Source organism: Ambystoma mexicanum, chromosome 6p (assembly GCF_040938575.1).
Source record: "Ambystoma mexicanum isolate Mex_15411 chromosome 6p, UKY_AmexF1_1, whole genome shotgun sequence".
Taxonomy (NCBI): domain Eukaryota; kingdom Metazoa; phylum Chordata; class Amphibia; order Caudata; family Ambystomatidae; genus Ambystoma; species Ambystoma mexicanum.
This window is the reverse complement of record NC_090935.1, coordinates 121938714-122010802: the sequence shown is the minus strand read 5'-3', so window position 1 is coordinate 122010802 and position 72089 is coordinate 121938714.

The window sequence follows — 72089 nt, the reverse complement described above, 5'->3', positions numbered from 1 at the left end:
CTGTGCGTGTGGTGGTGTGGCAGTAGTGTGCAGGTTGCACATGTGTTTTTGTAGGGCCATGTAGGGATGTGTATGAACAGGGGCATGAGGCTGCCACATGTGAGTCCTCTTAGGTGTGAGACACATCGATGGTGTATGTGTTGGTAAGCATGCTGTGCAAATGCAGGTGTGGGAGCACACATGTTTGAATTTCTGTGTATGTATGTTGGCATGGTTGTGGTGTCACACATGGATGGTGGTTCCTGCTGCATGTATCGGCATTGTGTACATGTGCATGTGTGTGTATTTGACAAGTTTGCAACTGTGATGCAACATGGATGCACGTGACACTGATATGTAGAAGGCTGAATGCCAGACGTGACATGTATGGCGATCGCATCATTGCAACAGTTGGAGGAGATGTAGACATGCATGTAAGTGTGGTGGCGTTTGTGCATGTCTAGTGCACTCCCTGTGTTTCATGTGATGTCAGGCTCACCTTGGGCTATTCATGCTGTTGTGTGTGTATGGATGTTGCTGCCTGGTGCAATATTGCTGTGGAAATGCTCATGTGTGTGAGTTGAAATGACATGTGTGTCGTGGAGTGTGATGCCATGTCTGAAGTTTGACACTGACACTCATGTTCAACTGGCATGTGTGTATCAGTCCATTGTACAGTGCCCTGATGTCTGTGTTTTATCTCTCCCTGTCTGCAGCGTCAACTGATGAAGAGGGCGGAGACGGTGCAGTGGCCAGAGCGGCAGGGATCGCACCACCAGCCGGGCACGCAAGGCCTGGCTCCCCTCTCAGATTGTCATCTCGTAGGGGAGTGAGGAGTCTGGTGCTGCGTCCCAGGCCGCTGCTGCCGAGGGTAGGTACAAGAGGCAGAGGTCGGAGGTGGACTCCTCAGCAGCAGAAGGGGCAGCTGAGACCCCACAGGGTCCAACGGAGGAAGATGGCACAGAGTCATCCAGGTCGGTGGGGGGTTTGGTGGAGGAGGAGGCCGCAGAAGGGACACACAAGGGGTCTGGAGGTGGGGATTCCACTGGTGCTAGTGGTGCAGTGCAGGGGCAGGGACAGGAGGCAGCACAGGCTGCCGCAGAGGTGCCTGTGTGCAATCCTGTTCCTGATCCTATCACTGCATCATCTGGCACCAGCAGGGATGCCTACATCCAGACCCGTTTTCAGGGAGGGGATGAGCGCACAACAACTGGCCTTCCTCTCCCTGCGGACGTGGCTATCCGGGACCGTGTTGAGCCTGTCCAGGCTGGGATAGCATTGCATCAACGGGGCATGCAAGGTGACCTGCACGTCGTCTCGCATGCCTCTTTGACCACGTTCACCTACTGGGACGGGTCACCGGTGCTGGATTCCTCCGTGTGCTGGACCGTCTTGCGACCCCCTGCTCACCTGAACACCCTGACACGCCAGTCGTCCACCATGCCATCTTCCCACCCATGTATCACCTGGGTACCCTGAGGAGCTGCCCCTGACCCAGTGGCCAGGCTTGTGGAGGACACATCCCTGCCACAGTCGGGAGTCTGACGTCCAGCAGGGGTGGCCACCACGACAACTGCACCCCAGCCGGAGGAGGAAGTGCAGGCAACAAGAGCCAGGGCGCAGGCACAGGCACAGCAGCAGCAACATGGTGGGAGCAATGATGGCTCGGGGCCTTCAACATCGGAGGGGCAGGCATCGGCCATAGGGCAGGAGGACCCCAGATTTCAAGTGTCTTCCGTGTGGCAGGGGTTGGGCCACGCTATAGATGTGGAGCGGCAGCGGGCGGAAGAGGCACGCCTCACAATGGTCAGGGTGGAAAACTCCATGCGGAGGGCCCTGAGGTGGGCCGAGTGCCTCGAGGCAATTCACAGGGAGTTGGAGGTGAACATGTCGTCGTCCCTGCGAACCCTAGGGGCCATGGAAGAGGACCGCCTCCAGGACATTGAGCGGGAGTTCGATGATGCCCTGGCTCGGGACATCAAAAAGTGAGCCGTCAGACTAGCCCGCTGCCATTGGAAATAGTTACATAGTGTTAGGTTTTCTTTCTGTTTTTGTTTATTTTGGGCTGCTTGGACAATGCACCACATTTTTGTACATAGTTCTTTATTAGGTAGTGTTTTTGTAGGTTTCATTTCATTTGTTGGGCTCATGGACCTTGGATTGGTGATTTGTATATAGTTGGACAGTGGATGTTTTTCGTTTTTATTTTAATTTCACCATGGCGCAACAGATTTCATATATTTTTTCCCTTGGATTTGCTTGGTTGGACTGAGACTTTGGACAAATTTTCATTTGGATTTCTTTGGATTCTGAATTTATATTTTTTCTTTTTTTCCGGACATGCTGCATTTAATTTCTTATTCCCATTATTGAGTGTTTTTTTTTCATTACATTCATGTTGTGTTCAATATATTTTTCTTTCATACTTCGATGTGTGGTATTCTCTCATTGGTTTCATGCATGTCATGATATGGGTTTTCACATTCACTTGCACCCATTGTGTGTGTGTGACGGACATGTGTTCATGTACATACTTGCCATTCAGGTTGTATCATGTAATGGCCATTTCTCTGTGGGTGGATGCAATACTTGGTTGGGTCTTTGGGCTGGGGTGGCGTGGGGTGTGATGTGGGTGGCCATGAGGCCCATGATTGAGGATCGTCATGACGTGGGTGCTGGGGGACATGTGTGGGACATGAGTGGGGGCCTGCTGGCAGGTGCCCCTGACTGCTGGGCGGTGGGGGTGCTGGAGGACATGTGTGGGACATGAGTGGGGGCCTGCTGGCAGGTGCCCCTGACTGCTGGGGGGTGGAGGTGCTGGGGGACATGAGTGGGGGCCTGCTGGCAGGTGCCCCTGACTGCTGGGGGGTGAGGGTGCTGGGGGACATGAGTGGGGGCCTGCTGGCAGGTGCCCCTGACTGCTGGGGGTTGCTGGTGCTGGGGGACATGAGTGGGGACCTGCTGGAAGGTGCCCCTGACTGCTGGGGGTTGGGGTGCTGGGGGACATGAGTGGGGGCCTGCTGGCAGGTGCTGCTGACTGCTGGGGGTTGGGGTGCTGGGGGACATGAGTGGGGGCCTGCAGGCAGGTGCTCCTGACTGCTGGGGTGTAGGGGTGCTGGGGTACACGTATGGGACTTGAGTGGGGGCCTGCTGGCAGGTGCCCCTGACTGCTGGGGGTTGGGGGTGCTGGGGACATGAGTGGGGGCCTGCTGGCAGCCGCCCCTGACTGTTGGGGGGTGAGGGTGCTGGGGGACATGAGTGGGGGCCTGCTGGCAGGTGCCCCTGACTGCTGGGTGGTGGGGGTCCTGGGGGACATGAGTGGGGGCCTGCTGGCTGGTGCCCCTGACTGCTGGGCGGTGGGGGTGCTGGGGGACATGTGTGGGACATGAGTGGGGGCCTGCTGGCAGGTGCCCCTGACTGCTGGGGGTTGGGGGACATGAGTGGGGGCCTGCTGGCAGGTGCTCCTGACTGCTGGGGGGTGGGGGTGCTCGGGGACATGAGTGGGAGCCTGCTGGCAGTTACCCCTGACTGCTGGGGGGTAGGGGTGTTGGGGAACTTGAGTGGGGGCCTGCTGGCAGGTGACCCTGACTGCTGGGGGGTGGTGGTGATGGGGGACATGAGTGGGGGCCTGCTGGCAGGTGCCCCTGACTGCTGGGGGGTGGGGGTGCTGGGGGACATGTGTGGGACATGAGTGGGGGCCTGCTGGCAGGTGCCGCTCACTGCTGGGGGGGTGGGGGTGCTGGGGAACATGAGTTGGTGATCACTAGTGCAAGGTGACATGTGGCTTGGCTGGGGGGCATGCGCATGGTGGATAGTCTGCCTGCGGGTCATGACCAGGGGTGCAGGGTAGTCCCCTGTGGTGGGTGCTGCCAGCAGGAGCCATGGAGGGTGTAGAGGGAACACCTGTGAGGACCCACACTGCCAATTCACGTGTAGGACTCCCTGTGCACCCCCGAAAATCACGTACCCCGCTCTGACAGCAAAATCGTGTGTTAAACTTCCCACGCACCCCAGGAATACACGTACCCCACTCGCACGGGGCATTTTGCGTGTGAAACTTCCCGTGCACCCCCAAAATACACGTTCCCCTCTCCAATCGCGTGTGAAACTTCCTGCGCACCCCAGGAATACATGTACCCCACTCGCACAGGGCCTATCGCGTGTGAAACTTCCCGCGCACCCCAGGAATACATGTACCCCACTCGCACAGGGCATTTCGAATGTGAAACTTCCCGCGCACCCCCAAAATACACGTACCCCGCTCCAATCGCGTGTGAAACTTCCCACGCACCCCAGGAATACACGTACCCCACTCGCACAGGGCCTATTACGCACCCCAGGAATACAGGTACCCCACTCGCACAGGGCCTATCGCGTGTGAAACTTCCCGCACCCCAGGAATACACGTACCCCACTCTCATAGGGCCTATTGCGTGTGAAACTTCCCACATACCCCAGGAATACACGTACCCCCTCGCACAGAGTGTCCGGTCAAATGGTCGACAGACAAATGGTCGACAGGACAATTGGTCGACACAATTTGGTCGACAGGTCAAATGGTCGAATTTTTATTTTATTTATATATATATATTTTAGGTTTTCGTTTAGGGAAAAAAAGGGGTTTTTAACAAAAAAAAGGGGGTTGGGGGGGACCAAAATGTGAAAAAACACAACAAAAAAAATCGACCAGTTGACCTGTCGACCTTTTGGTGTCGACCAATTGTCCTGTTGACCATTTATTTTCGACCAAATGACCTATACCCCTCGCACAGGGCCTATCGCGTGTGAAACTTCCTGCGCACCCCAGGAATACACGTACCCCACTCGCAGAGGGCATTTTGCGTGTGAAACTTCTCGCAAACCCCTGTTATACATGTACCCCGCTACAATCGTGTGTGACACTCCCCATGCAGTGTGGTACGTGTATTCGGAGGGGTCCGCAGGGAGTTTTACAGGCATTTTCGTGGTTGGGGGCCTGTGCGCCATGTACAGGATTGGTGCGCTGTGCATGGCGCACGGGGAGGTGTTGGGGGTATAACTGGCGCTGCTGCAGGGTCGCTGTGCCATTCTGTGCCACGGCTGGTTTTGGAAGCTAAAATCCATGAATGCGCTGTGCGCGGAAATTGATTTTAGCGCACGCGGCTGGCGCAGAAATTCACACGCGCACACTGTGCGCCAGCCTCATGCGCCACTTGTGCGCTGAATTCTATGAATTACCCTCTAAATGTTTAACATGTTAAGATCATTTGAAATTTAAGGGAGATGGATGTAACTTGTGAGGTCAAATTTCATTTTAAGGAGTTTGTATATTTAATGTATTGACATGTTTATATTACTATTTTAATGTGGTATAAATTGTGTAATTGTAAATAGTTGCTGTATTGTGGCAAGTTAGTTATGAACCATATCACAATTACATATTTTTATAGTTACATTCTGCTGTGCCTATCAGAATAGGCGGAAGGGAATGAGCAATCCTTGACACTTCCATTGACTACTCTGTGATGCTTTTTCTTTTCGCTTAATGAACTGCCACTGTCCCACTTACAATTTGAAACCTGAAACAGGGAGAAACAGACTTCCTTTTTTAAAAAAACCTTTCACAGTAATTGGCCTTTAAGTGCAACGCACTCCCAGCACCTCCTGTACATTGGAGTCAGGAGCAGGCACCTGACACTACTGCATGTGTGGGGGTGGCCAGTGGCCAGTGCGCAAGTTGATCTTCAGTGTCTCGTCATCACTTGCTCCAAAAAATGGACTGTCAATTTCCAATGGGTGTCTGAATGTGCTAGTTATCTTGAAACAGTTTAAAAAAAATGTTTAATGTGTTTTTTAACCGAACACATGTATGTCAGATTATGACATATATATGATGCACATCCCATATGTCAGCATTAAACATCAAACTGATGCTGCAAATACCAGTAGATGCCCTAAGGGCGACCTATACTGCAGTGTCTTATCTTAGTGCACAGGACACATGAAAATAGGGGTCTCTGTTCTTGGGCACCACTATATGAATTTCATCTGCTGAACATCTGGTACTTTATGGAAAGTAAGGAGAGTCAAACTCAGGCAGTATGTTGTGCTGACAATATAGACTGTGAACAGTACATTTAAATGGAAAGGGGGCGATATAGTCGAGTCGTATAGAGCAAAGGAAAACAATGTCAATAAATTTAGGGAAGTAAATACAGAGAACGAAAGGATCGTTCTGTTTGATCAACTCTTACCAGCGAGGATTAAATGATTTCATGAAACATGAGCGCAATCAACAGCAGACCGCCGCGCTGCCGCCGCATGGCTCATAATGGGAATTCCCAGATCCCACAACAATTTCAATATTTCAGATATGAAATGTCTTCTATGTGGAGGAAGGGGGGCGATGATTACCATGCCAAATACAAAGCCATACACATCTCAAGAAAGACCACGGTTCATCTCCTACAGTGTGTTCGTGTGGGTGTGTGTGTGGGTGTGTGTGTGTATCACTAGAAAGGCAGGTAGGATAGCTCAGGGATATGTATGCAACCAGCAGTGAATGCTGACAGTGATGATTCACCCGTTTCCCACTGTACCATTGGCTTCACAGTCCCAATTAGCCTGGTAATAAGCAGACTCTTCCTCATCACAGACCATGCTTAATTATGGTGAATTCATGTATGGAAGGCAGGCACATTTTCTTGCTCTTTAAATGTAGCAAACCTTTACAGCTCTCACCTTTGCATGTACACATCTCACCCTGACCTAGGGGAATATATTAACGCTGCTGCAACAAAGATGGCGTCTCCCACCCCGATCTGGAAATGCACGCAAGTGGCAAGGTAGAGGAAACTCATGCCTATAGTAAGTATTTTAGGGCCAAACAGACCTTTCAGGCCTTATTATCTTTTGATGTAATGCTAAATTAACAGGAACCTGGTGAATATAATCACCTCATTCACCTCTTTCTCTTTTCTTGGAGGTCTACTAATGGACCATCTCTAATGCAAATATACTACTGCGTGTCGGTACCATCCCTTTTTCTTTGAGTAATCAGCACTTGATTTTGATGTACCGTTCTACCATGGCTTAACTTGTCTGTGCCCTACTGTTTTGGCATTAGATTCATGTTGCATGCATCTCAAAGTCCATATTAACTACCATACTGTACATTTTCGGAGTCCCCCATCAAGGTTTTTGCATTTGAATATCCATTTATCTATTCATATAGGATATGTTATTCTCCAATTATAGGCTGTGTGCTTGTTGTTGTTTTTTTCCTGATTTTTACAATTGTCTACCATCACTCAAGGTACCTCTCCTTGTAGGATGACTAAATAATTACAGGGATGCACCTTAGAAACGTACCAACTTGACGGTTTTGTTTTGTTAACTACTTCTTTTTCTTTATCCCTCTTATGTTACAGTTGTATTGAGACTTTTAAAGATATTTTTATTAGTTTATAAACTCTTCGTTACCTTGCCTGCAATCAATCAAATCCTACTAGGACTTCTCAATACTACGTTTTATCCCACTAGACAATTGACTAGTAACAATGGCTGACACAACTTACTTGCAATCTCTGCCATGAATGAATATATGAAACATTGAACATGTTATGTTTTTTTTATTTTTTATTTTTCCCTTTTTCTTCATCAACAACTACCTCTACCCTACCCATCTTCGACTTTCTTGTTTGGCCTACATGTTAATATCATTAGTATTATTCAGTGACAGTATTAATGTATTGATTGCCTTGACAAGCACAGAAGGGTGAAACTTGTTGACATGTAGTTGAACATTTCCTGGATATTTTCCTTTCTGCCATTTTTTTGCAACTTGGCAGTTTGCATTATTAGTGTCTTGGAAAGTTTCCTTGTTGTTTCTTTGGCAATTTGCACTTTCACTGACCTTAGAATTGGATGCTTATACATGAGGAGGTCACTTACTAACAATCTCACTAAATACGTTTTTGATTGTCAGGCAGCAGATGTGATCTGTGTCAGGTTATGAAGTTAATAAACATCTTAAGCATTGTATTGAGTCTATATAACTACTGAGTATGAAGCACCTACTTAGGGGTGATTTTTGTCAAGTAAATATCTTTTGTATTCTGCACCACCTCCACTGCTACTGTCTGGAGTGCTTGTGCTTTGCACCCTATCATCCCTTCACCCCAACCTCGTAAATATCTGTCTGTATATTAGTAACTGGGGTCTTTCCCAGCAACCACGTATCTATTTCCCTGCAACATGTATGCACTGTAATACATTATAGTCCCTTATTTTAACCTCTCCTCTATTCAACCTTCTAATGTGTATTGCATCACCTTATCTTTTCTTCCAGAATCATCCATCATAGTCTTTTGTTTTTTGTAGCTATCCACATAAGGAAACACCTTTTTTGTCATCCCTTGCAAGGTGGCCCATCTTCCTTGGAATTGCCCCATACTTCTGCAAAGTGCTAAGTACGTTAGGCATTGTGTTCTCTGTGCAAGTATTTCTGTGGCTCTAAATGTCCTAGAAGCGCTCATGGCAAGGGAATGAGGGAACACACATAAAACTCTTATCAGAGCTATTATCATAATTGCTTAGGTTTTCGTTTGTTTCTATGAGTAATTTCTATTCCAAGAGCTAAAAGAGAATATCTTATATTATTCAACATATGCATTCTTGCATCAGGAGAACCTTTTCTTTTGTATCCTTAAATAGTATTCACAAAAAAAGTGATCCATATTGAAAGGAAATTCGCCTCCAACACTATATATAAGTCTTTACATTCCGTAATAATATGGTGATGCAAATGTTCTAGGCTCCTAACAAGGGATAAGTGTTCATATAAAAGTATGAGACCAAGTAAAATAAAATTGCTATCGGGACCATCTGTTATTTTCATTTTACCATAGAACTATCACACTTTGTTTTAGGTGAGCGTCATTGAAGGGATGTGGTAGTGATTTATCTGTGTATTTATAGAATAAAACAGTGTATCTTTTATTCTTCTTGCTGGTTATTAGCTCTCCTCCTTGACCGCATCTGAAATCTTATTTCGTTTTCTTCAATTTTGTGATCAATTTTGGCTGACAGGGGGAATCTCCTATGAAGGGTTTGATGTTGCTGAGATCCAACCAGACATGCCTTCCTTGAATTTTCACTACAGACTGTTTAACTGCCTCCACTACGATGAATCCCGCAAGGAGGGCTTGTAGCACTGTCGTGTAAAGTTCCTACACCGGACCTTGTCCCTCAGAAACTGTGCTAGTGGTTTCAGCAGAACATCTGTATAACCTTGTTCATTTGCTTCATCGGTTTTCGTTGAACCCCCCTGCCGCGTTTGTACAGTTAATCAATCATCTGTCAAATCATCGTTCATTTCTTTCCCTAACACAACAGCAGCATTTTGTGTATCAGTTTGAGCAGAGGAGCAAGGGGCATATGCATTCAGCCTCCTGTCCTAAGCTAATCTGGAGTCAGATGATGGTCAGAGGTGGGCTGATTGTGTAATACAAATAGATCTAGAGGAAGGAAATGAAGCCAACCTTTTTTCAATGTCTCTTTTAGTTTGGCAATTCACTCCTTTAGGAGGCCGTTGAGGCACTCGTAAATGTTGTTTGCTTGTGGGCGATAAGCTGATGAGAATGTATGCTTTATACCCAACATGATAGTGATGTGCTCAAATACCTCATTTACAAGTTGTGGTACATTGACAGACTGGAGCACTTTGCATACTCTCCATATTGGAAATACCTCATGTATGAGAAACATCACAGCACATGTGGCATCTGAATGTGTGCATGGACCTGCTTTGATCCATTGGTAAAAGGGGAATACAACCACTAGCATATACCTGTAGGCGTTACAAATTTGCAGAACATTGACATAGTCGATATGCAAATGCAGAAATGGTTCAGTAGGAAGGGGTATTGTTCCTATCACTGTTTGCAGAGTATGCCCATCAGTGAACCTCTGGCATGTCCAACAATTTAACATTGGCAATGTGTTCTGCCAATATCAGGACAAACCAGTCCTCCAAAATCAGTACTGCAAGACACTCTCTAGATGTGTGTGCTGGGTAGTGCAATTGGTTTAGTGCTACTGTAAGCAGCTCTAGAGGCATGACTGGTTTCCTGGTGCTGTCGTGTCCCCACATTGCATCTGAGGGGGACAATGATTACCCCCTTCCTTAGCATAACTCTTGCTCTTCTGGTATTAACTTCCCTGTAGTTTGGTGTTTTGTGCTATGGGTAGTGTATTAAATATGTTGCGTGCACATGTGTATTTATGTGGTGCAGTCACAATGTCAGATTTTTCTGAAAAATATCCAGCTTTTCTAACTTCAATATGGCAGCCTCGTTGCCTCAAGAAATCAAATCTGCCTCTCTCATGTGCGCTATGCACTTCACCACGGTGATGGCCGATAGGAATTGAAGTGCGTCTCTGAGCCTGTCTAATAAGGGGGCATGTTGTAGTGGTGTGTCATCTGCATGCAGGAAGCCCCTTCTCTTCCAATGTGACAGTCATGTGTGTACTGTTGATGTCCTGCAGGTGAGCCGAAATACACCGCTACTGCCTCCTCTTCATGTGTTTCAAGTATCATAATCAATGCTACCAATTCTGCTGCTTGTGCTGCGAAAGGTGCTGGCAAACTCACACAAGCTGTTATTCCCTTTTCCCTCACTTCTGCAGTGCCACCATGCCTTTCACCATTGCTATTGTCTAATGATGATGACCCATCAATGAAGAGAACGATTCAACCTTCTAGGGAATTTTTCTTGACATGTGGTATTTCATTGTGGTATTCAGTTTACTTAGGTCAATCATGCACGTTATCTCCTTTCTTTACTTGTTCTGCTATAAATCTAGCTGGATTTACCACTCAGCACCTAAACATTTTAATTGATGTACTTTAAATAATTACTTCATAACTGCAGGCTCTCTGTGTACTGAATGTACTTTTGGTCTTTTTTAAATATGGAAATTAGGGCATGCTCAATGTATAATGTAACTGTGCAGCCCACAGTAATACTGGCAGAAATCTCAATAACAAATCCCGCTGCCACCAATACATGCTCACAGGGATAACAACCTCTCATGACTGGATCTAAAATCTCATTGTAGAATACTAATGGTTTGTGTCCCATAGTTGTTTTCTGTGAAAAGACAGCCGTCATCACTACTCCATTTGAATGGGAGAACAAAACAAATTCTTCAGTGTAATCATGGATACCTGACATGGGAACTGTCCTAATTGCTAGCTTCAATTCATCAAAGGTGTCTATCTTCTCACCTGTCCATGCTATATCACGGTTATCCTTCTGTGCCTCATTCAGTCCTTTTAAAAGTTGCCTTACACACGTGCTGTAGTAAAAAAAAAACACACTTCTTCTCTTTCAGGTGTCACCTTCCTTTCTTCTTTTGATATTAGCTGACCTATATATAGGACCTCTTCCGGGCAATATTGCTTCTTCCCTTTGTCAACTTGGTACACATTCTCAGCTAATATGGTAATCAGCTTTACTGAGTCTTGCCTGTACTCTTCCTCTGTTTTTCTGCACACTTGGTTAAAGACCAATGGAGATTTAGAGCACACCTGGGGTAACCAGGTATGTTTTAGTCCAATCCCACGGTAAGTGAACAAGGTCAAATACCGCGATTCTTCATGCAAGGGGATGGAGAAAAAGGTTTTTTAAATCAATAACTGAAAAATATGTTGCTTTGGATGAGATGTTACGTAATAGTGTGGCTGGGTTTGAAACTAATGGGAAATCTGCCTCAACAATCTTATTCAGGGAGCACAAGTCCTGGATAAATCTCCACAATGCTTCTGTCACTTTTTTCTCCAGATACACAGCCATGTTACATGGGGGTTATGAAGGCAGTAATATCCCTGGTTGCACCAAGGCCTCACTAGTTTCATAGATGCCTTAATCAGCTTCATTTGACATGGGATATTGTCTTACCTGTGGTAAAATAGCCCCTTGCTTCAATTTATTTAGACTGCCCCCTCTCCTTTCAGTAGACCAATGTCATATAGACTGCTGATCCACAATGTGCTTGGTACGTATGCAAAATGTTCCTGCAGAAAGTATGGTGCTTTCTTTACTAGTGACATTCTCTGAGGTAGCTCCCTATTTTCAATTTTTAACTGATATGTAAGACTTATATTAAACATCACTTCGTCATCTGAGTTGTCATCTGTAAACAAGCTTTTATCTGTTCAGTCAGTTAATCTATGTCCTTCGTCAAGAGCTACCACTGTTCTCTAGTTTGGCCCCACCTCATGGATTCTGTCCATAATTATTTTGTCTTCCCTCAATATTGCTGCTTTCCACTCAACTGTAATTATCTTTCCTTCATTCACGTTCATGGGTGATTCTAGTTGAAACAAACATTATGTGGGTAAATGCATTAGTCTATCCTGTATTCTTGGGAGCCATGCAAATGTATACTTCCTGGTTAGTGGTACTCCTCTTTGTGTTTCCTCAACATAAAATGCTGTTATAAATGCTAGTGCATTCACATAATGGATCTCTGGGGTAGAACATATTATCCCCTGGTCAGTAAATGAAAGTGTCATGTATAATTTACTCAGCACGTCTCTCCCCAATACGTTGACTAGTGTCTTGTGGGAATAAAATAATGGCACAGACATGTTGTGTTCTCCTATGGTAATGAGTAAAGTATCAGTAAAAACAACCATAGTTGTTGCCCCAGAAAATCCTTGTGTGCTCATGGCAATGTCTGACATTGGGACCTTACCTATTCAGCACAAAATGAAGTTGTCCTCATATTTACTAAGAAGGAAAATGGTTTGTCACATATGGTTACCCCAACCCTCGGTTGCTTTTGTGGGTCTGGTGTAATCAATAGGATGGAGCACATCAATTCTTTCTGTAGGCTGGCATATTGTGTATACATATCCAGTCTACATAAGCAGTCTTGTGCCAGTGAAAGGGTTCTCTCCCACTACTGGTACACCCCCTATTCAAGGTGTGGGTGCCTGTGACAATATGTTTGCGTTCCATGATGTCAATGCATTCTGTTGTGCTAGTGATTGTGTCTGCATTGGTGTTTGCTGTATCTGCGTCAGGGCTTTCTGTGTGTGCATTGGTGCTTGCTGTGTTTGGGGTGGCATCCCTTGTTGCATCAGATGTATTTGTGGTGCTTGGGCTTGATATTGTGAGTAATCTTGTGCACAATATTCAGCTGGCTCTGCGCTATATGGTGGGGTAAACTAGTCACACCTCTTGGAGCTGCTGCTTTCCAGTTCTTTTTCATCCATACCCTACTTGGGCATTAGAGTAAAATGTGTCCCATCTTCCCACATGTCCAACATTGCTGTGATTGTCCTCCAAACCTAGTTTGCACACCCATTACACCCTCCTCCTTGTATGGCTTGAAACCCAAATCTTCTGCCTCTCAGTGCAAGCCCTCATGGAAAATGTCTTCTCCACTTGTCAATACTTCTCCTTCCATTGAAAATGTCAACAAGTTCTTCTGAACTAACTTTGCATTGTCAATCTTCCTGTCCTCATCTTTCTTTGTGTCTTTCTCTTGTTTCAACCTACAATAGTGAACAATCATCATTTGTATCTTCGCTCATGTATTCACTTCCATTCCCACAATCGTTCTCAATTGTATTTACATGGTGGCAGAGGTGAGGGGGCTGATGGGTGCTCTCCGAACTTGAGGGGGCTGACCGGGGTTGTGGCAGAGGTGAGGTGGGCTGGTGGGTGATGTCTGGACCTGAGGGGGCTGATGTGTATTCAGGATATGTACCAACAATTTCTGTGCTGTGGGAGTAAGGGGGATGATTCATAGGGGTGCAGCCATTACTTATGTGGGCCCTAGCACAGAGTAGTTGGGGTGCAGCTGTTACGTTGGACCTTGCACAGAGTATCTGTGGACCAGCCTTTATTTAAGCAGGACGTCACACAGAGTAGTTGGGGTGCAGCTGTTAATAACATGGGACCTCGCACAGAGTATCTGGGTTGCAGCCGTTACTTATGTGGGACCTCGCACAGTGTAGCTGGGGTGCAGCCATTACCTATGTGGAACCTCGCACTGAAAAGAAGGGGTGCTGGATGTTGTATCAGAGGTGGACACAGAACTTTGCAGAAAGGTTGGTCAGTGGCTATGTTTTTGGTTTGCGCAGCAGCATGTTGTGGGTGTACCTTGTGCAGCTGCAATCCCTTTGAGGATCGGCTAGAAATGCACGTTTGGATCTATGAATACGCAGAGCGTGCAGATTTACCTATGCACGCAGGCTCACCCAGTGTCATTATTGGCGCGTGGCCCTTGCAGGATTAATACGCTCTTTTCCATGAATTGGGCCAATAATGTACACCTGACTGATGAAAAACAAACAGGGAATGGCTCACTCATTTCAGGACTCTTAGATCACTTCAGATCCTGGGAATTAATTTACTGTCCTGTTGGGGAATTGATAATCTTATTTTAATCCACCAAAATCAAACTCAACCAGCTGTTAGATTTGCAATACTCATACCTTGAGAAGTGGGGACAGGCTCCCCACCAATCCCTGATGGAAAGGAAGCAACAGGGATTGGAGACAGTCTGAAGGAGAAAATGGAGTCATGAGAAAAATTAACCCTAGAAGGGAAACACAACCACGGACAGACAACCACTTAGTCTCATTGTGATAAATATCTGAAAAAAGTATGTAGTTTAATGGAATATTTGGATAAAAGAAGCAAAAGGTGAACTTGCAATAAACTGAGGGCAAAAGGGCTAGGGAGAATCACCAGACTGCCGGCACTTCACTCTCCCTTCTTTCTTGCAGGGACAGCAGTATGCTCTCATTCCTGGTGCTTCTCCACAGACTAGGGACATTAGAAGTAATGCAAAGCACAGAGCTGAATTAAGCGACTTATTTGTCAGTTTCCGCTCTCACCTGTGATCTTCATGGACAGCTCACTGCAGATTTCCACACCCATCTTATATAAGTAGCAGAGGCTGTATAATGAAAGCTGTGGCAGACTTGTGTTCATCTGTACAGATGTTTGAAGGACACATAGCTTCTTTCATAGGAGGCGGTCTGCACCTTTCTCCCAGCATGCAGAGCTTCTATGTAGGCACAGTGATTTCCTAACACACGCCTAACAAAAAGACAGAGAAAGAGAGAGAAAGAGAAGAAACGAGAGGCAGACATATATAGAGTTTCTCTCAGGTTACATCTTGCCCCTCTTTCCAGAATCAACTGAGTAGGCATGTTGCCCAAAATGTATGCAATAAACGTCAGCAGATCTCTGGCCAAATGATTAGCCCATCAGAGGATGCAGAAAGGGTTTCAAGCAATGCTCACATCAAGATCATCCCCATATGTGTCCTCCCACTTCCTGCTATCCACTCAGTGATGTAAACGGAACAACAACACATATTAGTGGCCAATCATACTTTATCCAGTCTCCTTTTGCTTGTGATATTATCCAGTCTCCTTTTATTTATGATTTTAACACCAGGGTTCTTTCTCTCACTCCAAGCCATGTGCATCACTGAGAGGGTATGGAGCCATCTTATATAAAATCATGGCTCTCGCCTTGAAACCAGACCCCAGACAGCTGCTTTTCTGTATTGAGCTTCCAGATGTGTATGTTCAAGCACTAATAGCAGTATCATGACCCCATAATGCTCAGGTCTGTCCAAGTATGAAAGGAATACCTTGTAGCTAGGGAGTCTTTGTTGGAGATCCCCAGTTTGCAATACCTTTGTCCTCATTTAGGGCACTTCAGGGGTCTCTGGCCTATCATAGTCTAGGGGTGATGGTGAAGCATTGTCCCTCATCACTGTTCCTCCAAAATCATTATGAGGCAGGGGGTGGATAGTAGCATCTTAAATCTACATATCAAGCTACTAAGGGCCTTGCCTCAGATTTCCATGCTACTTGAATCAATGTACTCAAGAAGGTATACTTTATAAATTATATATTGTGTATGAAACAACGCCTCTCCATCATGTAGGTGTGAGTATCAAGTGCCTACCTAAAACTGGACCCTACAAATGCTCGTCTTTGTATGGATTTGAAAACTGGCTGATGATGACAGTGTAAATCCATAGATGATATGATATGATATGGTATTTGTAACGCGCCTATACACAAGTGTTTCAAGACGAGGCGAGGGGGGTGGGGAACAAGGGGGGACAGACAACGATCCTACTAGGCCAAGTGTCATTCAGATCGCACAAGTGCAAGGGTAGAAGGGAAAGGAAAAGTGCAAGGGGAAAGGGAGATGGGAAAGTGCAGTACAGGGTTAGTAGAATACAAGATAAATGATAAGGGCCAGCTAGTGGCAAGTGCAAGGTAAGTGCCGGGAGGAGGGGCTGTAGGAATACAGAGACAGTCCCGCAGTGCAGGGGTTGCCAGGGAGCGGGGCAGGGAAGAGTGAGCTGGGCCAAGGACCGAGATCAGTGACTGGGCCAGTTGCAGATTAAGTGCAGGTTCAGTGATTTTAGCAGGGGAGAGGGGGAGAGAAAGCAGAGGCAAAGAGGAAGGTTTTGATGTGCTTCCGGAACCGGAGATGGTTCTCCTCATGTTTCAGGGAGGCAGGAAGGCTGTTCCAGAGGGAGGCCCCTGCTGCGGAGAGAGATCTACCCCCAACTAGATGTGTATGCAGAAAGCTATCGCAGATTAAGCACTGAGTGCAACCTCTCAGCCAAGTGACATTATGCCAAGAAAAAGCAAACACCTTGGCACCGGCCTTCACTGTTCCAAAGAATCAAACCTTTCAACCAGCCTTCGTTTTTCGGTTCAGAGTCCAAGATCTGCCTCTCTTCCACCTCGAGGTTGTCAGCACACACCTCACAGGTGAACCAGAATCTACCTGTCCCCTCTGAGAGCCTTCAACCTCCCACATATCTTCATCCACAGCACATCCTACCTCGGGGAGTTGCACTGGTTACCCCTCCATGACTGCATCATGCACAAAACTTACTGAATCACAAACAAGGCAATGCCAATAAACATTAGGCGAAGCTGCGACATCTCTTGGCTGGAAGCCATGTAATCCAAAAAATATAGCTTGGAACAACTTACTGCCTCACATCAGATGGGCCCCATTTCTCCGGGTCTACAAGGAATACGTGAAGACTCTTTCCATTATAGATGGCCCCATCAAAAAGTGATTATGGAGCCCCTTTTCCTCCTTTTCAACCTTCACATTGCTAATCCCTGTCCTTCCCACTCTAGTCTTTACGTTGTACCTCCACTTTGTACAGTGATTGATCCACTGCTTTACAGTCAGATGTGTGCTATTAAAATTCAGCGGCCCACTGAGCCATTAGACACCACATTAGCCAGATGCATTGGAATCACTGCAATACAAGGTGAGCGTGTAGGCAATAGGGGGATCCAATAAATAATATTGACATGACAAAATTGGTGAAATGTAAATTGATTTGTAATGAACATTATATATTAAGGTGGAGGAATGGGAACGGTGAAAGGGACACTCGTTTTTTAAACTAATATGAAGACAAAAATGCCATATTACACTTAGGTAAGAGAAATGTTGATAGCACTAGAATGTTGTTCAGCATGTGCTCTGTGGATGGTGAGAGCACAACACACAGCCAGAGTGAAGCATACATTTTCATTTTCTCTGATTTAATGATCTGAGGTAGAGCCTAACTTTGACACCAAAGAGCCAATCGCTGAAGTGTGAAGATTCAGGGCCATTACATTCCTTGATCCGCGTCTACCTCTGCAAACCTCATTAAAGTCTGCTCTCGACAAAGCAACATCAGCTATTGTAATGGAACAGAAGCTGCCTGAGCCTCCCAACCAGGCAATGCAGATCTGCTCGATTTAGAAAAGGTCCAAGCATTGATACCATAATAAAACTTCAAAGGGTATATCAGCGACTGGTGCTGAGCAACCATCTGATGACCACCTGATGTGAAGCAGCAACTAAAGCAAAAGCAGATGATGTGGTAATGCAGGTGGATGTGTGTGCATGAGCGGACATGGGTAGCAGAAGCGGTTATTCAGCTCCGTGCCCAACCCCGCGATAGAAATCATTGAACATCTGGTGGAGCGTATAAAGGATGCGTACAAATGTCATGAATGCTTTTTGCACAAGATGTTTACATTCTACCTCCAGCCAGAAGGACATGTATTCCCATAGAAGTCCTAGGTGTACAAACCACTGGCAGGAGACCAACAACAAAAAGAAAATGTCGAAGGACAAAAGGAAAAAGAAAATCTCTAGTGTTGGATTATCAGATGACAAATAGGAGCAGCAGAGGAAATGCAAGAAAACCTCTCCTGGAGGAGGAATTGAGTATTCTTGTATATATGGTGGCATCAGTTCAGGAAAAGCTCCCATAAGGTGTCTGAGGCTTCAAAAAGGAACATTTGGCCGAACCTCCAGGACTGGGTCGAATGTTGTGTGTAGCTCACACAGCACAACTGATGACTTTAGAAAGCAGTAGTATGTTGTGCGTGCCAAAGAAAGACTTGCACAACAACACTTTGCATCTCAAGGAACTGGAGGAGAACTCCACCGGTGGACATGGCGTGCTGGCAGATAAAGTACTGTGATGACATCCCCTGCTTGGTTTTGGAAGCCACTCAGACTGTGACTCAAGGGCTTGTGTTCCATCCCCGAGTCAATTAATGATGGGTCTAGGAATATAGGATGAGGATACCCTTGTTATTCTGTGTTGTCCCAGTCATATGGCCATGGGTGTAATTTTAGGGGGGACACGGGTATTTGTCCCCCTCCAACTTTCATGGCACACCATTTTGTCCCCATTCATTTGGCTGGGGCACCTTTTCTTTAGGCAATGTTACTCCACTGCATATGGCAGGGGGCATATCTAAAAAAAAAAAAAAAAGGAGAAAACACACAGCTGGTTCTTTTTAACATTAATGATTTGAGAAAACAACCTATAATGGGTTATGCAAAATGTAATGTATGCACAAAACAAAAAAAAATCACAATTGAAAATCCCGTGATTCAACAAAGCATAGAATGGAGGATGGCAGTCATATGATCCTAATTGCCTAACAGTTTTTATTCAACGCCATCTATCGCTTGTATGGCGATCATGTATACAGTCCAATTGTTCCCTGAACAACTATTACAGCATCACCCCCTTAATGGTGTTGCTGCTGTTATTTAACACCTACAACTAACAATCGATGTTGGCACAGCCAAATGTTGTATGAAATTGCAAAGCATGGCAGGGGACAGTCACATAACCTCCCCACAGGCCAGTCCTAGGGGTTCAGTCCCTTCTCGCCCCACTTAAGGCAGACCAGCACCTGACAGAAAATCTGGCACTAATCTTCAAGCTGAAGAAAAGTCTCTCGCTTCGCAATTGAGGCCTCATTTTAGCCAGCCACAACAAAGCGAGGATTTTCCTTTCCACACCGCCCTTTCTGTGCAAACGATGAATGTAGCATGCAAAACGCTAATGTTGCCAGTTCACCCGGCACATCAAAGGAATTATGCAGAACAAGCTACAAACACGTTTCAGCAGATACTATGTTGCAAACCTTTTGAGTTCCTTGGAAAAATGCAACTTAAGCTCGAGAAATGAAGTATAACATTCCCGACTCATAAAATTCTATGCATAAATCAAAGCACATCCAACTGTTAACCAGCATATTCCCAAACTATAATTCACGTGTGCGACATACGACATGTCTCAGAGCTCAGTGCAGGATGCCTCAGGGAGAATAAGCAGAACCAACATAACATTCAAAAGGACAGCCATTCCAGATACAGGCTTAGACTCACACGCTGAGGTCAAAGCAGCTAGAGGAAGGCAGCCAATCGCATACCAAGCTACACTCAATTACCATTCCCAGGTGCAGCCCCCAGTGAAAGAGCCACCCTGGGGGAGGGAGGACTCAGTATGAATACAATAAGCTCCAGTTGCTGAATGTTGTATTCAAGGGGCTAACATTTGGAAAAGGCTAGAGACAGGAGTGAGGTGGCTGCAGAGATGGGAGAGGCTGGCGAGGTGCTGCTGAGGAGTGAAAGAGGAGGTGATGACACTTAAGTGGGCTAAAGGGGAGATGATAACATCAGGCGAGAGAGAGTGATCAAAAGAAGGTGGTGTTTGCGAGGCAGGTCAAGAAAGAGCTGGTAACACGAGGAGACTAGAGTGAACAGGAAGAGGTAGTGGGTAGTAAGAATTTGAATGAGGAGAGGGTAACATAAGAAGGTGAGAACAGGGAGAAGGAGGTTTAGGTAGTGGAAAAGGTAACATCAGAAGGGAAATGTTGGCAAAAGGAGAATGTGGGAAGGAAAAAGCAAAACAAGCAACAGCAGAGAAGACAGGACAAATGGAGGTCATGAGAGTTAAGGGCCTCATGGAGGTGGTGACACCAGCAACAGGCCAGGTCAAGGGTAGGAGTCAACATCAGGAAACAGATGGAAAGATGAGCTGTGAGAAGACTGGGGCCAGCGGGAAATAGTGAGATCCAAAGCCCAGTAAGAGCTGCAGACATTAGGGCCCAGGAGTGACAGAGAAGAAGTAGCAGAGGAATAGTGGTGCAGAATATTTGGAAGGAAAGTGATGATGATCAGGGAGTGACAAAAACAGTGGGGATGGTCAGGGCATTGATAACATTTATATGATTGTCTGTGAGTCCAGGTTGGCCCTATGCAGGACCAGACTCTGGGAGGAGGAACAAAACTCAGACAGGGAGATTACAATCAGATCTGAGAGGCAAAGTTCAGGGAGTAATATTGTGGAATATTGTGGAACCCCCTCTCGTTCTCCCTGGCAGCAGCTCTGACCCCCAACCCATCTGCTCATAGGACTTTGAACCTGGGGTTTGGATGCCAGGAGTCCCACATCTAGGCTAGATGAAAAATGGACACCGGATCTCTCACAAGTTGCTTTCACTGACCCATTAATGTCTTCACCATGAAGCCCCTGTTTATCTGACTAAGAGATTCCACGGGAATCCAATTGTATGATGTCTACACTCCAACAGCCACAATAAACTTTTTCAGCCTCGTCATAAACTGCAGTCATTTGGAGGTACTAGCTCGGAAATTCATTGCCCCTGGAGTTAAGAAGTGACGCCACTGCTAGATGTGCACTGTCTTCTGGGAGGGTAGAGTAATATGTGGGCCCTACCTTTTTTTCGGGTGAAGGAGACCGTCGAAAAGCATAGTTATCTTCCTCTACACTATGCTGGTGTGTCTCAGAAGCATATGTGCGTTCTTATGCAAGTGAGAGTGGCATTCAGGAATTGATGGAATCTCCTTGTGATTTTCCTAAGGCCCGGCCCAATGAGGCTTGGAATATCTCAGCTGCAAGATGATGTAGGCAACATAGCACATGCAGATGTGCTGGGAGAGACTGTGCATTACATAAGCAGATCCTGGGTCATGTCATATATAATCTATTGTTATACTTTGCACCTGATTATCACCAGGTGGTTACTTGTGCCTGTTGTTTCTTCTTCCTGTAAGTAATTGCAAACAGCACATTATTTTGGAATCTAATTTATATTTCTTTTGTTGCCAAACTTTACTGTTGCACTGTGTCTTCTTTACTTATTCGGTGTTATGCAAATTTGGAGATAAACACCTTTCAGTGATGTTGTACACTGCAATGTATTTCTTTTTCTTATTCGAATTTAACAGGGTGCAGTCTGCAATCTATCACATCAACTGCAGTATGGGGAGATGATGGGCAGGTCGATTTTCTTAGGATGCAGTGATAGGACCACGCTTATTTCACATTCATTGGCTTTGCGCGAGGACTTCCAGTTACTATAACGACTTTGCTGGAATGAGCAGACTGAATAAAGCAATGTCTAGGGGCAGATTCATGAAGTAATCACTGTGAACCAAAGTCAACATAGAGCAAGTGGTGCCGTCGTCTTTAGGGCGTTCAGCATTTACGATTGACCTTTTCAGGCCAAATCTTCATCTCAAGAGACCACCTTACAGCTAATGAGAATTTAGTTGCATGCAAATGAGCCCTACACATGGTTTGGCCATGAGAGCTAATTTGCAGGAGATTTTCTCTCTTCTTTACTATGGTACAGTTCCAATCACTATTCTCATTGTATCAATTCTCCCGTGTTCTGACAAAACGGGAGTACAACCGACTCCCAACAGAATCCATTGATGTAGAGCAGGATGTCCACCTCCAGGCCTCGAGGGACGGAATCCTGATGGGTTTTGAGGATATCTCTCATTAATATTAATGACAACAAATGTACATACATTCAGAGTCATTGTATGCAAATGTCTCCCATGCATATTAATTAGGGGTATACAGAAAACCCAACATGTTTCCATCCCTCGAGGCCCAGAGTTGGACAACCCTGACCTAGAATAACAGCAGTTCAAACGTCTGCTCTGGACAACAGAAATCTTACCTATGATGCAAGACAGAGTATTTCCTGCTTGCAATTAATTTGTCTATCTCAGTTTATTACATATCTTGATTTTGAGCCTTGAGTAAATCGGAAACGCTACACAACAAAAACAAAATAAATGAACATCTGAATCTAGCCAGGGCCTGCCCCGCTGTCATCTGGATTTTAATTTTGAAAACATCAGCATGTGCCAAAATTGACTACCCCGCCACAGAAGTACAGCGATGAGTATATAGTGTTATGTTTGATTCCTGGCCTAGCATGCCACTGTAGGAAAAGGTAACATTTTTACTTATGTTCCAGCTCCAGGTACAGGGTACAGGGTATATCAGGTCTGTACGTAGGGACAGAACATCCACAAGCATTCTCTCTCAGTCAACCATCTTCTCAACTGACATTCACAGAACCATTCATAACATAACATTCTCTCACACACCATTCCATTTCAGGCACTCACAGCATTCTGTGAATGCAGGGCAAGGTGCAGGGAAAGACAAAATACAACATAGTGCTTCTAAGCTCGTATTCATTGCTACGCTACTAATATTGCAGTAGTGATCTCAGTCATAAATGTGAAACATCCACCACATGAATGGAATACCTCCTGCAATCCTAGCACGGGTGGAGGGCAGGCTTTTCTCTATACGAGGGTATGAAGGAGGATTTCGGGAGAAAAGTGCTCTCTTGCTATTCAAAAACAGGGATAGGAATGCGAATAGTTTTGTAGAAAGTCAAGCAAAGTTCAATAATATGGCTTTAAGCAATACAATTTTATTTTAAACGTCACTAGGGCCCGTAGGACAAGCCAAGGGGACACAATCACGTTATACCTCCTTTTTATCTTGTTTCAGGGTCTTAAAGTGTCAAGACACACTTCTCTTCACTTTTTTGATGCTGTTCATTGCGCTACAGGTGGCTATCAGGCTCTATTGGTTTTGATAACTTGGTGCAGTGCGGCAAGCAGCAAGTGCATGAGGATCAAAGAAGACTGGAACAGGCAGGCGATGTTCAAGTTAGCGTTCGACAACGCTCAGAAGGTCACAGTGTAAGAAAAACAGAGATTTGGATCCAGTGCTTCATGCCCCCAGTCTACTCAAATCGCAGTTGATCAGTGTCCACTACTTGATGTCTAAATAGCATTTAGACATAGCATAGGTGATTGTGATGGTAAACATTATGACTCGGAGGCGGCCTCAATCGTTGTGACGTTACGATTTTACGAGGTGCGGCTTGAGTCGGCTTGAGTCGACGCGGACGCGGACGTTCTTTCTTTCTGGGTCCTTTCCTCAGTATCTTGAGACTGAGCCCGCCTGAGCCCGCCCTCGCTTGCCAGCGTACGACGACGTACGAATCTGCTCGCGGTGCCTGTCCGCTCCTGTGGGCGTTCATCGCACAGCCGCGGCCGCGGCAGGATACCTCCACCTGCGGTAAGCCTGGTGGGAAGCCAGCTGGAGCACACGGGAGCCGCCGGAGTGTCAGCGTGCGTTGGTCACGGCGTTCGAGGCGGCTCGCAGAGCCTGTCTGCTCTGAGCACTTCGCCGGCCGCGGGACGCCCGTGGGAGAGTGACTCCTCTCGTTGTGGGAGCGGATAGAGGTTGCGGTGGGTAATCAGCACATGGGGAAAAAGTGCAGGGGGGAGCTATACTGACTTGCAGTGATTACACTGCCTTGCAAGCAGTGTTACTCACTTAAATTGAGCCCCTTTCCCCCCTCCCCCTAGATACCTGTCCCCCCCACCTTTATACCCAGTCTTCCTCCCTTGGTTTGATTTAATGGTACAGCCACCATATGGTGAGGAGTCCATCTGGGAGTGTGTGCTGAACCTGCATAGTGCCTGTCTGAGGGCCTGCCTGAGGGGCGCTACGATTTGGTGACAGCTGGCTTTGCGCCTCTTCAGCTTAATAAGGACAGTGCAGGTTACGTGTTGAAATCTGGCTCGGATCTGGGTGCAGCAAAATCTAGAAAACTGGCTAGAGAGAAGGCATCTTGATCTCTGTAATAAACCTAATGGCGCCAGGGAAGAAAATGACACAAAATAAGTACAATCTGCGTAAGACAAAGAAACAATTGGAAGTGGCAACCCTGACGAACGATGAGATGAGAAAATCTAAAATAAATAATAAGGGAAAATCCAGCATATCCATTCCCTCGGGACAGGGAGCAATAACTGGTTTCTTTGCCCCCCTTCCCTTAACAGAAACTAACTCTACGATCATTGAGGACCCCGTCTCATCGGATGATAGGGGTGGTGACCCAATGAGTTCCACTAACTTTGACGACATAGATAACAACTCGCTGTTAGACCTGTGTTTGAGTATCCAGCGGGGGATGACTCCCCAGATCCTCAGGCCGTTGGAAGACACAGGTCTGCGACAGGAGAATAATTCTATGTCATCTTCTGATAACATCATAGGCCACGAGATACCTCTGGGCCAACTGTCAGCCTCCCCTAATTTAGTAATGGTTTCTATGGAAGACGGTCCGGAGTCAGAGGAAGGAAATCTCTCCACCCTGTTCCCTGGGGCAAAGGAACTGGCAGAGATTCAATCCTCAGTGGCCTCCCTTCAATTTGCACTCAAAATTTTGCTCCAAATGACGGGTCGGATACTTACAAATGCTAACCCATTGCCTAATACACAAATAGAAGAAAAGAATAAGGAGGAAGAGGCGGAAATCAATCTATCGGAGGCCATAGGTATCGCTGAGGAAATAAATAAGATACCTGACAAAGATTCCTCGGTAAATGAGGACTTGAATGAGTCAGTCTTCTATTCCAGTAAACAACGCAAACTGGCTAAGAAAGCGCAAAAGAATAAGGAAAATACGATGCAAGGAACTAAAGAAGATAAGACGGCGCACATTGGGGGGCGCTCAAAAAAAGCAAAAAAAAGGGCAGCCAGAGCTAAGAAAAAGATGGGCTCTGGAGAAGGTCGCCTCTGCAGTTGGCTTATCACTCATCAAGATACGAATCTAGTCTCGCCGTCCAAATATGATCAACCAGTGACGGTGGTTCCGACTGATGATGTGGAAAGATTGCCGACCGTGGATGAAAAAGAGGACCAGGCAGACGAATGGGAACGATTTGAGGCCGACCTTCAAGAGGAGGAGGAAACACGGATCAGGGGCCCTGACCTGGTACTTCAATCTGAACCAGCCCCGACTAGTACCATCATCTCTCCCGGTAGATCAGTTATGGACGGACCCGATCTCTCAGGGAACAGAATCTGCCTGATCAAAAACCTGTATAAAACCTGCGAACGTAGATGGCTGCCACGATCAGAGTTCCTAATACGTCTGCATTCGGTCCCTGAACTACGCGTCTTAAAATCAGATGATTTCCTGTTTGTGGAACCATTAAAAGGCCCTAACCCCTGTGTGTCTGCAATTCACTGTAAATTTATATCCACCGCACAGATGCTTAGGAAATACCGTGAAGAGCTGAGGGCTGTGGATGTTGAGGTTGATGCAGACTTGGACGAAGTGGACTCCAGTGCCGAACTTGTGGAAATAAGTGGGCCGGGCATACCAGTGGAGTACCCCTTGATACCTAAAGGAAAGAAAGTTGAAATTGCTGATGTTCAGTTGGTCCTAAAATGGCTCGCGGAATCTCTTCCTGAGGTTTTACCTAAACATTGAAATTTGACATTGTTACCGTGGAACACAAGAGGTTTTGCTCATCTGTTGACGTCGGAGGGGTCGGTTAATTTTATTGTGAAACATAGCCTGATATGCCTACAGGAGACATGGGCAATGGACATTTTATTACTTGATGGATACATGAATTATCAATCCTATGCTAAGAAGGGCGATAAAGGGAGACCGTTTGGAGGGCTCTTGATAGGTGTGATCAGCTCTCTGCCCTCGAGGCAGATACCTTGTAATGTTTGTGATAATATGCTGGCAGTAGAGGTTGAATATGGATCACAGGATGATAAGGGGAAGTTCCTGTTGATAAATATATATAATCCCCCGCATGCGGGAACTAGTGAACCTATTCAAGAAGCCCTTCATGAATTACTGGCCTCCTGGTCTGTACTACCTGGTAACCGAGCAGTGATTGTTGTTGGTGATTTTAATTGTCGTATTCCTGCTGTGACAGGGAAATATCCTCAAAACCCCAAGTTAAGAGAGAAACATCTATTAACACATATCAAAACCGACATCGAGGGACCTCGTTGGCGTCGGTTGCTTGACGAATGGGATCTGGAAATGCTGAATGGCTACACGAATAGTGACTACCCGGGGAAACATACTTGGTCCAATGGGCTATATAGTAGTACCCTGGATTACATCTTCATGTGCCCTTAAATGCTGCTCTTAGTAGAAGATATGTTTGTATCACCAAACAAATGGAGTGATCATTCAGCTCTCCACTGTATACTAAACATACAACAGAGAGCTCTCGACAAGTGCAATATGGGCACAGTCTACGCGAATAAATCAGGCTCCAACATTAGATGGTCGGCTAAGAACATTAATCAGGCTGCACTGGCACTCGAGATGGATAAATGGCCAAATTTACCCAATTTCCATTCCATGTCTATTGAATCCATAGAAAATTGGATAAAAGCCTTCTCTCATATACATGCTTTGGTTCCGACCACTAGCATGTATAGACCGGAGGGTGGGCCCTGCTCTTATAATAATAAGATTAGAGATGCCAAAAGGGACTTGAGACGGGAACTGCGTATGAGCAAGAAAAAGTTAGGACCGTCTGATGTATTACGAGTGGTTGCGAGGAAAATCAAAAATAAATATAGATCTATTATTAAAAATATTAAATCTGTCGCTAATACCTGGGCTCACCAGAGATTAGTGCAAACGATTTGTTCTAAAAACACTCGTAGTATTTGGGCACTTCTGGGGGAAACTAGGGAGTCATCGAAGGGCCAAATGGTTAATCCAATTAAAGCTGAGATATGGGTTGAGTTTTTACTTGCCCGTAACACAAAACTACCGAGTGACAAATTGGGCCCTCAGATAACCTTGGCTCCCCATCTGGCCTTTGATATCTCATATACGGCCATAATCTCCAAGATAAAGACGCTCAAACCGTCCAGAGCTCCAGGACCGAACGGCCTAGCCAATATAGTTATGAGAAAACAGCCCGAGTTCTGGGCGAGTTTATTAGCAACACTGTTCAAAAAGATAATGTTACAGGGGCAAATACCGAGCTCATGGCAAACAGCAGTACTGATACCTGTTTTTAAAAAGGGCAATCGCCTAGATCCCTCTAATTATCGGCTCCTCTCCATGCTGGACACAACGGGTAAATTGTTTGCTTCTTTACTGCTTGAGGAATTACAATCGTGGGCAGAAAGGGCTAACATTTTGTCCATCTTCCAGTGTGGATTTAGGAAAGGCTATTCATCGAGTCACAATTTAATGGTCATGAACCTGCTGAGAACTAAAGCACACAGTAAAGGTGCACCACCTTTATATGCTTTATATATTGATTTTAAAGCAGCTTTCGACACCATCCCTAGGGAACGTTTGTGGGCTAAACTTAACGGGCTGGGGTGCCCAGCAGGCATCCTGTATTACCTTAAATTGCTGCACTACAATACGTCAGTCAGACTGAAATTAGACCAAGAAGGACACCTGACTGACAAAGTGCTGCAGAACAGGGGGGTGAAACAGGGCTGTGTGACGGCTCCCTTGGTATATAACCTGTATGTTTATGACATACCAGTGGCCATAACGGCCGTCTTAAACTGTCCACCTAAGATTGGGGAGCTGGTATGCACTGTCCTGGCTTACGCAGATGACTTGGTCATTTTTGATCACACAATCAGTGGCCTACGCAGATCGGCCACTGCATTGTGGGATTATGTGAATCATAATGGCCTCACTATCAATCTGGACAAGACTAAGGTATTGCGATTTACTAATAAAAGAGTGTCACGTGTAAATCTTATGGTGGGTAAGAACATAATCCCTTACGCCCCACATTATCGGTATATGGGTATCGATTTCGAACCGAGTGGTGACTATACCATGTGCAAACATTCTCGGATGACGCGAGCAGCGCAGGTCACATCGCTGGTTGCGAACTTTACCAACAAGCAAGGAGGTTTCACGTTATGGGGCACTCGCCAACTATATGTACAGGTTTTTACTCCCATGATAACCTATGGTCTAGAGGCCTTGTTCGACCTAGATCTTAGCTGGCTACAAGTTATAGAAGGGAAATTCTGGCGGCGGGTCTTGGGGCTGCCCCCAGGAATTCCAATGGCCATTTTACGCCTAGAATTGGGCATACCATCATTGAAAGCTACAGTGATGAAAAAGAGACTAGGGTTTTTTATCAAAATGCGTAGTGGTACAACAAATTCAATATTGACTGCTGTGGATAAGGAAATATGTAAAAAACAAATTATCCTTTCACCCGCTGCTATAATGTTAAAATATCTCGCTGATATAGGATGGACGTATCGTGAAGGGGACTATACCCGGCAAGTTCAGAGAGCCCTAGATAAGCGAATAGATATGTGGGATTGGTTGGAAAATTTTGCCCACCTCAGTGCATTGAAAAGTTATGAATTTGTGAAATTTAGGTTGTATACATATATGAGACCGCAAGATTACCTTAACTTATGCCCTTGCAGAAGATTGCGACGTTTTGTACTCCTATTAAGACTGGGCCAACTCCCGACCCTTTGGGTCACGGGCCGGAGAGATCGACTGCTGTCGACACTAAGGATCTGCAGACTGTGTAAAATCAATAATGTTCTTGAGACAGCAAGACATGTCCTGACTCAATGCAGTAGTATGACAAACATAATATATCAACATATGGGAAAGTATACGCATGACTCTGTAATAACCTCTAAGGCATTATTTTGGCATCACTGCTTAAATTCCGAAAATATCCACATTTTTACTGCTTTATATAACATCTGGTTGGTCATTGAGGGAAAATTGGGCATTAGGATCTGAATAGGCAGCATCATCTACACCCAGGTGCAGAGATGGGATACACCTTTACTAGAACCCTTCCTGGGCCATGCGTGACTCTGTAATTGTGAATCCTGTAATTAAGAATTCCAACTGCTAACCGCTCTTCTAAATATTGTCAGTATTTCGTATCCTGGTGAGTTCTGATGTGATTCCCGCAGGGTTTGATTTAGGGCGATCTAGGTTGTTTTAGGTTTTAGAATGCACGATTGTGTCTGGGCTAGATTTATTTATTTATTGTGAATCCTGTAACTATGAATTCCAACTGCTAACCGTTCTCCCAAATATTGTCAGCATTTCGTATCCTGGTGAGTTCTGATGTGATTCCCACAGGGTTTGATTTAGGACGATCTAGGTTGTTTTAGGTCTTAGAATGCATGATTGTGTCTAGGCTAGATGTATTTATTTATTGTTATTGTTATTAGCATTGTTAATTTTTACTTAGTTGTGTAATCTTAATCTTATTATTGTATTTTGTTGTCATTCATGTGTAAAGTTTATTAGCTAAACTGTAACACATTAAATAAAAAAAAAAAAAAAAAATAAATAGCATTCTCAGGATTGGCTAGAAGGACCTAGGAGTGCTTGAATTGGATTGAATTTGCAAAGATTGCCAAATGCAGTTTGGACTTTGCAAAGAACGGAAGGAGCTTGAAGTACTTGCAGCATCTCAAAGCTAAAGAGAGCAACAAAGGCAGCTTCCTTTGGTCCTTGCAGTGCTAAGAGACCCTCCAATGGGCCTCTGGAGAAATACGATTGTTGCTTCTGTTCTAGTCAACTAAGAAGGTTGCTTAATAAACTTGCAGGTTTCCCATTTAAGAAGGCTGGTCCTGGATACTGGGTCTAGCAGCAGTCAGGTGTTCTGCAAGCAACTTACTTCAATGGTCAGCAGAAGTGGTTAGGTGGACAGTCTGCACCCTCCTTGGCAGTCCGTGTCTTCACTCAATGGATGGGACTTTGGGCAAACCTTGCCAAAATAATGTTCCAGTGAAATCATTCACAAGTTGTTCCAAGATGAATCATCAAGATGATTCTTAAAGATGCTTTCCCAAAGGGATCTCAAACAAAATTCAATTAAAGGTTGGCACTCACCCCCTATATAGTCACTGTCCCATAGGTGAGTGGTCCACTTAGAGTCCTCTTTAGGGGGTAATCCCTGGATTTTCTAACATGTTTATTCTGTGTGATGTCATTTTACGGAGTGCTTTGTCTACAGAAGGTTAGGAGGGGCCTCTCGAAGGAAGTGAGTTTGATTATATTGAGTGGTTTTCCCCTTTTCCTGTACTTCCCCCCTCTAACCTCCCTGAATAAGCTCAGCAGAGTCCAGTAATTACCTCCCTAATTTGAGTTTCCGATTATGTTGCAGAGGCCCTTTTGAAGCGCCCAGATCCTACCTCTCCTTCAGAGGAGGTATGCTCTGATCTCCTCGAAAAGTGTCAGGCTTCCCAGCAGCGGACAAAAGACATCCTTGCTAAGCCCGCTATCTGTTGTGGGTGAAACCGCCAAGGTCATGCGAAAAAATGTAGGGTTAAAACTTGCACATAGCAAACCCCATTTTAAATGCCCCTCTTTCAATTGTGGCCCGGTTGCTTACTTTTTTTGTCAGCTGCCTGCTAACGCAGGCAAAGGGTTATTCTACCCCTTCAGGGTTTGTGTGATAAAACTGCTCTGATTCAAAATTCACAGGCGTCTGAACCACCTCTAATATCTAATTAGCCTAAGTAATGCGCTTACCTGAGTCCGAGTGATAGGAATGCCCCAGTCCTGTTCCGCTTGCAAGATTATCCATTTTCTTTATTTATTGTCTTACTTAAGTCACAGTACTCTATGCTGTCTGGCATTTGGATGTCTTGCAACACCTTTTTCAGATGGGATACATGGTTTTCCCCGCTGTTGGTAAATACTGCAGCATCATCAAGATGTCTTCCAGATAGGTCTTGGTTCACATCCTCTAAAACAAGTGACAGGGACATTTTTAACCCAAAAGGTATAAAGTAAACAGATAGTGCCCATCTAAGGTGGAATGCTGAGCTTTTTGTTTTTGCTTTAATGTCAAGATGTCCTGCCAAAAGCAGCTGTGAGAACGAAGGTACAGAGCCATGCACAGCTTTTTAGGTACTGGCACCCAAAAGGTGTCCCGTGAGCTATTGTATGGTGCATTCCCACCTACGGCCAACATTTTGGATACTTCTTCCATTTTGCTTTCCTGCACCTTGTCAGACATCCTGTGAGTTATTATACTCACCGGATTGCTGCATCATGTGTCAGTATCATGGAAGGACCTGTCTGTTTCACCAGGAGTCAACAAAGTGGCACCTGGAGTGAACAAAAACAACACTGCAAACTAGCCTATTAGCCACTGACAGACTTGCAGTTGTTATTCTGTTAGGTCAAAGTCGATTTGCACCAATTCTGTAGACCCATCTGTGGCTTTTGTGAGCTGCTACCATAGGGGCACTTCCGTCCTCAAACTTACCACAATCAGCCATCAAAGCCAGCACCAAGTCATCCCTGCTCTAATGCAGTTTCAGCCGGTTGACAAGAAAGATCCAATGCACTTGCCTTAGAGGCTTTGTATCATTGATTCAGGTAATCTCACTCCCTTTTGCAATACATGAGGGACCTTTTCACTCATCCTTTAGTGCACTGGTATTGATTGGTTACACTACCAAGATTTTCTGGGATTGTTCTATGTACTGGCCCACTTTGGATCACAAACCAAACAAATAATCCATTATTTCATGATTACGACTTTAGTGTTTACCATCCCATCTTTCTCTCACCAGGCTTAGGGTAAAAGCAATAGAATGGCCAAACAAAAGTGCAAAGTTCCCATTGAAAAAGGGAATACTTCACATTGTAAAGGATGTTGTTCTGATGCTATTTTCATCTGTTTTTCATCAAACTACTTTTATAAATAAGGCCTTGCCATGCCCATCCATATCCTCATAGTGCTTCAGAAGAAGAAAGCATGATCCTTGAATGACAGGCTCTGTGTCAGCCAAATCTGGGAAAATCAACAAAAGCTTTACTTCAGCTGCACGGAAAAACGCTTGACTTTAGCTACAAATGTCAAAAATCACTGTTTTAAAAGAAATTCTAGCTCTTTGCTCCCATGTCAATCTGAAGAGACATTGGCCTTGTACAGACTGTTGCGTACAAGAAGCTAACTATAGGTACAAAACAATATGGAAGTACAGATGGAAGAGACAAATCGAATTTGCACGAAAAAGGCCAGCAGCACTACATGTTTAAATGTACTTTTGCAAGTAAGAAAAATACTTGTTTAAAAGTGTACGTTGGATAAGGCCCTGTCCTTATCTAGAAATGGGAAGGGGTTTTTGCTGTGAAAGATATATGAGAGATCCTATTCAACAGGCTTTATTCTGATTTATAACAAAAAGAAATAAAATAAGGAATTATTGTCATACGCCGTCCTTAGAAACTATGGCATCATTGGAAACACAAGCCTTGAAACCAGATTGGGAAATTCTGCCGGGGTTGGCCGGGCCGTCCGCAGACCTCCGGGCAGGGAGGCCCCAACTCCTCCCGTATATCCCAAAAGAGATAGAGTATGAGACACACGCAAGAAGCAAGGTGATTCTGCTGTTTATTAGACAAAACGGCTGGGATGAGTCAAGGATCGTACGCGTCCGTCCTGACACACACACAATCGTGGGCTCGCAGGCCCTTTTTACCTTAGTATGACGCGCTACTTGCGTCACCTTAGAAAGTTTAGCAAAAAACCTATTTCCACTCTGGATTTGTTACTCGAGTGGTAGGGTTAGTATAGCATACATATAGAGAACGGTGTTAGTGGTTGACGGTTAGTCAGGTGATATACTTGGGCTGTCCCTTCAATTTGATACATGAAAATTGTTACATGAAGACCTCTGAGGATTGGTCAATGTTAATGGCATCAGTGATAAGAGCCCCATGTTCTGATTGGTCCGCTCGCGAGCCTCCCAGTCTGGGACTATCGCTGTTCCCAGCTCGCGGTGCACCTGTCATTTGCAACAATGTTTTACTATGGGTAGGTGTAAACAATGTGAGGATTTATTCATATGTTGGGAGGTCGACTACTCCCACTGCTGCAGATGTCCATTGAGTCTTTTAATTGTATCTGCCTGTGTCTTGAAACATGGGATTCAGGCGTCTCCTTCCTCCTGGGCTTGGCATCCTGTCAGGTTTGGCTTTGTCACGTGAGGTGGGACCGTGTTTGAGGCAGAATTCAGCACAATTAATATTGTTTTTCCCACTGTGTGCCTGGTTTATCTTGCAGGTGCGACCTTGGCGTCGGCTAGCGGCGTGCGAGATTGCAACATGGTGCCCTTGGCTGTGTGCTTTCGCTGGGCTCATTCTGCAGGGTCAGCAACCGAGCTCTTGCTCATTTAATGTTCATGGAAGCTTTTGCTTGCGGCCTACTTGGGCCTGGTGCATAGGTGGAACCGTTTGATGCAGGGCGCTTTAGGTTACGGTATCATATTGCTCTATCCCCAGTATCGTGTCTCCGTTATATTCTTCATTATGGTACATGGTTTTTAGAAGAAGCGTGAGCAAGCCTTTTTAGATAAGTTCATTATGCGTCTTGCGTTTCTGCATTTTGAGAGCCTATGTGGAAAATAATAAAGATGCACGTCCGTGGGTATGTCTGTCGCCTACGTCATAGCACTGAGTATGTTCTTCGTGTGGACTCGTGTGGGAGTGTCCGGTGTGCATGTTTGCACAGGTGGGCTGACCGTTGGCTAGGTCGTCATGGCATCTCTAACGACGTGTAGGTTTAGTCGAGTTGATCCATGCCGCAGGTGTCTGCATGGGCAGGGCGGGCTGCTGGGCAGGTAGGTGGGCACATCTGTATGTTCCTGTACCAGGGTATTTGGTCGTCTGGTAGATAGGCAAACTCCTCTCGTGGTGGGTGTCTAGGCCGTGATCCTCTAGGCCAAGCGCGAGAGGGGAAGGGCGGGAGCCTGTTCTTCCATTCTCCCACTTCAGTCCCCCCTCTGGTCGACTTGTCGACCACAAACATATCCTTTTCTTTATCTCCTCTCACTCTCCATATTTTAGTTATTCCTCCCAAATGTCCATAGTGGTTAACATGGTCTTCAAATGACCAATACATATATGCACTGGTTCCTCCATGGGTGCAGTATACCCATTTCCCTATGTGCTACCATCCTCACAGCTCGCAGTTCCTCTTTAATTGCGTTGAATCCATTTACTGTAGAATTAATAGTCATCATTAGTTCCCATCGAGTTATCTGGAGCCATTTTGCGTTGCGTAAGCCTGTAGTCCTGGATGTATTATTGAGGAGAAGAACATTGCTGCTCTGCTGAATAGTCTGTGTTCTGGTGGAATTGAAGTGAGTGCTGTCTCCGACCTTCCCCATAGGTAATTTCCTGTCAGAGGTTCTCCTTGTCTTTTCTTTCTATTCAGGACAGTATTATTGCCGTTGGATTTGTTCTCTGGCCCCTTCTGAGGTTGTACAGATCTCTTCTTCCTCTTGTTCCCTTCAACCATTTTAGGGAAGTTCGCCACATTGACATGTTTCTGGGGTACCACTAGTGATGGTACATTAACGTGCACCATTGTGCATATACCATTCCACAGAGGGGGCAGTGTGTGGTATGCCTTTTCTCCACAGGCCCAGTAATGGTCCATTACTACTGATGTTCCTGCTCCCCCCTCAGGTAACTCCATCACGCTTGCACAGTTGGTGTTGTATCCTACGTCCACCTCCCCTTTATGTTGGTAGCATACCTTAGGCGCAGTTAGCAGCAGTATTGTTATTGGGTCTTCATCCTTCTCCATCCATGTGAGCATGGGTACGTACTTGACCCAAGTCATCCAACATCTATGGTTGTGTCCATCAATAGTTGAAATATTTTCTCTTGTTACCATGTTGCTGCCAACCACTCCTATGTCCCATTTGTTGTTCATTTACACCTTCCCTGTTATTATCACCAGTGGTCGTTCCCAACATCCTTTTTTACCAGGGACTTCAGTGGCGTACCAATCACATGGTAAGTACTGTAGTGTTACTTTCTTTGTTTCTCCTTTTTCAGGACCACTTGTTATGTATCTGAATGCTTCAGCATGTAAACTGCTCTTGTGGTAACTCAGATAGGTCTTGAGGAAGTTGTTATCATATGGATATGTATCTCGTGTTTTCCACACCAGTTGCACCATTGTCCCTTAAAATCTTCCTTTCGTCTGGAACAGTGCCAGGTATATTATACATCGTGCTATTTTTTCATCTATCTCCGTGGCAACAAATGTTCGAGAAGCGCTCATGGCGTATGGGATTAATGAGCAAACGTAGCAGCTGTCTTCTGTTGTCTGCTTACCTATGTGGGTCATGTGTTGGTACCATATGTTGTTTGAGATGTGTGCTGAATCTTGTATGTAGTTGTCAATACCTTTTTTATCTGAGTATGTGCTGCGTTTAACTCTATTTTCCTTGTGTGGGATTTTACTGGTACCACCTGACGTAACACCTGTTGCAGCTGGGGGTGGGGGTGTATTAGGTTTGGGTACAGCAATAATATTGATAGCATAGCTGTACTGCCATACAGAGGCAGCCAAGAACCCGGTGTTCATTAAAATCCCTATCAATTTTATTACAGAGGCTAATTTCACCGGCATTTTGCTCTTACCTTGCTGCAGTCCGGCAGCTTATTCTTGCGACGTTACAGTTGCCCGCCTGAAAATTCTTAATATGCTTGTTATTAGTGTTAGTTGTTGTTTTTTAGCTCTCCCTATCAGGTAGTCATTCAGTGCCCAGGCGAAGAGCTGTTCCCACGCCAATCTAAGCGATCTGTCTCTTAGGGCAGGCAAGTATGGTTGGAGGTGGGGCATTGAATGTTCTATGGCCAAGAGGAATGCTGTGTAGTAGACACGTACCCTCCTTCTTTTCAGGTACGTTGGCCTTTTTATTTCATATACAAATTGGTGTGACAATTCTTCCGGGTAATTATCGTCTGAGGGTACCATCTACTCCTGGGCAGTGAATTTGTTAGTTATCTACTTTCTTAGCAGTACAATAATACGCTGTACCTGCATGTGCGAGAGAAAAGAAATAGAACATTCGGGTGTTTACATGTGTATATGTGCAAGACAATGTCCTTCAGTTCAGTTATTACTGCAGTGGGTAAGGGGTCAATGGGCAGAGGGTTTGGGGCTCAACTGGCGGAAGTCTCTTTACTCTTTAATCGTGTGACCATGGGGTGGGCGGTATGGGGATCACCCCTTTCTTTTCTAGTAATTGTCTCTGGGGAATCTGAGGGGTGGCAGGGTATGGGGACACTTAGGCCGTTAGTTGTGGTAGAAGTCTCTTCCTCCGTTGTTGACGCTGTTGTTGTTCTTCCAGTGGCCCTGTCGGTGGCGCTGGGGCGGGTCTGGGGCTTGTAGATCTTTACGTCGTGTAGGTGATTCCAGGCACGTTTGTCCTGTAGCTTTACTGCTCTCGTTGATACCTCCTCTACCAGATGGGGGCCAGTGAAGCGTGGGCTGTTCCACTTTCTGTTGAAATTGCGAAGTAGTACGTGGTCACCTTTAGCAACTTTGCACAGTCTTTCCTTTTCCAATCCTTTATCCGCGTCTTCTTGTTGATCGCTGTTAGACCCGCCCCGTGTGCGCTCGAGCTGTTGAGACACAAACACTACACTAGTAATCAAAGAAGACACATATTGGTACATTTCATCACCAAGAACAGTTGCAGTATTCTCATGATCGGTGAATGCTCTTGATGTTGGCGTTAGGGGAAGGCGCATTTGATGTCCGGTAACCACCTCGTGAGGGGTGAGGTGGTCGTCGGAACCTGGTCTATTCCTTAGCTCAAATAGGGCTAGTGGAAGGCAATACAACCAACTTTTCTTTGTTGTTTGCTGTATTTTTGCAATTGCCTCCTTTAATAGGCCATTCAGGCGTTCGCATATACCGTTGGCCTGTGGGTGGTATGCACATGCAAATTTATGCTTGATGTTTAGTAAGGATGTGATGTGCTGGAACATTTCGTTTGCAAAATGTGGGCCATTATCTGACCGCAATACCTCGCACACTCCCCACCTGGGGAAGACCTCCCTCACTAGGAATTTAGCTGCTCTGAATGCATCTGGGTGTGAACTGGGCCCTGCTTCAATCCACCTCGAGAATGGGCATACTACTACAATCATATACCTATTTCCTTGACATACGTTGATCATATCAACATAGTCAATATGGAGATGTCGGAAGGGTCCCTCTGGCCGGGGTATAGTACCTCTTATCACCTTCAGAGTGTGACTGGCCGTAAACTGTTGACATGTGAGACAATTGCTGATAAAATTTGACACATGAGAATTTAACTCGGGGCAGAACCAGTCTTCCCTAATTCGTGCTGCAATTACTTCCTTGCCTGTGTGGGCTGGGTGGTGTAGTTGGCTCAGGGCGGTGTTCAATAGTGCCAGTGGTATTACAATCTTTCCAGTGTCACCCTGGCGCCATAGTGCGTCAGTTGGTGACATTGTGCATCCTCTTTTTGCCCATATTTCTTTTTCTACCATTGGTGCAGCTGCTTGTAGCTCCATTATCTGTGTGGCTGGGAGATGGGTGTACCCTTCTCTCATCAACATCTCCTTAGCCATTCCCCTCCCTCTCCCTCTGTTTGACTCTGGGGGGTTCCATATCTCACCAAAATATGCAGCATACTTCGCATGTGCGTCTGCTGCTGCATTCCCTTTTGAAATGTGGTCTTCACCATTAGTGTGTGCGGTGCATTTGACCAGGGCTAATTCTTGGGGGTCATTTATTACTTCAATTAGTTCAGCCAATAGAAGGGCATGTTGCACTGGAGTGCCATCAGCTCTCCTAAACCCTCTTCTTCTCCATTTAGACAGCCCTGAGTGGACAGTGGACGTAACATATGCGCTGTCAGAATATATTGTCACTCGTTTGTCAAAGCTTTCCTTCAACGCCAAGATTAGTGCAATTAACTCTGCTGCTTGAGCAGAATAATGCTGTGGTAGTTGTACACATTTCATTGCCACACACACCGGTACCTCCATCATTTTTACCACTGCTGCCCCAGTCCTCCTTATACCATCCCTTTGGTCGATAGTTGATGACCCATAAATGAACAGGAGCTCACCTCCCTCTGGTGCGTTCTCTTCAATCTTTCTAGTACATGAGTACATTTCAGTGATTTGCGTACAAACGAGTGCATAATCTCCTTCCTCAATTACCTCTGCTAGGAACCTTGCAGGGTTGACCGTGCTACATCTAACAATTGATAGTTCAGCTTTGGATAAGATGATCTCATAACCTGATGCCCTTTGCGTGGTTAGGGTGGACTTAGGTTTATTCAATATTGCAAATAGTGCATGTTCCACAAACAGTGTGGTTGGGCACCCCATGGTGATTGCTGATGCTTTCTCTACTGCAAAAGCAGCTGCGGCGAGACCTTGTTCGCAAGGGAAATGACCTAACATCACAGGATCTAAGTGGCCGCTGTAAAATGCTACTGGTTTGTAGCCCATGCTTGTTTTTTGGGCCAACACTGCTTTCATTACTGCTGAGTCGCAATGTGAAAATATAAAGAATTGTCGCTCATAGTCTGGGGTTGCCAGTACCGGAGCAGTTGATATCGCATCTTTCAGTTCATCAAAAGCCTCTTTCATTTCCATTGTCCACCCCAACTTTTTCTCCCCTTTGTTAGCTTCCTTTAACGCCTCAAGCAGGGGTCCTATGTATGAGCTGTAATCAAATACCCATGCTCTACAGTAGTTGCACAGACCCAGGAACTGCTGCAGTTCCCTTACTGTTTGTGGCACTGGCATTTTTGAAATGGCCTGTGCTCTTTGTGGTGCAATCTTTCTTCCATGTTGGGATATGAGCTGACCAATGTAAAGTACCTGTTCTTGACAGTACTGTAACTTTTCCATGTCTACCTTGTAACCTTTTTCAGCCAATATTGTCAGCATCTTTAATGAGTCCTCTCTGCATGTTCTTTCGTTTGTGCTGCAAATTATTATGTCGTCGACATACTGCAACACTGTGCTTTCCACTTCAATGTTACCCAAATCCATCTGTATTACTCTGTTGAAGATTGAGGGTGATTCGCAGTACCCTTGTGGCAATCTGGTGTGTTTCCACTTTGTGTTTCTGTAAGTAAAGGTTGTCAGATCTTGTGAGTCTGGGTGCAATGGTATTGAGAAAAAAGCATTTTTAAGGTCGATCACTGTAAATCGTGATGCTTCTGCTGGAATGCCACACAATATTGTGGCCGGGTTTGCGGCTATGGGGTATTCTGCTTCTACTATGTTGTTCAAGGGCCTGAGATCCTGTATGAAGCGCCAAGAGCCCCCTATAGCCTTGCGCACTGGGTATACAGCCGTGTTACATGGTGATTCTGTGGGGACCAATATGCCATTATTTATAAGGGCCGTTATGGTTTCATATATGCCCTCATCTGCCTCTTTTGATAGTGGGTACTGTTTCACTCTGGGGAGTATTGCACCTTTTTTCAATTTTATCCTTACTCCCCCTATGCTTTTTATGCACCCCACGTCATAGGGGCTAGTAGTCCATAATGATGTGGGTACTTTTGTCATATCCTCCTCAAAGAAGGGAACTGGGGTGGATGTGGGTGCCTCAAGTGCCATTGCAATTTTCTGTGCCACTTGTTTGTACGCCACTCTTAGCCATATTTCCACACTCATCATAAACACCATTTCACCTTCCTCCTTTTCTTCTGAGAACAGCTCCTCATCTGACACCTCGGTGAGTCTACATCCTTCTGCTAGTGCTATCACTGCCCTCCATGCTCTTCCTTCTCTGTCTTGGGCATGTACCGCAATGTAATCAGCTGTTGCTATAATGCTCTCAATGTCCACTGAAACCACCTTTCCTTCTGGTTCATTGGCTGGTGTTTCTGGTCTGAACAAATAGGCTGCTGGCCTCCTCCAGGTCTTTCCCTCTATCCCTGGCATCCATGCAAATGCCATGTCTGTCCCGTACTGGAATAGTTCGCCATCTACTGGCTCAGCCCTAATCGCTGTCTGTCCGCAGTAGGCTTGCATAATCTGTTGTGCTGTGAGCATGTTTATTCCTGGAGTAGAGCAAATTATGCTGTTCTCCGTAAAGGAGATCGTCATATTCAACCTGTTCATGATGTCTCTCCCCAGTATATTTACTGGTGAGGCACTATAATATAAAAGTGGGACTGACATGTCATAATCCCCTATTGATGAGGGAATGTTTTCAGTAAAGGGAACCAACCATCTAGCCCCAGAGAATCCTTGGGTGTTCATGGCTTCGCCTGACATCTTAAATTTACCTTCCCTTATGCAAGACCAGCTCGCCCCGGTGTCAACAAGGAATGATAATTTTTTGTCACCTATCGGTTCCTCTATGCGTGGTTCCTCCACACTATTAGGTGTTACTGACAGGATGGGACACACCAAGGCCGACTGTGGGCTGTCCTATTGAGGGTACAACGATTGACCATTTCCTGTGTAAGGGTTGTGTCCCAGGACCGTCACCCTACCCAGTTGTGTTTGTTGTGCTTGGGGTTGTTGTGTTATCGCTACCTGTTGTTGTGGCAGTGAATATGTCTGTGGCTGTTGTTGTATTATTAGTTGTTGCTGTTCATTTCCCTGTTGCAACGTCTGCTGTTGCTGTATGCCCTGCTGTTCCTGTGTGGGCCTTGGTTGTCCCTGTTTGCTCCATGATGGTGTTCCTGGTCTTACTCTACACGTGCGTGACATGTGCCCTACTAATCCACAACTCCAACACACCGGTGGTTCCCTACTCTGCCATGGAAAGCTTCCTGTGTTGTCCTGGTATACTGATTGCCCGGTGGGGTAGGAATTTCTAAGTCCTCCCACCTGCTGTTGTGTGTTATATCCGTATCCTCTCCCTCTCAGAACTCCTCCTCTTCCACTGTTGTAATTATAATACCCAGCTCCTGGCATTGAGTATCCTCCTCCCATGTTGGTCGTGTATGGTTGGAGTGGCGGCACCTGTTGTGTTATAGTCTGTGAGGGCGGTATTTGGGAGGGATCTTGTGCAGCCACTACTTGTGTGGGGCTTTGGGTCATTGTTGTAGGTGTAGTTATTAGTGCCCCTTCCATTGTGTATTTAGTAAGTTTTTTCTGTACTAGTTTAGCCTCTTCCGTTTTCCTGTCCTCTTCCTTTTGTTTCATTTTTCCTTGCCATGTCCTGCAATGATGCACTATTGTCAGTTGTATTTCTGGCCATGCTTTTGCTTCCATTCCCACTACTTTCTTCAGTTGTTTCTGAACTCCTTCTGGGAGCCCTTGTACTATTATATGATAGAATATTGCTGGTGTTTTGTCCCATTGTTCTCTAGTTTCCATGCGCCACTTCTCTTGGATTTCCTGGATATAATCAACAGGATCTTCGTTCTCACGCATCTTGCGTGAGGTAATTGCTCCTATGTCTGATGTGTCTGGGTACTGTACCCTCAGTGCCTGCCATAGTGCATGTCTGCAGTTTGCGAATGGTGCCCCATCGTGCGATGTGTTTGTTATTGTTACCCCAGTGAATCCCACTCTCTTCCAAATGTCATCCGCTGCATCCCCTAATATGGATATTAGAAGGCCCTTTACATCTCCCACTGCCAGTTTCTGTCCTGCGGTGTGTTTTTCCATTTCATATATCCATTTACCCGCACCTCCACTTAATGATGGGAGCCTGCACTTTATATTTTCTTTGTCTGTATGCTTCCAAAGGACGTATTGTGGTCTAACGCCTCCCCTCTCCAGAAGTGGCATTAAGTTGTGTCTCGTTTTACCCCTTGGGTTCCATAAACTCGAGTCCTCACACCCCTCCTCTTCTTCCCTCTCTCCTACATCGTCAATTTCGTCCGTATTTCCCCTGCTCGTAACTCTTTCTTCTCCATCTTTTCCCCTTCTTCCATCATTTCCTGTATTTAATGTGGGCGTGTGTATTCGTCCTTCCTGCCTGCGTCTAGGGAGGTCTCTAAGCCTACCTGCCTAGGGTGTCAGTTCGTTTGTGAAGGGCGCGAGTTTGATTGTACGTAATGAGCGTGAGGTGGTTGAGCATGTAGGGTGGGATGAGAGAGGGTGGGATGGTGACGGTGTGGCTTCATGTGTCTGTCTTTCCGCTATTCCTTGCTCTTCCTCCTCACTTCTCTCCAGTTCATCCTTTCTCCTACAGATCCATGGTGAGTCTGTATTGGTCTGGGTGGTGTATAGTTTATCTAGGCTTTCCCTTTCACTGTTTCTTCCTTCCTTCTCCATTCCTTCTTCTTCCTCACTACAAAAGTCATTCGTAAATGGCAGCCCCCACTCTGTCTTTTTCCCCTTGATTGTTACTGTTTTTAAGTCTATTAGGTCCGGTTCTCCCTTTTCTCCTTTACCAACCGCACCCCTTTGCACTGATGTTGTTGCTACTTCTGTGTCTCTATATACATACCTCCTTACTTCACTCTCCCCTCTCCTATCTTCTCTTTCCCCTTCATTTCTCTCCTCCATCTCTCTACCAATTTCCTCCCTTTTCCTTTTTAATTCCTCCATTACTTCACTACTCATCTTTTCCAATATCCTTTCATCCTCTTTCTTCCTTTCCCATCTCTCCCTCTCCCGTTCTAATATACTCTCTATCACCCTCCCTTCTTCGTATTTCCTAGTCGTTTCTGATAGTAATCTCTTCTTCCATATTGCCATTTCTTTTTCTTTCTCTTCCTCTTCCTTTTTCCTCTCTCGTAGTACTGCTCTTGATACCTTTTCTGCTGCTGCTTTTACCCTTTCAGCTTCTCTCCTTTGCTCCTCAGTTCGTTCCCTTATTTTTTCCAATTCGTTCTTATCTTCTTTCCTTTCCCTCGCTCTCTCTCTTTCCTCCCTCTCGAGCTGTTTGATCAGTTCATTCTGCTCATCCCTTAACTCTGCTAGTCGTTCCTCCAAAATCTCTTCCTTTTGTCGTAACAGCTCTTCCCCTCTCATTCCACTCTCCCTGGTATTATCCTCGTCTATTTTCCTCACTACCTCCTTCTCTTCTCCTGTTAATGAACCGCGTAATTTTAATAGTATCTGTGCAGCTACCCACTCATCATGTCCTATTTCCACAGTTTGTTCTTCTCGAGTCCTCCCCTCCCCTGCTGGCATCTTCCTATGAGCCACATATGGTGGCGGGCTGTATGCCGGGTTCGAGTACCCCTCAGCCGCCCTTAACTGTCCTCTTTCTATTTCTCCTAATTCTCTTAAAGGGCACAACCCCCTCCCTCTGTTTTCACTACCTTTGCTAGGGGTATATCGTTGCTCTGTTCCCTTTTTATTTCATTTTCATTTGAGTTATTATTCTTTTCTCCTCCCTCTTGTCCGTTCCCCGTGTTCTTTGGGTCCTCACTCCCCTTTTCCCCATTCTCTCCTTCCTCCTTAATCTCTTTTTCTTCCGGTATTTCCCCCACAGTGAACATTCCATTTGGTCCTGGTCGGGACCCTTGGAACATCCTCCATAAGTTAAACACCTCCACGTGGTGTGTCAACTTCTTCCCTTTGTATGTATTATGCAGATGGTTTAATAGTGAATGTTGGGTATATGGATCGAAACTACCATTAGGCGGCCATGGTGTTATCATTTTGTTGTCTGTCCCCTGTGTCCATTCTATGCTATACTTGATCAGTTTCTCCCTATGGGGTGACAGTGTTGTACATATGTGTTGTAGTGGGGTAGTGAGGGTGTTCCCCCACCCTCCCAATCCTGTCCCGTATGACATAGTAGCGCTTCACTTGTTATCCTTCCCCTATTTGGTAGCTATTATCTTACTAACACTTACAATACACAGCCTTATACCTTTACCTGGCCCCGTAAATTTGGGGACTTGCGATAGTGCGCTAAGGAAAATTATTAAAATATAGTATTTACATTTGTATATTTTCTTCTTTCTTTCTTCCCTTACACAACACCCTTACGGCCCCCTGCGGCCGAGGCGCACGTAGCCCCCTGCGGCTGCGTACCACTTGTGACGTTCTTATACAGTCGTCCTATTTTCATTTGCTCCTCCTCCTTCTTCTACACTTGCCGTGGCCGGCGTTCTCCGTGCGCAGCCACGTCCCCCGTTCCGCCTTTCCCCGATCAACTCATTACTGTTTATCTCCGTTTCCACTTCCTTACCACAGTTCTCTTCCCCACCACTCTCAGAAAGAAAGATGCCTTGTGCTCGGGATATCCTATGAAAGCCCTACGGGTGACGTCACCGATTTCTTCGAACTACTGGTAAGTTCTTCATATATTTTTTTTTAAGTCCAAAGTACACTTGTAATCTGCCCCGTTAACCTCACAGCTGTCTTCCTGTCACTCCTGGAACAAGGTAATCAATGATATAATCGGACTGCGCACACTGCGTCGCCTCGCGTGTGATACGCCCCTCGACAGGAGGGCTTAACCAGCCAATTATCTTCCGTATTGAGCAACTAACTAGCTACCGCCTACAGGGAAACGTCATCTACCTATCGAGTTACTTGCTCGAACAATAGGGATCCTCATCTACTCATTGATCAATAAATGCCAAATCGTAGGAAACCACACACACACACCCTTACACGTAGTCGCGACCTAGGCCAATCAGTGTCTACGAGCGGCCGAACGTGGTGTTTTCGTGCTCCACCCCCCTCTCTCGCATAACGTAGCCGACTGCTCTCGCACTCGTTCGGCTACCATTCATTTCATTGCCAATACTAAATTGTCAACCCTTCGCCGCGCACCTGTGCAACACCTCCCACCTCCCGTATTTAATTCCTCCCCCCTCCCTCACAATTTCACATTGCTTGTTGTGCATGGCATGCTCACCAAGTTCTCTTGATGCGGGGCCGCTCGACTGCGTGCACCCCTCCAAGCGGCTCGCCACCTCCCCTCGTCTGGACCACGTCTGGACACTTGCCAACCGCGGGCGGGATACTTCTCAACCGGCTCCCGAAGGCCAATATCCGGATTGCGCTTTCCGGTCTTCTCGCAGTTCCGCGATGGTCCTGTAGTCCTCAGAAGGGGGCAACGGCAGAGGGGGCCGCGCTGCCGGGCCTCCTCGCAACGGGAGTACCTGGAAAAATAAAAATAAAAAGCAGATCTTAAACAGATCTCAGCAGTGCCTCCAACTTGTCGGGGGGAAATTCTGCCGGGGTCGGCCGGGCCGTCCGTAGACCTCCAGGCAGGGAGGCCCCAACTCCTCCCGTATATCCCAAAAGAGATAGAGTATGAGACACACGCAAGAAGCAAGGTGATTCTGCTGTTTATTAGACAAAACGGCAGGGATGGGTCAAGGATCGTACGTGTCCGTCCTGACACACACACAATCGTGGGGCTCGCAGGCCCTTTTTACCTTAGTATGACGCGCTACTTGCGTCACCTTAGAAAGTTTAGCAAAAAACCTATTTCCACTCTGGATTGGTTACTCGAGTGGTAGGGTTAGTATAGCATACATATAGAGAACGGTGTTAGTGGTTGAGGGTTAGTCAGGTGATATACTTGGGCTGTCCCTTCAATTTGATACATGAAAATTGTTACATGAAGACCTCTGAGGATTGGTCAATGTTAATGGCGTCAGTGATAAGAGCCCCATGTTCTGATTGGTCCGCTCGCGAGCCTCCCAGTCTGGGACTATTGCTGTTACCAGCTTGCGGTGCACCTGTCATTTGCAACAATGTTTTACTATGGGTAGGTGTAAACAATGTGAGGATTTACCATGCTGTCTTTTGCCAGGAGAGTCTGCTATCCGGCGACCAGACACTTTTGGGACCAGAACCGGTTGACTGTCCAAAATCCCAGCTTCAAAAGTGGACTGTAAGTATCCCACATCCCAGGACACATAGTCGACCCCATCTTGATTTTTGTCTTTGTTCCACTCTCTAAGCAACCATATCTATACCCTGATAACTTGTATAGACTGTTCTAATTCTCTGTGCACCCTGTTCTTGTTTTCTAGTGTTAGCACAATTCTTTCATTATCTTCTCGAGTAACTCCTTAGTCATATTTTGAGTAATCAAACTAATTACCACATTAAGTGGTACACTGGGGTGTGTGACAAGATTGACATCACAAATTAACCTTGGATCTTACTGTGCCCCTCTTTAACAATATAGTATAAATAATTTAGTTTAAATAAAATTTGCCTTTCTTTCAAAACTGATTTTCTCATTTTTAACTGCTTTGTTTTCCTAAAAACAAACCGTATTCTACCTTCCAAATCTCTCTTAATTCACCAGCTACACCCCTCCTTTCACTTCTACATTATCACTGTGCTGTACATATAGTCCCCTGCCACAAGATTCTGATTTAGTGTTTTTCACCCGTTTTTTGTAAAAAACCTTTTTAACATTTAAAGCTGAAAAAGTGTAAATGCAACTTGTCCACATGTGTATCCAGCCGCACTGGGTTTTCAATTTCATTCTGTTTTGTGAACTGTATGTTTTCGTGATACTTTGCCTGATGGTTGATAGTGATATAACATCCCTAATACTGTGATAAAACATATGCATACAAAATCGGAGTGTCATTTTAGGCCTTTGCCTCTTATTTTGTGAGGGAAGGTCATATTTTGATTCTGTTTGCTGTCTCCTATCCCTGACTACCTGCTGCTTTTTTCTATTCACTCAGAATTCAATTATTTGTGGGTTGAGGGAAAATTGCAGGCGAAACCTTAACTCGGGTGCAATCTATCCTAATTCAAAAAGTGCTCCTATTCATTTGTGCTTTGGATATGTTTTACTAAAAGGTTAACCAAATGCATTGCTTTCATGTCCATTGTTATTATCACCCCATTGGTGATTGCTGCCCAGTATTACAATGTGTGTGATTTTTGTGAACTTTAAAAATAAATAAAAATTGTATTTTCACCAACCGACCTGGTTCATGGTCCATTGTGACCCAGAGTATTTGTAAAAGGGGTGTGAGACAGGTCGGGTACCAGCTCATTTTGAATTCATTGAAATTAAAGAAAAAGCATTCCTATTGAGCACCACATTGCAGGCTACAACCAAGTGTCCTGGTCCAGTGTGTGACGCCCAATTGAAATCCTTAACACAAGTTATATGCTGGGGGCATATAAAGAGGGGTGTATTATGTGGTGTATCCCCAAATTACCTTTTTAGACTTTAGCATTCAATTTACAATTTGTAGCTAATATTTTCTGGGATGGGCGCGATATTCTTGTACATTTTCGTTATTAGAGGTATTATACCGGCCCACCATTCTATGCCTAAATCCTCACACAGAGATTTTGTTGGAGGGTTGAAAATCTTCGAAAATAGAGTTAATCTTTCATGTATAACAATAGAATCCAGTGATTGAGGGCCCAAGTCAATTCGGATTAAAGTTATGGGTTAACTCAGAGATAGCCTTGAAGTAATTTTCCACAAACAACCCTCCAATCTGTCAAGGTCACCAGTATCCGAGATCTTGGCTTGGCTGCCCATAGTGTGAATGCAGTTGTGGACAGCTTTGCTGCTCTTGCTGAATGTGGCTGCTTTTCTCGTCACTATCACCTAGGGCTGGCAGACCATTACCAAACAGCAAGCCCCCCCACCCCCTACCACCATTAGTGCCATAGTTGGAGGACCTGACTTTCAATAACTACCTACACTGTAAGTAGCAGAACAGTTGTTAGCCATATCTGGCATATGGTAGTACTACCTGCCATAGGTGGTGCCATAAGGGTGCACATGGGAGTATCATGAACTTTGCCTCTCCTACTTACCTGTCCAGATCTCATCTTTCTCTTGACTGTAACACAACACACACACATACGAACAGCTGTCATCTTACTATACTGAACACAGCATATGCTTCAAGATACCCCATATCCAAAATCGCTCTGGCAAACATCTTTTGCATACACCTCAGACAAGAGACTTTAACATAAGTATTTGCTACAGTTGCACCGAATCCGATTTTGCTCATCCCATTGGAACTCATTTAATTTGGCAACCTTATTCGGTAAGGTACATTAAATATGTAATAGCTGGGTTGAAGATGCGGCTATACTGCCCTCTGCAGGTAGCGAGTTGCACAATTCTGATAAAGGGTTCTATGAAGAACTTGACATATTACTTTATTTTTAAAAATAAAAACATTTTTCAGTTGATACTGTTTCAAGGCAATAGTAATTATTTGCAGTCTGACCGTGTTACCCTTTTAAATAAAGCAAAATGCAATAGCCCTCAATGGAAACCACTGAGCAAAAGTCGAACCTTACCAAGAGATAGAAGGCGATGGTATGAACACCCGCATCTGGGTGTAAAGTTTGGGGGTCAGCCAAGACAGGTCGGCGACCCTGTACTCCCCGGCCCCTTCTGCACCCCCAACTACTTCCTGTGAGAGCAGGCTCCATTAGCAGCCTGATGGCTCCTCTCTGAAGCCCCCAACCTGCACTGAGAGGGGGGAGGTGGGTTGCTGTCCTTTATGTTTTGGCACAGAGGTGCTAAAAGTCCCTTTGCTCAGTCCTGCTACCTGTGCCCAAATGGCGGCCAGAGTTATCCCTCTGCCGCTCTCCCAGGCTTTCAGCTTTTGGACCTCTCCCTCCATGGCTCCCGGAGCCTTTTCGGGTCCAAAAGCAGGAAACGCCAGTGTGTGTTAATATTTTTTTCTAATTTCTTATTGAAGGAGTGGGCGAACCCCCGGCGGTGCGTTTGGCTGACCCATGCTTTGGGAAGTCACTCACCCGAGAGGGGGTTCAGGCCAGAGCCCTAGGTGCGGCGTTTGCTGGCTCGAGCCCCGCCGGGTTCGCCCAGCTCTAGGGTTTTGGTTGGAGGCGGTAAGGGTTAACGGTCACCAGTAATGCTACCGGTGACCGTTAACCCTTACCGCCTTACTACGAGTTCCCTTTGCGGGACCAAACTTTAACGGCTGGTTTTACCAGCCGTTAAAGTAGGGTGCCACAAAGGGACCTTGGTGCTAATTACGGTACCGCAATTTGCGGTACCGTAATTAGCGCCTTCCCCATTCCCATTATGCCCTATGGGGGCAAAAATGGGCATGTGGAAGGGCTTTTGTGAATGGGGAATTACCGCACCCGCTCACCTTGGAGTAGGGCGGTAATTCCACCATCCACCAAGGCGGACACAGTAAAATACCGACGGCAACCATGGCGCTAATAGCGCCATGGTTACCGCCTACTGTGTAATGAGGCCCTATGTGTGGTTTCTTTCGTTGTTGTGGTGTTGTGAGTGCGTGCAGTTTGTTGTGCTTTAGAAGTATGGCTGTGTTTTGTTCAGAGTTTGAGAAGTGTATGCAGATGTGAGATTTTTTAATAGGGTTTGTTATTGTCCGTGTCCTTTCCTACCCCAGCTGTTATGACTAATTGTGGCCTATTTACCATCCCCTGGTGTGCTGCAATTAACATCCCTACGGTGTATGCAGAAGTGTGGGTTCCGAGCACGGTTATTCAGAGGCAGCACGCCTTCCACCCTCAGTGTTCCAACAAGGTCCCTTCATCCTTAGCACACCCTGGCGTGCAGCAACCACCGCCACACCAGTCCCTTGGGGAGGGGGTTGTTCCCAGTGCATTCGTTCAGAGATCGGGCCACCTCTCTCTCCCTTGTTTCCATCGTAGGTTCTTCTCAGCGGTCCAATTAAGTCAGGCCCATCCTCTCCCCTGTTTCCCATTTAGCCCGCAGGATGAAGTAGGCTAATATCAGTGGTGCTGGAACACAAATGCTGATTCTCAAGGGAAATTCAGCGGGAACGCGCCAGGTGTTTAATTACTGCTGAATAATTTAATTGCTATGGTGGTCGAGTCAAAGCGATACAACGCTAAGACCTCTCACCCAGCACATTGCAGGGAGCATGTGATGTGCAAAAGTTCTAAACAGCATGACACAGCTGGTATACCACAGTGCCATTTACTGAACGTGTTGCCCGGAGCACTCCAGTTAACAGAAATGTCAGTTGATATGCTAATCTTTAGCATCACAAATTGCAAAATCTAAACCAGGCCTGTTGGTGCAATGAGGGCTGGAATGGGAACTAAAAGAGGCTTTGGCGATGTTTTTCAAAATGGTTGGATAATGGCCCCGTATAACAACAGCGTGATCAAGCCTACCCACATTACCATAAGAAAATGTGGAAACTTAATAGGTAGCCACACAAAAGAGGCTCATGATGCAGAGGCCCACCGGGAAATCTCCAGAGTTCCATGTAGGCCAGGTCACCCCTGGCTGCAATTCAAAAATAAATGTGGATTGTGTAGAAATGCACCATTGGGAGCGGCAGTGACTATTACACATCTTGGCTACTATTCCCCTCAGGAAAGGCTGCACACTGGAACCATCTAAAATGCCCTTATTTGTCTTAGCCAAACCTTCTCCTACAAAAATAAACAACTGCTTATCAGCTGCACACTACGATGTGGAACAGGCTAATTTCATACTCAGCATGTCACCATGGTTGGCCAATTCCAAGGGGGTTCTTCCTGTCCTTGGTGGTGCCTGATGGATAACTCCACAAAGTGGTATGGTGCATCAACCATTTTTCCTTGTCCCAGTCTTCACATTATGAGGCGGCCCAGCACAGGAAGAGGCTTATCAAATTTTCAAAAAATCTATTGAGGCGCTGTACCTTGGGTTCCTCTTTTCTGGGGTGGAGTGAGGGAAGCGTAGTGATGAACAGTACACCATAGTTTAGAAGAACCGTGTGTAGCAAGCAGCCCCGCACATCTCCCAATCTGGTTCCTCACCTAACCAAGCAGGACAGGGATTAGAGTCAGCGGCTACCCCTATTCATAGATGCAAGATAGGTGCACTTGAACTACAGTGAGGCTAGATTGAACATATGCTAGCCCAAAGATCACAGAAGTAGATGTGTCATAAAACAAAGTGTAATTAATGACTAGACGAACATTTAAAAGAAATGCAGCCAGCCTACATGGTACAAGTAATGGAGAACACAATTGAGAACACATTTGTGTGGGTTGGTAGCAATATTTAGTGCAATTTCATGTACTACTCTAAAGGTAGTGGTACGCAATCATTGTTGACAAATAACAATGGGTATTTCTGGTTAGGCACACGGTGGAGAGCTACATATGTTGGGTTGTAGAAGAAGATTATCTGACAGTACCCCACCATCCCCATCATCAATCTCCTGTATACATGAGGTCATAACCAGAGTGACTTGCAACAGAAAAGGTAAATGGGTGAAAACATGTAATACTAAGTCCCACCTTTCTTCTTGTCTGTTGTGGATGAAAGGGTTCTCTAGTTAATTGATCTCTCTGTGGTTCCTAATTAAAGTGGCAGTTCTCCCTGAAGCTGTGGCGAGACCAGACTTTTGGGCTATGCCAAACCACATACTCGTACCTTCTGAATGGGGTCCGTTGTGGGTATAACTACTGTAAATACATAGGGCCTCATTACGACCCAGGCGGTAAGTTACCGCCTGGGCCGTGACTTTACCACCATGGCGTAAACTACGTTTACGCCATGGTGGTTGGCGGACTTACCGCCCCATTCCGACCTAGGCGGGGCGGTAAGTCCCCAATCCCCATTTACCCTTCCCCATTCCCATTTTTGCCCCATAGGGCATAATGGGAGTGGGGAAGGCGTTAATTACGCCACCGTAAATTACGGTGGCGTAATTAACTCCATGGTCCCTTAGCGCCATGGATTTTAACACCTGCTAAAAGCAGGTGTTAAAAGCACCATGGCGCTAGGGGACCTCGTAATTGGCGGTAAGGGGTCGGCGCAGCTAACGCTGGCGTTAACCCCTTACCGCCAGGGTCGTAATGAATGTCATAGTCCCAGACACAACAGGTCACTGCCCTTGATATTGAGAGCCAGGAGCTGGCTTCAGGTTGACACAGTGCATACCAAAGGGTGTTGTGGTTTCCTGTATCCTTTGTTAACCTCTAGCAGCCAGGCCCAATGTGGGCCTGTTTGAAGTATACTCTATTGGTATATTACTTATGTTAATTGCTGCCACCAAATCACAGAAGATAAACAAACAGGCATGGCGGATCCATGCTGTCTACGTACTTGGATGAGGAAGAGCAGGACTAACAGTTATAAACATTACCAATAACCAATCAATAACTAATCAAATCATATTCTACCACAGATCATACATGAATAATCTACAGAAACATGAACGCAGCACTCACATCCAAGCACATAATTGGACCTCATGCATGCCAACTGACCAGAGCAGAACTTTGCAGAACAGAACTCATGCATGACCCATCTAAAATGTATCTGTACGGCACACCCATGCACTATTTTGTATGGAAAATATCCTTCATTGCCTACAATATACGTGTGGTATATTTGCTCCTGACACTCTATTGGAAGACACAAGTACTTTAGCTGTCGCAATAACGAGGAACGACTAGCAGTTAACATCTATCGCCAAAAAGCATGACATTTATCATTGTCCATCAACAAAGGACATAGTCCAAACACCTGCCATAGAACCTATGCATTGAGACACCTTTATTTTGGAAAACAAACTATGCAGAAAAGCACTCCCAACACGCTAACAATGCTAAAAGGCCAAACCATTTGGAAATGTATGCTATGGAATTACCATAACATGGGGGAGTTTATTTTTCCTTAATTCAAAGATTCAGATTCTGAAAGTGGGATCCAAAAACAATTTCTCCACAAACATTGCAATGTGTGTTATAAATAAGTCTCTTTTAGTAAATAATGTTTGTATTTAGTGACTTCATTTTAAAGGGCATCACACTTGCCTTACCCTCACACCCTCCACTCCCATCTAAAATATGGACAGCGATTGACAGAGAGACATACATGCAGATACTGTACATTACATTAGGCCTTGGCCCTAAGTTCAGTTGTGAGACTTGGGTGGGTGGGACAGGGTCAGGTTGTGGAGGGCAGACATATGGTTTTGGGGGATGGACATGGGAAGCATGCAGATGTCCATCCTGGTCTTGAATAATTCCACTTATTGGAGTACTTTGATGCCGGCTGGTAGAGAATTCCAGTGGTGGGTGGACAGTAGAGAGAATGAGCAAAGCGCCATGCCTAAACTGATGTGAGCAGAGGGCTAGAGTAGGAGAGAAGAGGGTTATGAACTCATCCAGGTAGTGGGGTAGACCATGGATAGATTGAAAGGTTAGTAGTAGGAAGGAGTAGGAGGATGTGAGTGCATTGAGTGACACCTGATGCAGAGGCAGTAAACAAGGGTGGAACAAGTATCTAGGTAGGTTGCAGAGAGTGGGTTTGTCAAAGATAAGTTTGTTTTTCTGGGGAGGGGTAGGGGTTTCGACCAGGAATAGAGTTGTGCAATACTTACATTTGCTGAGGACCTTTGGCAGAGATTAGAGTTGTAGCAAAATGGTAAGTAAGGTCGATGGATGCTCACTAATATTTAGCATGTTATCCTGGTCACAGCAGCAGTGGCAGCGGAAGCACCAGTGATGCAGTGATGTAGTTCATGTTTTCTATTCAAGTGGACCACAAGGTTGCAGGCTTTGGGTGCTGGAGTGAGGTGGTCGGGGATATGAAATAAGAGATGGAAAAGTGGGGTTACTGTAGGAGGTCACAAGAAAGATCACTTTGGCCTTGGATGAGTTTGGGCTTTGAGGAGTTTGGCAACCTGGTGCATCCAGTGACAAATTGCTGAAAGGCTAATGTTAGTGTTATTAGAGATCTCTGAGGTGAATGAGGGAAAGAAGGAAAAGATCTGGGTGTTGTCATAAAATGTGTGCTAGGAGAAGAAAAGGAGGAGATACATTTCCCCAGTGAGGAGATATATGGAGTAAAAGGATCCATCCCAGGAATGATCATCCAGGGCTGTCTACCAGGAATTAGATAGGATAGAAAATAGAAAGTTTTGGAATTCCTGGCTATTGAGAAGAAATGGTCTGGGAGATTAGAGGTCCCCCATTCCAATGTGATGTCCCTCAAGTGAAGCAGGTGGGTGTTTGGAGTAGAGTGAGATAAAATACAGTGTCAAAGGCAGCTGAAAGATCAAGTGGGAGGAGAATGAAGGAGCAGCACACACCATTTGTAGTAATAAGAAACATCTTATGGGTGAGGGACGTTTCTGTAGAGTAAGGGTCTGCAATCCGTGGCTCTCAGGGTGTTTATGGACTATGACTTCCATAGTTCCTAGACATTGTCAATGCTGGATAGAGGTGATAGAAGTTATAGTCCAACACATCTTGATAGCCAAAGGTTGCAGACCCCTACTGTAGAGTATTGCACGTGAAATCCAGAATGGAAGGTGTCAAAGAGAGCCGACAACATGCCTGAAGAAATTGCACTTTGTGATTCTAAATTGCTAAGGTAGTAGAGAGACATGCCTGTAGGAGAGATTCTTGTGCTCAGCATGTGAGGAATTTCCCTCTGACAAGTGTGTGGGAGTCATGGATTTTTTGATTTGTGTTAACTAATAACATGATGCAGGTATCTCCAACTACTGGAAGGGTAATCTGCTAATCAGCTTTCCCTTTCATAAGCTCTAGACCAAAAGCATAGTGTGCACCTGTGCCCTCCTGAATCGTTAGCGTGATCTGCAGGGCCTGGTCTACCAGTGTGGTAGAGCAGATTCAAGTGACACAGGTGCCCATTTGGCAGCTGCATTGGCAGACACTTCTCTGAAGTGCAGGGGCAGTATTTAAGATATGAAGTTGTCCTGGTTGCACACTAACCTGTAAATATAAGCCATACCTGAATTTAGAGTATGATGCCCATGAGCTCTCATGTTGTCCAAGCCACATCAATTTGATATCACATGTGTCAGCCCTGTGAGCCCAGTTTGGCTGTAGAAGGTTTATGCATCTTCTCCCAGACAAGATGTCACTGCTGTTGTTAACAAGACTACAGCTTTGGGGGTTTCCTCTTATTGTTCCTTTGTGAGGGCAGGGAACACCCTTCCCAGAGAGAAAGTCGCTCCACAGGAAGCTGTCCTTGGAGCAGGAATCAAGGGCACACCTATTTTTTGTTAATTGTGAATTGGTTTTACATTAAACGTTCACACAGTTAATGATTAAAAGGTCCAATAAGTTACATTACAAAATGTAAATACAAAGCATATTCATCATCAAAATACAATAATGTCATTAACATAACAGCACCTTGATGCCCAAGTACTGTGGTGTGCTTTCTAAATGAATGCAATAAATAAATAAATAAATACATATGGGTTACTATCGAAATGATGGGATTGGAAAATGTTCTCACCCACCATAAATCCGATCCACAGTTGCTCTGCCACATTGATACGTTGAAATCAGAAAACCTTTCACAACAAGGTAATTCAAGGTTGAAGTACTCTGGCAGTAGATAAAAATTGATTTGTATTGTTCTTATACTTCATTAGTCCGACACAAACTATAAATGATGTCTTGTTTAACCAACACCAAATCTTGGCCCTAACCACTCCAAAGTAGGAACTTGGTTTCGTTTTAATCTCATGTCGGTATTTCTACCAAATGTGCTCTAACACCTTGAAGCCTCTCTTGTGCTTGGTGGAATTAACAGTAAAAATCTCAGACCCAAATAACCGGACAGACTGAAAGAATATGACAAATACTACTGTATAAACAGCTTGCATAAAGTAGGGCAATATGGTGATCATCAAGCAGTCGCTTACGCACGCATAAACTTGATTATACAGGGGTCTTATAACCTGATTCACGTCACCTAGGATGTCATTTTACGTGGCGAACTAAAAACAAAACTACGTGCGCGGCCCGCAGGACCACCCGAGACTCTTGCTCCAGGTTCCGGGCTGCCTCAACCCCCCCCCGTGGAGAGCATTTACACCACACGGAGAGGGGAGAGTTCTACAAGTATTGCAGACCACGCTGCTGTAGACAAATCACAGTGGGCACACATGTAGCTGCCCCCTACCTAGCCCTGATGAATGTGGCACACCCGCAGTGCTCCACAGAAACCGGTCGGCTACAGAACGACTAGACCTAGTGCACAGCACCAGCTGCACAGGTCCAACTCGTTCCGATAAAGGACCCCCAGACCACATACCTAGGGGTCCCTGTCATCTTTTAGGTGAACAATCTCCAGAGAGAAACCCATTGAAGAAAGCTCTTTCTTGTTTTTAAACCTGCACCTGCCAATACAGAGAAGACCAATTAAAACTATATAAACCCTTCATCTGCACGGCAGCCAACACATGCACCGACCAAGATGGTCTAGCACGTGTTTTTAGCACTACACAGTGCACCAGAGACGATTTGCAAGCGCAGTGAGAGCAACTGACTCTTTGAAATCCGTCCCAGTCGAAAGAACTGTGTTTCTTTAGTGTGACTACGAGTTTGGGCAACACACAGTTCGATACCCCTGAAACAGTCCTCTTTGTTTTGCTTAGAACTAAAAACACTATCAAGGGAAGGGATTTGTTTGGTGGAACATATACATCTTATAGGATACATAATGTTGATAACACTATTGGCTATTGGCTGCCCCATATCTATTAGGCACACCTCAACCTACCTCTAAGTACGTATAATACTGATTATAATGGAAAAATAGCAGCAGGGTGGCCTGTGCAACATTGTATATCATGCTGCTTCATAGACCCTCTGATTGGTTGGAATGCTCACCCAACCTTGGACTTTTGACTCTTTAGAAGCACCTAAGCAGAATGGACCACAGGTGCTTGAACAACATCAGACTTCTCCCTGCGTTCCCAATTAGTCCATCAACTCTCATCAGTCCGACCATGAGCCAATGTTTCCCATCTTTAGTTGACCTTGTAACCTGTTGTCTGTCCTGGGACATTTAAGGGAGTGTAAGCACATCATTATTTTTTTATTGGTGGCTTACTGAATAGCCTTTGTTTTTGACTTCTGGATCATGTGTGAGAAACCACAAATGTATCAATTTCAACGTCTTATTTACTGCTATTTGATTTAATTATACTGCATGTCGTACTTCTCTTGTCCTCTAGAGACATACTTAGTCCATCTTGTATGGACTTTACACACTTTTAATTGTCCAATACTCGGTTCTTGCAATGTTTCTTCTTTCCTTAATCTAAGAGAAAATGTTTGTACGGGAATAGCTAAACCTTTGTTACTCCCTTTGTGCTTTGCAAATATTCCATGGAATAGCATAGTTGATCCCAAGTCAATAGACTCCCCTTTGATTTGCACACAAAGCTGTTATTCCAGCTTCTCTTAACTCTTCGGTTCCATGTCATTTCATCGTGAGATGAAACAACAATGTGTTTTTCTCTGTTGATATTTCAAAGTTTTTTTAATTATTATTTTTGGGGGGTTCCCCCACCAGCCCCCATCCCCTTTAATTATTTAACTATCCCTGACCACCCACACCCCATCTATAGATTTGTTTTAACCCCCAACAAAATTCAATGAGTTTTCACGTTGAAATGACAACGGTGAAAAACCTAGTGTCCTTTCATCCCACGATGAAAGGACAGTGTAACAACTCGTCAACCCTGATCTGTTTCTGAGGTAGCTGAATTGAATCTTGACATGAGCCAGTAACAATTTTCCAATTATGACTGTCCTAGCCATGTTATTATGTTATATATTCCTCCATAGCAAGCTTCTATATATATTTTCTACCTTGCATTACTGTGTATTTTAAATTTATTGATCGGCAAGTTACTTTATCTTCTTCGCATATGTGAATTATTAATCTTTAAGCGCATATTTCTCTTGTTTCTTCAGTTACATCTTTATTCTTACATAGTTTCACATCATTTCAGTGCATCTTCATAGGTATTATTCATGATGGCACTCTGCTCTCATCAGACTTCACATATCGCTACATGATGACCAAGGGTGCATACTGACATCATTTCACGTGGCATCGTTCCACGCTTTCAGTGCAAGGGTACATTTTGTACAGCTGTCTCAGTGCATATTGTTTCCTGTACACTCGATTCGGAATAGGAACAACACATGGGGTCCAATACACAGCTCTTCTCCTATTCTTCCTGTATGATGGTGGTGAGAGTTAGGGATAACTTGTCCACCTGCTGCTCTACACACTGGTAAAAGGAAACCATTTCATGTATTTGTATATATTGTCCTGTTTCCTGAAACATTTGTGATATTCTGAATATAGAGAATACAAATTGTGTTGGTCTATTGAGAGCCCCCCATCTGTCATAGAGTTTCCTTGTGGATATGGTAGGATTATTACTGCCCTCTGACAGTAAGAGAAAGTTGTCAGAGGGCTAATCAGTTCAGCCTACAAGGCCAGTTTATTTGATATGTCTGTGAATTCGAAGGATATCAGACGTAATTCATGTTTCATCTCGCAATTTGGTATGGATTGCACAACACCCAACAAACATCCATTCGCAAAAGGAGGAACCTCACGCATGGGTGCTGTATACCAAACAGCATTTGATTCTACTGAGAAGGGAAAGGTACAGGGTTAGTGTTGACAACCATACAGCTGGCAGAAGTTTCCATCATCTTGTTTGTTTTCTCTGCCTCTATCTTTCAATCCTGTCCCCTCCACTTCATGTAGCACAAAGCATTTTGTCTGTGATGTCAGAAAGCAAAGTCCACTTGTTCCAAAAAGTAGGGATCAGTCCTTTAAAGCAGGTTTGTTTTATGTCCAATCACCTGTAGACGTTTGCCACCCCTTCTTTGAATCATCTCTGGACTTCAAACCTTCAAGCAGATTTCAATGGACCCTGTTGGGATATAAGTCCTTTCCATAGTCCTCTAGTTGTGAGGTGAAGGCAGGTGTCCCAAGGCAGAGACAAGCTGTGTCTCCATCCAACCCATGGGACCATTGGGGGTGAACTGCTGCTGGAACAAGACCTGCAACTCTGCCAGCGACACTACTGCCTGTGACCTTAAGGTGCTGAAGGGTCCGTGAAGATGTGTGCCAGCCTCCTCCATGTTTAGGAGCACAAAAAAGGGGCTCATCTTTTCCCTGAGACCCTGGTATGGCTATCACTGGTCCTGAGAGCCAAGACAGCCAGGATTCCTGCTATTTCACTGTCAAACTGCTGCAAGATACTCTCCAGGAATGCCTTTGGCACCCTACGATATTTGATTACTTTCGTCCATTTAAACCAGTTTGCTGCTGCACCGTGCCAGCTGAATCGCATTGTTGCCTCAATTTGGACACAGAAGCAACACAGCACTTACATTGCTCGACCTCCTGTTCAAACCATCTGTCCATTCATTGCCCCTCCAATTGATAATTGAACTGACTCTGGTGTTCTCTCCAAACTGCATCCTTGGAGCCCTTATGCCAAACCTAATCACCTGGGCATCCTGTCACCAGCGTTGAATCTCGACCACCGAATAAGGTCACCTCCAAGATCCGCATTTTTTGATAAATGCTTCAAACCGCTGCCTTCTTCAGTTCGCCGCCAACTCGACATCTTCTTGCTACTGGACCACGAAAACCGCCAAATCTTCAAACCAAATCAAAACATTGAACAACACCTAGAAGACTGGTATGCCATTGTAGAACTGCCAGGACAGTGCAAACGGAATTATTGCTGGGCAGATGGCGGCCTGGTCCAATTTGGACCCTAGAGGCTGGCTAGGTGACATAAATTAGTTGTTGCAACTGAAGAACATATCCTTTTTGAACATTGTGTTTTTTATTGCCTGTTTTCCCACTTTCCCATTACCCAGAGTGTGGCATCTTGTTACCTTGCATATTATGTGTTCTTTCTACTGGGGTGTTTTTTTATAGTGTTGTATATTTAGTTATAATTGCATGTGGGTTTAGTAAACGCACATATATATATTTTGCATAGAACCTTGATTTGACATTCCTTTGTTTTGTAATGTTATACTGTTTGGGTTGCTATGGTTCCACTTTTACACCTGTGTTGAGAGTATTACCTTCCCTCCGCCCACGTTTCTACACAAGATGAAGGAGGTATATCTCTTAACTAAGCCTGTTCTACCTTTATGATTGTGTTGGCACTTGGTTAGTAGAACTGTCAGGGCTGACTAGGCACTTAGCCTCTACTCTTCCTTGTACTCCTCCAGGCCGGAAGTCAATTTGTCACACAACAATGTGTTCTTTTCAAATAAGAACCAATTTGGCCAACTTGTAGCAGGCTAGGAATATGCTAACTGAAAGAGAGATTGGCCAGAGAGGAGAGGTCATAGCAGGTGACCGATGCACAATCTTCGATTATTTGTGGTGCAAGGTAATCACCAGGAATGTCAAATAAGTTGGCAAGATGGGGGATGTATGTAAGCTCAGCAGGGGAATTAGGAGAATAGTGATGCAGAAAAGACCCAGTAGAGGTATAGGGGGCAACATGAAAAAGGGTGGACAGGGTCTCTTGCATTTTGGTGATTTTAGAGGAGAAATAGAAGGCAAAATCATCCGTGGAAATGGGGAGGAAATAGAGTTTAGGGGTGTTGAACATCACTTGACGGATCATGGTCAGTAAAGAGTAAAGAGTGAATGCAAGATCAATGTGCCCCTTTTCTTCTGGTATTTCTCTGTCATAATGACTCTAATTTCTATAAGTGCCCTCCTTGGATGTACCTACATTGTGTATGCCTACCCAATCTGCGCCCCTTTCCCTGGCAGTTTCTTTGTCGCTCAAATTGGAATTAACTGCCCCTCACGGAGAAGGTCATAAACAAACTGTAGGCATGGGAATAATTTCATAGTGCCTGCTGGGGTCATTTATTTAGTGCATGTAGGCTCAATGATATTCTGCCCATTAAGGTGATCTTATTACTGGCTAATAGGTCGCTCATCTTTATCCAGACAGATTTATGCTGCCAGTTTACTGCTGGAAAGAGTGGTCATTCCTGAAATGATGAATAGGGACATAAATTGGCTGATCCACACATATTTTATTTTTTGAATTGGCAGCCTCTAAAAGAACAACCATTATGAGTCGAATGGGTTGGTTTCAAAAACATGATGATGCATAATAATTAGGCAGAGCAATATAAATTCGGTACTTTGCCAACGGATACCCGAATACCATTGAAAGGCCAGCAATAAAGGATGCTGGGGACCTGTAACATGATTGTCCCACCTTTGATGCCACCGGATTGGATGCTGAAAAGGTTTTCACCCCCAGATGTGAGTAGCCAGCAGTCGATGCTGGCCCCTAACAAAGAGCCTACACTAAGGACCATGCAGACCCTTGTCTGGGCCTGTATTGTGCCCCCTGCTTACCAATTGCTTCCTCATTCTGCCAACATCAAAGCATGGGAGGTCTAGCCCTGGGCGATGCCCATCTCAAGAGGAGATCTTTTGGGCTAACTCCCACAGAATCAACCGAAGAAATGGCCTCTGCCAAGGGCCATATAAAAATAAGCCCTGATGAGCTAAATGCATATTCTATGCAGTCACTGGATTTTCACCCTGCCCCCGTTCAGTCATGCAGCAGAAGCTCCAAATAAAAACTGCCGCAGGAAGAGCATCGTGGAGGCCTGGTACCTGCAACACAATTTTCCTGCTTCTGATGCCTCCGGATTGGCTGCCAAAAGGTTTTCACCCCCAGGTGGGAGGAGCTGACAGGTGACGCCGGTCCCTTACAAAGGGCCTCCACTAAGGGCCATGCAAACCCCTGTCTGGGCCTGTCCAGGCTGGGAGGGCCTTCATTCAGTCATCTCAGCAACGTATGTGCATGGTATTGTTGTGTGCTACTCCACTAACACCTATCTGACTGCCTTTGTACCAGATCATTCAACCATCCCTACCTTGCACTTCCTCACCCAGTGCTTCAGCCTAAATACTCCATGCCCCCAGCCCACTTGAGATACAACACTATCTCACCCAACTCCACACACAGCCCCTTCCTGCTCCCCAGTCTGCTCACCTCTAGGCTCCCCAGACCAAGGACCTGCACTGTAGTGCCTCACAATACCACGCCAGCTGCATCCACTTACAGGAATGCCAGACTGCGTGCATGTACATTGCCTCTGATATTCCGATCTATTGGGACTGTCATGCCATGCGCTCTCTCGCTACATTCCAGAAACAGTATGCCAATATGCTACATATCTCTGATGGAGACTGGCAGAGGTAGATTTCTCCTATTTCACTCATAACCTCCCCTGCTAGCAAACCAGCTGCTCACGTATTCCCCTGTAGCTCAACCATGCTACTTAGCCCACACCTTCACGCCAATGTGGTTTGTGCCCCTGTTGCCTCTAAGGACCTGCCTGCGATCATCATACCGACTGTTACTAGTGAATACAACAGCCCCATCAGCCCACACATTGGCACCCCTGCCAGCCCACCAAACTTGTTTTGCCATCCTCCACGCCTCAACCTGGTACAATGCATACCATGGTTAAGCCTAACCTCTGCAACTGCCTTAGAGAAGGTGAACCCAGACTCCCATTTGAACTCAGCAAGTCCTATGGCAACAATCAACCTACCCGCCCACTCCAGTCTTCTCACTATCACCAGCAATAACACTCTGAACAAACTGCACACAGTTATAGATGATAAGTGGCAACCTCATAAGTCTTCTTCCTCCTCTCAGTGTCTCCTTCGCAAAAAAGCACCCAGCCTCCTTGAAACTAGGAACCCTTTCACTCCCTACCTACTCTGCACCCTAGTCAATGCATGATCCATCCTAGCACACTCATTGGACATACATGACCTTATTACTTCCAAGAAACTGGACCTCCTCACCATCACAAAAACATGGCTGCACGAGGCCTCCGGCCCTGTTATCTCCATGCCAATCCCAACTGGTTTCACCATCTACCGTGTGACCGCCTCGGTGCCAGAGGTGAGGGGTAGCTCTTATCACTAAAGACAGTCTTACCATTAGACAGGCCAGTCCCCCCCAAATACCTAATTTAAAGAAATACAAGGTAGAGAGAACATTCAGCTACACCATCAGGGACGTCATTTCACCAAAATGCCAGGTGTAGCGGAAGTGACATCACACGACTCTTGACCCCTGGTGACATCACAGGAAGTGATGTCATTTTACCCCACCCCAAAGTGATATCGCGGGATGCGATGGAACGCAACCTTTCACCCGTTGACAAAATAGGAAGTGCTATCAGATAGCATTGTACACTACAAAAAATATGGTTACGATATCACTATAATGTGATGTACATTTCATACAAGAATGGATCGCCATATGTATCATTAAGATCAGTGTGTATAGGCCCATATTACCAAATTACTGTGAATGCAAGCAGACGTCCATGACCAAATGATAATGATGTATTATTATATAGCACTTACACTTAAGCGCTTTATATAGAAAAAATATTCACCCAATATCACCCAAACTGTGTTGGTACTCATTTATCGACCTCAGAAGGATGAAAGGCTGAGTTTAGGCATTTAAGAACAGACTAAATTAGTGACTCACCCCCTGAAGCGAAGTGAAGCTGGCCACAGCCAATGAGCTTGCATTACAAAAACAATAAAAAAAATAAAAAATATATTTTTTTCTTTTTTTTTCTAGAGGTTGCAAGGGTGACCACAGAGGTTGCAAGGAAGACCTAAAAGGTCGCAGTTGCGACCTCTGGAGACCCCTAAATGATGTCCCTGTACACCATACTCATGAAGATCATATCACAACATATCCATTTTATTAATAATCGTTAAAAAGCATTGTCATAAAAAGCCAATCATATGCTAAAACATAATTAAAAATAAAGTGCAAGTGACACCAAGCAAAATTCTCACAATTAGATTGTAGCAATTAATTCCTATTCTTTATATAAACTAGGGGACAACTCCTATTTAAACATTAGTATAACACATACAGGAGAAGGACATTCTTGGTCAATGGAGACCCAAATACACAAACCAGTAGAACTAATAACTGGTGTTAAGCCTCAACATGTTAAAGTTCCTATATTTTCATAAGAACTTTCTTCAGGGGGATATTTTGATCCGTCACTTTCTCTTTACAATTCAATCCTGCACATCAAAATGTTCAAAAGTGCTTGAGCCAAGCGGGTGCTAGCGTGAGAGTGGAGCTAGTACAGGAAAAGACTGGAATTTGTTCCGTCTTCAAACAGGCAATGCACCCCTCAGAGGTTCAAATATCTCTCAACTCGAAGTAGGAATTTAACTACATCAATGGCTGAATCACGGGATACGTCATCATCCACTCGAGTGAAACTTTTAAATAGACTTGTTCGCTTAGTTCAAAAAAGCAAGTGATCCGCAGAAGCGTGGGCGTGTATCCTCTTCAGTGGCGCTTCTTGTGGACGCATCTGGCAAAAGCCGCGGCTGTAATGGCTATGCAGAAACTTCGTCTTGCAAGGCAGTACTGAATCTCTGTCTGCCCATCCCTCTAACCTCACCAAAGATTAAACCTGGTGCAGCAACATTCAGAATGCCCTGCTAGACAAAAATCCCAAACCCCATGAAAAAATCAAATTCAAACATAATGCTATCAGCACGATTTCACCAGACCCGAACATCCATCCCACATCCACCTTCCCGCAGGACTCCCCACCATTCCATTTCCACCAAATCACTGAAGCTCATGTGACCACATTGCTAAAAAGCTTGAAACCATCGAGGTGCAAAGGTGACCAATGCCAAGCCACAGTCATTAAGGAATGCTCATAAGCGCTGACACCCTTCATTACTTCATTCATTCATTAATGCCTCATTCTCAGCCAGCCTTAAGGAAGCTTGGGTTCCACCCTTGCTAAGAAAACCATCCCTCAACCCGTCCGTACCCACCAATTCCCATCCTGTCACAACTGTCCCATTCCTTCTCAAAATCCTAGTCAGAGCAGCCTACCTACAAGACCAGAAATTCTTACCAGCTTCTGCACGGGTTACAGCACATAATCCACTCTGCTTGACCTTAATATCCAACTGGGCGAAATTAAAGATGCAGGAAAGCAAGCTCTCCTCCTCTTAGACCTCTTGGCAGCATTTGATCTTGTTGATCACAAAATACTCTGCCACAACCTTTCCACAGTAGCCAACTTCTCACCAGAAGCCACTAACTGGAACACCTCATTCAAAACAGAAAGATTCATCAGAGTTTTCGAAGACAACGCACATGAACCACCTGCCCCAATTTCTTGTGGGGTTCCACAAGGCTCCTGTATCTCCCTGACACACTACAGCATCTTCACTAAGCCTCGGCCATTGTAACCGGCGTGGTAGCCCCTCAGCCAATGAGGAGGCTCGAAGCAGGCCAACCCCACTCCAAGCCTCCCCACGGCTAAGACGCTGCCATCGTCCCCTGCCAGGGACAAAGGAACAAGAAGGTAAGTGGGGTGGGGAGGGCAGGGAGGAGAGAGGAAAGGGGAAAGGAGAAAAAAAAAGCCTTATGTGAGTTCCCCGCGGGGGGCGAAGTCAGCCTCTGAGCCGTGGGGAGGCTCGTAACGGGGCTGGCCCCGCTTCGAGCCTCCTTATTGGCTGAGGGCTGCCACGATCCCCGCCGGGTATAATGGCTATGGAACCACAGCTGAGGGATTCCCGGCCGGTTAATGCCATGGCGAGGGCCAATCAGAATGGTTGTTTCATTCTGATTGCGCCCTCGCCGGGTACTAACCACTCATATTTGTTTCAGAGTATCACTTCTTTTGACAACTTTAATATGAAAATATAATAGTCAGTCGATAAAAAACTTTCTCAACCTTCAGTTCATCATGAAGGTAAAGTTGCATGTAAACAAGTCATAATTATATAAAACAGTACATTTAAAATACATTGAATACAACACAACTAAATTGCAATGTGTCAAAGTGTCACCGTGTTCAATACAGACACTTATAAAATACTTAGAACTTGTGCAAATCTGGCAATTACTATTTAGAGATCTGTGATGCTGAAATGTGCCCATCATGTTTCGTTCCTCTGTTTTCAGAATACATCTGTGGAACTTCTTTGTGGGCTTGTAAACTTTCTAAACCTTCTGTACATTTCAATGTGGTATATTGAAGGAAGCAGGAAGTGTGGGTTATTTGGATGATGCCAGAGGTAGAGGTGGTGGATGATCTAAAGCACACTGGGTGAGAGTAGGGAGCTGTGAGTTGTTGCAGTAATTACTGGAGAAGGCAAGGCATTGACTAAGGAGTGGAAGTGGTACTGCAGTGTGAGCAAGCATGTTAATGTGACGAGTGTTTGGTGGAGTGTTGGGAGTGACTGCAACGTGTATGATTACGGCAGGAAGGTGTTATTATAGAAGTAGTTGTGTGGAGGAGGGAGTAGTAATGTGGAGGTGAGTTTAGTAATCTGAAGGAGGGAGTAGTAGTTGGAGGATTGAGTAGTAGCAGGGAGGGGGGAGTAGAAGTGGGGAAGTGAGAGTAATCGTGTGGAGGATAAATTAATAGTGTGGCAGAGGGTAGGGTATCATCCAAGGGTGACAGGAAGGTGTAGAAGGAGGGAGATACATTGGGGAGACAGGGGAATTGAGGAAGGAGAGAGGAGAGTTCATTGGGTCTGGAGGAGGAGAGTAGTAGGAAGTACTGAGTGGGGAAGACAGAAGAGACTGTGACTGTGACAGATTCAAAAGCGAATAAAGCAGGGTTGAACATTCCAAATCCCAGTAGAACACTAATCACTGGATATTGTAGGTTCAGTCTTAGGAAGTCACTGGCGGATTCTAGTTAGAAAAAGGGAAGAAGTGCTTTTTTAAAAGATATGATATGATTGGTTATTTATAAAGTGCTTAATACCTAGAGGTTTCTAAGAGCGGACCCGTGGATCGAACTTGTGTTGCTCCATGTCATCTTGCTTCCAAGGCGAGCACGTTTCCCCTGAGCTATCCTCCCGAGACAGTGACAACCGTACGGCTCATTGAAAAATTAATAAATATCCTTGGACCATCACTGAGTCTTAGAGTGAGTCTTGTGCAATCTGTGACAATACTCTATTAAAATGAAAAACAAAATAATATTGGGGACTGAAATTGCTGCTGCAATGAGTGGCATGAGTGTGAAGGTGAAGGTGAACCCTGCAGCCCTTGTGTGGAATAGGTGAACATTTGATGGAAAAAGACTACTCAGACAAATTTGAAAATAGTCAACTGTTACATTTCTGAAGGACAGAAATCACCGAAGCAAAGAAAACGCACTACACTTTATGAATATTATTGGCACAATACAGCCAAGTGGAAATGTACATGATCATCTAAGAATAAAAAATAAAAAAACACACAAACAACAAGCACAAGAATTCAAACAAGATTGCTGCACATTAAGAATCTACAAATACAAGAGGACCCATCCTCCAGACTTTGGTTCTCTCGCAACCTTTCAATCAATTCAGACTTTTTGCCTTTAACAGAGAGATTCCTATTTTTGCACAGATTTTTCAGATACTCCACAGTGTAACTAAGGAGGGTCTCCTGACTGCAGCTTTCCATATCAGGCATGATTAATATTGCTTTTTAGTGATGTTTAGCTGTGTGGTTAGTTGATCCATGGTAATAGCAGCACTCTAAGTGTAATTACTATACTTGATCCCACCGCTGCCACCAGTGTTAGGTAGAATTATATGCAGTACCCTTTGGGAGCACCACACACAATTAAGACTACAAGCGAAGTACAAATTCACCTTTGGTACAAGCCTGTACTACACAGTAAAGTGGTAGCGATGGCTGAGCAGCCAAACTTATCTCAAGAGCAAGTGATCAGTATCAATAGTTACACAAAGGACAGCAATTACTATGATTCAAACAAACACTGACTCAAGGTTTCTGAGTAAAAGAATATACATTTATTTACACATCAGTTGTAAAACATTTCAGTAAAGTAAATCAGTTGAAAAATCACACTCTTAATAAACCACACCACTCCCAATAGATTCTGGACAAGTTATACTCAAAACGAAGTGTGAGCAAAATGGAACGCCAGTAATTTAAAAGAGAGGGAAAAACAAAGTTAGACTAAATTGAGCAGCACCAACAGGTAATTAAGCAGGGCAATCTAGAAAGAGGAACTGCAGTGATGGAATCAAATCAAAAAGGCTTAGGGCCAAAGTCAATAGGACAAAGGTCTTTTGCTCAAGATCACACAGTCCAGGGTAGTTTGTGGTTAAGTCTTTGCCAAGAGTTCTGGAAGAAGTTGGTCGGCTGAAAAGTTAGTTTAAATAGAAGAGAACAACAAGCCCTTGGATTGGCGAAAGGTTTCACACACCTTCACTGTGGCTTTACGAACCAAACAACTGGATTTGCACAGTACCTTTAAATGGAGAAGAAGCTGTAGCTGAGGCGGATGTGCCTGGCAGGTCCTGCAGGCTCATGGTTCCTGAAGCGACTGTCGAACTGACATGAGGTAGGAAGACTGGGTGGTCCTGCACTGCCCAGGGAAGAATCCAGCAGCAGAGCAATGCAACAAATAAAAGGTGCGCTCCTTAAAACCTAAGCAGGGTCCAACCTTCCTGGCTATCTGGCCCACTATAGCTCTGAACAGCGAATTCGACCAGAGGAGGGAGTCCTGGCTTGTAGTTTGGGCGAACAGGGGAATAAGATTCCTGGAGGATCTTCTCTGTCGTTGGAGTCTGAAGATTCGGACCTGCAGCAGGGCTTCACCGGGTGGTTCAGTCATTGTAGGGTTCCTCTTCTGTCAGCTCCTCGGCGGTTCTTTCGTTCCAGTGGCGACTCTGCCTTTCAAGTCCCAGAGACTTGCTTTTTATGCAGTTTTCTCCCATTCACACAGCCTGGCTGTCAACCAGACAGCAGGGTGGCTGTCCTGGCGGGGACAGTCACCTAGCCAATCAAACAGGAGTGCGACTTGGGTTACCAAGAGAACCCATGGCAGGGGTCCTAAAACCCCTCCCTCACATCCTGCCTACCCAGACTTTCAGGCGCCTTAAGGAGGGCTTCTGTGTAGAAGCCCGCGAAAGGACGGCGAACAAAGGAACCAAGTGCGGAGAGTGCGGAGAGTAAAACACAAGAAAAACATTTTCAAAAAGCAATGGCAAATACAACCAGCCGGAACCATATGAAAATGTATATGGTCTAGCAGGTTTAAGTTTGAGACTACCAAGATAGCCTAAAACAAACACAGGTTTATTTAAGATAACTGCGGTATAAAAAATAAGGTAGTTATCACTGCCACCAGCCAAGTCTTGATGAAAAGGGAGCGAAACAGTGCTCCAAGAAAAACAGACACAAAGGGATAAGTATTAACCCTTTCCAATACTCCATGTAAGATGGTTTGTACTTGGTCTGTGGATTTAAAGAGACTAATAAAGTTAATGGCAACTTTATATGTTCTGGGAGACAGTAGTCAGTCCCAGAAAATGGAGTCTGAGTTCGGAAGTCTAAAAGACAACCCTGTGTTACTGCACTGAACGTGCTGTGTAGCACACAGTAAAAAGATGATGCCTGTGGAGTAGGTGAGGCTCCACAGTCTATAAACACAAAACAATGTTACACACACATAGCAAAACACATGTAAGAGTGGGAAAAGCGGCTCACACTCTTACCAGGTGAAAAAATCCTAGAACCTAGAAATCCAGGTATGTCGGTAGGTAAGGGAAATTATCCATTCCGGAAAATTCTCCCTAACATCCTTGTCTCGCTTGAGATTCCAGAACAGACCGTGAACTCTTCAACCAAGGAAGGATTCTACCAACAATACCCATGGAAGTGTTTGAGAAATAACCCCAACTAGCCCTCCCACTTTCTCTCTTTCTTCTCACTACTAAAATCATGGACTGTTACACCTCCCTCCCCATCAGACAACACTCAAGGTCTAGTGCACTAAACACATTCTTACATTGCCCATTGGCTATGAACACCACCATCTCTGCTTTCACAACCCTGGGACCAACTTAAAGGCTAACTTAGCCCAGCATAACCAGAGTTTCCATACCGGCACACAGGTAACAGGTGCTTCAAATCTGCACCCATCAACACTACAGGTTTCCACATCTGCCTTTTCTTTAATTCCACTAAGCCCCCACTACCTGCTTTTTTTTAACAGAGCCATGCACACCAAGGCCTCCATTAATAGCAGAACAGCATCATAAAATACCACTTACTCTACCCTCTGCTATTCAAGGGCCAACAAACATGTTTTAGGACACTGAGTGGTAGGAATCATTGGTGCATGTTGCTGGGGATTCTCTTCATTTTGTGTTACACCAATGACTGCACCCTCATATTGCATCTCCATGTCTGGCCATGCGATGAAGAGGAGGCAATGGAGTGTCCTCATGAGCCCAGAAACATTGGATCCAGCATGAGGCTAAGCCTGGTTGGGCATTATTATACAGCACCATCAAGCCATTTAAAAATGGCCGCACCATCCTGAGCTCCTTCCCGCTTGAGGCTTGCAGACTGAAACCTACCTCCTGAAAATATGATATGATATGGTATGGCATTCATAATGCACCTATACACTAGTGTTTCAAGGCATGACGAGGCAAGGGTGGGAAACAGAGGGAAGACAGAGACAGCAATCCTACTAGGCCAGGTGACATTGAGATCGAGCAAGTACAGGGGAGGAGGGAAGGGGAAAAAGTGCAGGGGGGATGGGGAGGGGCAGTGCAGTACATAGGATAACAGTAAAATAGATCTAGACAATAAATAATAAGTAAAAAAGTGTGGCCAGCTGGTATCAAGTGCAAGGGTAAGTGCAGACATCAGGTGTCAGTTAGGGGCTGTAGGGATACAGTAACAGTCTCGTAGTGCAAGGGTTGCCAGGAGGGAAGTGTAGGGGGGCATCTGGCACTGAGGGGACCTGGGCCCGAGATGAGAGGGTAGCCAGGTGACCAGTGCAGTTTAAGATTCAGCCAGGGGGTGAGCAGGGGAAAGGAGGAGAGAAAACAGAAGCAAAGAGGAAGGTCTTGAGGTGCTTTCAGAACCGGAGATGGTACTCCTCAAGTTTCAGAGAGGCAGGGAGGCTGTTCCAGAGGGAGTCCTCAGCAGAAGAAAGAGATCTACCACCAACTCGTTGCTTGGAGAAGTGACTAACCCTGAGGGAGTTGGAGGCGGGTAAGCGAAGAGCTCGAGAAGCAAGATATTTAGGAAGAGAGAGTTGAAGATATTGAGTTCCCATGCCCCAGAAGGCCTTGTGGACAATGCAGAGGGATTTGAATGTAATCCTCGCCGCCACTGGGAGCCAAAGCAGATATTTCAGTCCTGGAGATATACAATCCCTGGGCTGAGGCCAAGGACAAGTCTCACAGTCCTGTTTTGGATGAGTTGCAGAGTATGGAGAGTAGAGGCAGGCATATTTAGAAAGAGGCTGTTGCAGTAATACAGCCTAGAGAGAACCATATCTCTGGAGACAGTGAGCTTCTTGGGGAAGGAGAGGAATGGAATAATACCTCTGAGGAGGTGTAGCTGATAGTGTGACTTCTTAGAGATGTATGGAGTCGAAGATGACCCTGAGGTTCTTAGCCTCACAGGTGGGAGCAGAAAGAGGGCCATGGGAGGCCAGCCAGAGAGTGACAGGAAAGGATGATGCAGGTGTAACGATGAGGAGAATCTCTGTCTCACTGGCATTAAGGCAGAGATCATTGGCAGCACGCCACTTCTGGATGGCGACAGACAGTCAGAGATGAGAGAAAGAGGGGAGGTGGCAGAAGGGGGCCTAAAAAGGAGGTGAGTGTCATCCGCATAGCACTGAAAGTTGGGGCATAGAGCCGCAATGCAGTGGGCAAGAAATGCCAGGTATTGGTTGAACAGCCTGATGTCGATTGGAGGCTTCCCCTTGCAATCAGGATGTAACATGGGAGCTGGTAAGTGGCGCTGGCCTCCCTGTGGAGGATCTCATCTCGGAGGATAGCTTAGGGGCAACGTGCTCACCTTGTAAGCAAGATGACACAGAGCAACACAGGTTCGATCCCTGGGTCCACGCTTAGAAACCTCTGGGTATTTAGCATGTTATAAATACACAATCATATCATATCTGCCTCTCTACCCATGGATGCAGGCCCACCACCTGCTAATACTATACCTACCTTGTCTGGTAC